General features: G+C 30.7%; 5 protein-coding genes across 5 annotated transcripts; 3 read left to right on the forward strand and 2 right to left on the reverse strand.

Annotated features, from left to right (window-relative positions):
• The first annotated feature begins 21,050 nt into the window (after window positions 1-21,050).
• Window positions 21,051-23,673, forward strand: LOC107950469 (probable trehalose-phosphate phosphatase J). Its single transcript, XM_041089642.1, has 10 exons — window positions 21,051-21,317; window positions 21,452-21,696; window positions 21,789-21,929; window positions 22,021-22,185; window positions 22,278-22,436; window positions 22,524-22,601; window positions 22,696-22,765; window positions 23,060-23,130; window positions 23,211-23,303; window positions 23,388-23,673. Exons 1-10 carry the CDS (start codon window positions 21,314-21,316, stop codon window positions 23,454-23,456), a joined length of 1,095 nt encoding a protein of 364 aa, XP_040945576.1. The 5' UTR covers window positions 21,051-21,313; the 3' UTR covers window positions 23,457-23,673.
• Window positions 23,674-30,709: 7,036 nt separating this feature from the next.
• On the reverse strand, window positions 30,710-32,130 carry LOC107950905 (NDR1/HIN1-like protein 13). Its single transcript, XM_016885817.2, has 2 exons — window positions 31,102-32,130; window positions 30,710-30,984 (listed from the first exon to the last, which is right to left on the reverse strand). The coding sequence occupies exon 1, from the start codon at window positions 31,942-31,944 to the stop codon at window positions 31,129-31,131; it is 816 nt and encodes a 271-aa protein (XP_016741306.1). The 5' UTR covers window positions 31,945-32,130; the 3' UTR covers window positions 30,710-30,984; window positions 31,102-31,128.
• A 1,443-nt stretch (window positions 32,131-33,573) lies between these two features.
• On the forward strand, window positions 33,574-34,491 carry LOC107950467 (PLAT domain-containing protein 3). The gene is made up of 2 exons (XM_016885314.2): window positions 33,574-33,740; window positions 33,832-34,491. Exons 1-2 carry the CDS (start codon window positions 33,672-33,674, stop codon window positions 34,294-34,296), a joined length of 534 nt encoding a protein of 177 aa, XP_016740803.1. The 5' UTR covers window positions 33,574-33,671; the 3' UTR covers window positions 34,297-34,491.
• A 107-nt stretch (window positions 34,492-34,598) lies between these two features.
• On the reverse strand, window positions 34,599-37,765 carry LOC107950466 (protein SCO1 homolog 2, mitochondrial). The gene is made up of 7 exons (XM_016885313.2): window positions 37,501-37,765; window positions 36,882-37,017; window positions 36,694-36,769; window positions 35,373-35,573; window positions 35,195-35,284; window positions 34,972-35,104; window positions 34,599-34,870 (listed from the first exon to the last, which is right to left on the reverse strand). Exons 1-7 carry the CDS (start codon window positions 37,569-37,571, stop codon window positions 34,756-34,758), a joined length of 822 nt encoding a protein of 273 aa, XP_016740802.1. The 5' UTR covers window positions 37,572-37,765; the 3' UTR covers window positions 34,599-34,755.
• A 30,381-nt stretch (window positions 37,766-68,146) lies between these two features.
• On the forward strand, window positions 68,147-70,078 carry LOC107950465 (uncharacterized). The gene has a single exon (XM_016885312.2). It carries the CDS (start codon window positions 68,453-68,455, stop codon window positions 69,791-69,793), a length of 1,341 nt encoding a protein of 446 aa, XP_016740801.1. The 5' UTR covers window positions 68,147-68,452; the 3' UTR covers window positions 69,794-70,078.
• Window positions 70,079-72,089: the final 2,011 nt, after the last annotated feature.

Raw genomic sequence — 72,089 nt, forward strand, 5'->3', positions numbered from 1 at the left:
ATCAACTATTATTTTTATGGGAAATCTTGTGTGTTATATCGTTATTAATTAAAAAGGGTGGTGAATCTTCTAAAGTTAAGGGTAAAGACAAAGTGGTGGAGAGCTAGGCAATAAACTTTGTTGGTGTTCTTCTATCAATGTGGTATCCTCTAACTCTCCTATACTTCTTAATAAGTCATAAATATGATACTTGTGTGATAATGCATGCATGCTATATGTCTTTGGGTTGAAATCTTGTTTGGATGATTTAAAATTAAGCCAAAAACTTAGTTGTGAAATCTGCTAGAAATAGATTATTACATGAACAGTAAGTTTGAAAACTCACCATAAATTCTGTAAAAATAATTAAGAAGTTATCTATGCATCGTTGTAACTGTGAGTCAGTCTAGTTTCATTTAGAACAAATTGAGATTGATTTTGATTTGTATTTTAAAATATATGAATTTTTAAGTGTTGACAGGTCATAAAAATTTGGCGGCAGAATTCTTATAAAACTGACTTAACAGTGAATTTGAAAAGTCACCAAAAATTTCACAAGATAAAATAGGAAGTGAGCCTTATATCTCTATAACAGTACAGAAGTATAGTTTCATTTAAAGCAAACGATGTTCGATTTAGAGTTATATATTAAGAGTTTTTAGTTTTTGAATGAGAAAAGGTCAGAATGTCAAGGTAGCAGACTGTCACATCTCATTAGTTTCAGCCTTCGGGCTCTAACCTAACTAGCGACCATGAGTGGCGCTCGGGATAACCCTACAGACACTTGAGATTATTTGACTAGTGGCCATAAGTGGCGCGTGACTATCTGGATACCCGATTATTTGAGCAGTATGTGCAATCTAACAAGTTTGACATGTTTGATATGCAAGCGATTTGGTTATGTAGATTTAATGACTCATGATTTAATTATTCGATACTCATGTCATGTTTCTATGTATACATTTGATTTGCATGCTTATATTTATGAATTGCTTGAAGTATGGTAGATTTGTTGTGTACCACTGAGCTTGTAAAGCTTAGCCTTCAAATTATCTTAATGTTTAGATTTGTAGACTTTTGTTCGTGTCTGAGGAACATTATCGATAAGAGACTCCTAGCATCACGTATTCAGACTACAATACCTTATCTATTAGTGGGCATTGTATTCCTAAGGCCTTACTTGTATTTTTTTTGTAGGACTGTAACTCATTTATCATTTTTGTTATTTTGACCATTTTGATATACGATGATATTAGAGATCCACATATTTTTATAACTACTTTTATTACTATTTTCAGTATATCTATGTATGGTATTTTCTCTTATATAAAATGTATTTTAATGTTTTAATATTATTTGAAAATTTTGTTAGGTTACTCCAATGACCTGATATAGCGCCTTAGTATTCGAGTACTCCGTATTCGGGATTAGGGTGTTATATAAATTACCAAATCTTAAGTTAAACACATACCAAACATTAGGCTATGCTATCATACTAGCATTTCCTTAACCATAACTATATAAATATACAATTAGCCATCATTTCATTAGAAGACCAAAATATCATCACATCATAAACAACATCAACAAAGGACCCCTAGGTCCATGCCATTACAAAATAAAACATCACCACACTTGAGCTCGTGATCATTGTTAGATGTTGAGTCAAAGTAAGCTGAAGGTACCTAACCGTTAACCTATATGCGGAAAACAAAACCGCACGCTAAGTATAACTCAGTGGTATTTCTATGATCCGAATAATTTAAACTTGATATGAATAGATAAGATATGAAGAAGCAATAAGTAAAGTTATAAAACATATGTATTAGATCAATAAATTCAACTTGCTCATTCTTTATTCACATTCAATAGAGTTTACAAATTTTAGTAGATGACAATAATATTTCGTATGGAATTTGAGAAACCAATTCATTCAATGGCATATTTCATCTCTACTTCCAATTCATGATTTTATTTCTCATAATTCAATCCATATTCACAACAATCTACCATTTCATATTGCATTTCACATCTCATTTCCATTTCTCAACCATGTCAGTTCAATATCGAACACATCGATTTTATCGTTTATTTTCCCTATAAACACAACTCAGACTCGGACAGACACGTGGATCCAACCAACACACCAGTTTGGCACCCAGTGCCTTATCGAATAAATTCGAAGTAATAATTGTGCCCAGCGCTATATAAATTGACAACTAATGTCTCATCAGTTAAACCGAAGCAAATTGGCACCCAATGCCTTATCAACTCAAGGTCGAAGAAATCTCTGAACTCTTCCTATCCTATGGCATGCCATCTATATTCGACTCAGCTCGAAATAATTAATAGGGTTTCATTTCACTTTTTAATATAAGAAATATCTCAATTTCATATATATATGCATTATCACATATAGTCAATTCAATATTCACATAATCAATACAGTGCATAATATACAAAATCAGTCCATTTCAAATCAACTATGAATTCAATTCAATCTCAAAGCATAAAAGTACTCACCTCAAATGCTTACTATACATAACAATATATTTCGAGCTACTCGACATCGACCTTGTCTTTCTCCTTCTTACTCGAGGATTCCGGGACGACGTTCACTACGAAATAAAATAAGTACAATAAATTAATAACATACCACTCAATCCACAAGAATTCTAATTTTTCTACTATATTTTGCTTAATCCTCAATTTAGTCCTTAAACTGAGACTAAATTTAATATCCATATTTAACCTTAAATTTTATACTAATTTTACTCTAAGCTAAATTTAGCTCCCTATTTTCAATTCTACCCCTTAATTTCAAATTTTTCACCATTTAGTCCCTATTGCTCAAAATCAATAATTAACTTCACTATTCAGTCCTTTTTCACTTCTAACTTTAAAACCTATCAAATTAACCCCTAATACTTAAACTACTCAACCATGACAATATTTAAAATACTAATCAATACTAAAAATTATGACATGGGTCGGGTAGCTTGAAGTATTGGGATTCTGAAAACATAAAAATTACAAGAAAAGAGACTAAATTGACTAACTAATTGAACTTGGAAAGTTAGAAACCCTTAATGATGTTGGTTGCTTCTTCCTTCTCCCTTTTTTGTTTCGAAACTACATGTAAAAGAGAATGTTCATTCTCTTTCATGCCTCTTTCTTATTATATTACTTATTTTGTTTTAATTTCATTCATTCTTATTATATTATAATATATACATTAGATTCATTTTATTTATAATAAACATAACATTAATTCTTTTAACCTATGACCGTCCACTTTAAATGAAAAGAAGGTATAATTGCTACTTTTGTCCCTTTAATTTATTTCAATCTATAATTCAACTTTTAGTCCTTACGCAATTAAGTCTTTGTACCATAATAGTTCCTAATTCATGCAATTTACCTATCCAAAATTTAATTCACTACTAAACTAACTTCGTAAATATTTAATAAAAATATTTACGAGTTTGATTTACGCGAATAGAGTCTCGAACTTCACTTTCTGTCAACCCTAACTATCGAGTCGTTACAACTTCTATGGGTGGATACTCTATTCGCCAAAACAATAGTTCACTAGAGGCTACAATTTGGCAAACTAACTACTAGTGTCACAGACTTAGATTTCTCCCACGTAATCCGTGCGGCCTTAGGCAATTTCTTCACTCCAAAAACGCCTAAGTTATCCTAACTCCCAACAATTAAGGATTCACCAGAATTCCTCTAAGGCACACACGAAGAACAAACGTAAGAACGAAGAGTGAAAGAACTCGAAAGATGAACAAAGCCACTGAAAAGCAAGAACACTAGAGAAAAAGTTTTGACTGAATGCTCTCAAATTTCTATTACTCATTGAATGAATTACAATGAGTTGGAGAGGTCTCTATTTATAGTTGGGCCTCTCCAAAATCAACGGTACAGATCCAAGTACATCAATGGTTAAGATTAAAAGCTATCTACAAATAAAATCTCTAAGATTACAAAATCGTATCTTCCAAAGATTACATATCATATCCTAGATCACATATATTTGAAGATCACATTCCATATTTGCCAAGCTTTGTAGATAGGCCTTCAATCACTCCAAGCAACGAGCTAGTCCGGTTAGGCCAAATAACCTCCTTTGAACATGTTGGTTCACACAAGTGCGCCATGGTTGTGGGCTCTTATGCGCAACCCATGACACTAGAGTGCGCCTATAACACCCCTATCCCGTATCCATCGCCGGATTAGGGCTACGGAGTATTACCGAAAGGTAATATCATACAACAAACTTTTATTCAACATATACAAAATATAACATAAAACATAACAATATTATTCAAACTCAAGCATATAGTCCTTTATAAGAGCCCTCGAGGCCCTAAGAACACATTAGAAACTAGTCAGGACTAAATCACAAACATATAGGATTTTACGAAAAAAAAAATTTTGAAACTATAGGTGTCACACGGCTGAGGCACACGCTCATGTCTCAAGCCATGTGAACATTCGAAGTAGGGACACATGGCCGTGTTCCAGCCCGTGTCTGTACTCGTGTAACTCTTTGACTTGGGTCACACGGCCAAGCCACGTGCTAGGCCGTGTAACAGCCTGACTTGCAACCCTTTGAAAGCTATAGAGGACACACGGTCGTGTCACTTGGCACACGGCTGAGGCACACGCTCGTGTCTCTGGCTTTGTGGACGAAAAAAGGCCATTTCTAAGCCATTTTCTCACCCAAACATCTACAAGCTGCTTTTCACATGTAAACAAGAATTCAAAATGCACCAAATTATGCATCAACAAGCTAAACCAATAAGGTAAATATTCGTACAACCAATATGCCTAAAAGGCACCTCAATCACAACAATTAAACATGTATAACCATATGCAACATTTGGCCAAAAGTTCAGCTCATTTATAACTAAGTTTATGCCAAATCATACCATTTTGTTTACCTATCATATTCACATCAAAAAGTACCAAATATGCTATTTAACATCTAGCGCCAATAGCCATACATGTCATCTTTAACAATTATATCAATTCACCAAATTCAAACATATCAAAAAACCATATATAACATACCTTTTGAACTACCATTCCAAAATATCATAAGCACAAGCCAAAAACAAATGGCTAAATTATCAAACAAAAAAACCTATACATTTTCTACTTATATATGTTCCAAAATATTTTTCTAATTAAGCACACAAGTTCAACCATCTTTTACTAGAAACAAGCATAACATATCAAATTTCAATATTTACATCCATACAAAACATCTAAGTACTAAAGATCGTTCCTAATACATGCCACTTAAACCAACTAGCAAGGACCAAAATGATTATCGAGATGTTGATGATAGTGTGCGAGCTTCTGAGTCGATCCAATCAAAGCAACGATTCCATGTTCCTAAAAGAATAAATTAAACTATTAAGCACCAAAATGCTTAGTAAGTTTGGCAATATCTTATTTTATTACTTAATCGAAAACAATCAATTTAAGGTAATTTTTCAATACACCAACACAAAGCCTACTAGGCATTTAGCCCGAATATCATTACTCTTCTATTTCGTTAAACATAACTAAATGAAATTTATGAATTAACCAATAGTAAAATAGAATGAATATTCAATAAAATTAATAGTAACCATATAATAAACTTACCTGGACTGAATTGTAGAAATTGTAGAAGTTCGGGGACTATTTCGCTATTTTTCCTTTTCTATGAATATCTACGAAAACTTGATCTAAAATATAAAATTATTCAACTATTAGCAAACATTTCATATTCCAATCCATTTTACAACTAACACCCTATTTTTTAAAAAAATTTACACAATTACCCCAAAAATTTTATAATTTTACAATTTAGTCCCTTAACTCGAAATTCATCAAATTAACCATTTTTCTCAATCCAATATTTTATCCAAATATAATAGGCCCTCAAAAAGTCCTTAATAACATAAAATTCACTTTTGAACCCTAAAATTTTGCATTTTCACAATTTAATCCTTAAATCAAAATTTAACAAAAATCTTTTTTACAAAATCATCATACAACAAAATCAAAGCTCCAGCTACATGATATTCATAAAAAAAATCCAGTATTCAACAATGGCAGCTTCCAAAATTTTTAACATAATCAGAAACGAAGGTACAAGCTAACTGGACCTAGTTGCAACAATTTCAAAAACATAAAAGTTACAAGAAACAGTTAAGAATTGAACTCACATGCAAGGCTTAAATGCTTATCCGATTCTCCAAGTCCTTTTCTATTGCGTTTCGGCAATGGAAGATTAAAAATGAAGAAGAAATCATTTTGTTTTACTTAATTTTGTTCTAATTTCATTTTAATTACAATTTTGTCATTCAATACACAATAATTTATTATTATCACATGTTTAACCGTCCAACACTAACTATTAGGGACTCATTATTATATTGGTGCCTCCTCATGTGGTTAATAGGCTATTAAATCCTTTAATTAACTTAATTACCAACTTTTGCACCTTTTTGAGTTTAGTCCTTTTTCTTTAATTAACTATCTAAACGTTAATATTTCTAACCCAGATTTGCATACAACTCTAAAGATTCTATAAATATTCTAAAAATAATATTTACAAGTCAACATGATAGAATTTTGTGGTCTTGAAACCACTATTTCGTCACTATTGAAAATTGGGTTGTTACAGAAGCAGAACAAAAATCATCTCACCTACGCACCTTAAATTCAAGTAATCCAAATTTGGGTTGTGACATCGATTACTCAACACCGATAAACCTTTCCCACTCATATGCCATAACCTAGTGGTGTCAGAATCTAGATCAATTGATGATCACACTACTACAACACCCGTAACCATGGAACCATCCAAGAAGTAAAGGGCTCACTCTAAATGTCCACACATCAAGGCCACGACACCAGAGAATACTCCTTATACTCCACATTCATTAAAATACTGAAAGCCTTTCTTGGACAAAGTACTTAGGAAATTAAGTTTTTCTTTATTTCAGGAATGTGTCAAACATCTGACAAGGTTCTAACAATATCGTCAAACATCTTTATACGAACTTTTCCAATCTCCACGACTAGATATACGTGGCCATCTCCCATTAGCACTAAACTAACATACCTCTTATACGTTGAAAATAAATCCTTGGAGGCGCTAATGTTAAATGTAGTGGTTGTTTCAAGAAACCACCTCTCACCACCATAAGAATCGACTACAACCAAAACAAACTTGACATCATTTAAAGTTTCTACATCAACCATATTTGCATGATCCTTTTGTTACTGTTGTGGTTCTATTTTATCCTTCTTCTTTAGACAATCTTTCTTTGTGTGCCTAAACTTCTTACAATAATAACACTATTTTCTTTTCTTGGACTACGATCTAGGATGAGTTTTGCTTGAATTTCCACCTTTTGATTAATGTTTGATCCCCGTCATCAATTTTAATATCAATATTATTGAGATCCATAATAATATAGTTGAAAGTGTTAAGGTGTTGTAAAATTGGTGTACCTTCCTCTATCTTTGGAATGTAGAGTTGCTTGAGGCAGAGTCGATTTGTCAATTACTTCGTTATTTACTAGCTCTCTAACTGGAGCCACAAACTAGACGCAACAGTCTCTTCAGCTACATCTCGTAATACTCATTGCCTAGAAATAGTAGAATAGCATTATGTGCTTTCTCTATCAACTAGTCTTTTTGCTATTCCAAAAGTATGTTTGGTAATTTGTCTCTACTAGACAACGCCTTAAGCAATCCTTGTTGAACTAGCATCACTCTCATTTTGATGCGCCATGGACTGAAACTATTTTTCCTAGTGAATTTCTCAACTTATTTAGTCCATGATACACTTGCAGCCATATCAACATTTGAAGTGACAATAGAAGGAATAAAAAATAGTGACCAGAATCACTTTGCAAATATTTCAAAAGTATAAAAAAAAACCTCTGATACTAATTTGTTGAGGATGGATTGGATTAAATACATTAATACGATCACAAATAAATTTATCAAGAATAGATAAGAGACACAACCATAAATAAAATATGAAAAAAGAAGGTAAAGATTACAAGTATTCTGACCAAAGCTTACAATTCATACCCTAAAATTACCTAAAAGCTATTATATAACTGCTCTCAAGTTAACCAGTAAATAACTAATTCGCTCACAAAATTGGTGTGTCTCATTATTTAGACTAGTTTCAAGCCAATAACCACATTTAATAAGGCTTGATAATTGGCGTGCAATTTTCGATGCCCACAATTGCAAAATAATGTTCTTAAATTCAGGCTTTTCTGACACCCCTTGAAACTTTGGTTTCTATGGCTGTTCTGACAGTTTCAGTGCACCAATTTGATGCAAGCAGCTGTTTACCAATTGGCTTTAGAAATTCAAGTCAATATCTAGCATAAAGGTTCTTACGAAACAACATAACCTTAGAGATACATCTCTATGAAATGATGTTTTATGAAAAGATATATTTATTCAATATCTATTATATTTAAAATGTTGACATATTAAAATCTTTAAAATATATATTTTACAAGCCTCAAAACTATCCTATTTTACTAACTTCATCTTTATTTTCCTTCTTTCAAAATTTCTTATTTATTTTTTCTAACCTATTATGTTTTGTATGATACTTTAAATTGAAACATTTTTGTATTATATTTTTTTTTCATAACCCAAAGGACCAAATCTACATAATTGACTTAACCCTCCTCCCCAACTTTTTTATACTCAATTATCAAATTTAGTCAAACTTCGCTCCTATTTCTACATAACTAGTTTGAGCTTATTTGGGCTTACCCATTAATTATTATTTTTAATAATTACTAATTATAAATATAGATTCCTTTTACTATTTTTCTATTAATTTCTTTAATATATTTACATTAAATTACATAGTACATAGACTGAAAAAAAATATTATAAATTTGAACATAGCTCGAGTTACTCGAGACCAAGTGTTACCTATATTTTAAATGTACATTATTATTTTTTCTGACAATAGCACTAATCCCCTTGTTGTGGGTGCTCTTTGAAGAGATAAGCAGTTGGCCATGAAATATGTTCCATTTTCATAAGCGGAGATTGAACCCTCGACCATACCATTAAGTGACAAAGTAAACAACCACCACACCTCATAATTACCTAATCTCAATATTTAAACTTAATATTTTTATCTAAATCCTATCCCCCAACAACCTATTCTTCAATAATTCTACCTACAAATCCCAACACAATAGCCAATCCAATTAAAAATTTATCAACACATGTCAGTTGAATACAAAATATCAATTTAGTGATTAAAATGTTAGTTAATTTAATTAATAATATATTCGAATTTTTACCTTTTTTTTTTTTGTAATCCTGCTTTTGAACACGAGACAAGGGAACAGTACTTGGCATTTTGGAAAGAAGGGAATCGAAATAAATGTTAAAAATTGCATAAATTCTTTTTCTGACAAGCCTCGAAAATCATCAAGAAAAATATACATGCATGCACCGAGGGATCTGTATTATTAGGTTCTTCATTTTCTTTTATAAGATTTATATAATGTAACCACAATACCAAATGGCCATGCATTGTCGGCCTATACCTGGAATCTAAGAAAATGAGTTTTTCATTTTTTTTTTAATATGGAGCTATTAATGATTTCATGTTTACGTGTACAAATTCTATTTCTCCACAAATTTATGAAAAATAAAATATTTAGTAAGTTTGAAAAAAAATTAATCTAAAATACTATATCATGAAAGATGATATTCACTTTCACCTTTTTTGAAAAATATATTCGATTAGAAATCAATGCTAATGCTATTTATTCCATTTTTTTTTTTGGTAATACAGGTCGATTGATGTAAATTAATGATTTTGTTGATATAAAAAATTTCGAATCAATTACAAAGTGACAGCTTGTATGTTATTATTTCTTCTAATTAATTTAACTTAAGTATGAGATAAATAATTAAATTTTGTATTATTATTAATTAAATTAAATTAATTAATTGCTAATATTAATTAATTATTTTTTATTAAATTAAATTAATATGAAATAAATAATAAAATTTTTAATATCTTTGTAAATCTCTCAAATGAATAGGATTTTTTCTATACCATTTATTTTCATTTTACCGTCCATTTTCGAGGTTAATGATTGCTCTGACATTCGGATTGAGTAAAAAACTGATTCGAACCAAAATATTTAGATGGTTTATGGAATATAAGTTCAAAAATTGCATTATCTAAAACCAAATTAAATTTGTTTTTTATTTATTTAATATATAGTTAATTTTATTTTTTTATGATATAAAAATAAATATTTTAAAAGTTCTAAAAAATTTATTTTTTTAGAAATATTTATGAAAAGAAACTTTAAATTTTGTCAAATAATATTTAAAAGTTATAAAACAAAACTCATTTAATCAAAATAATTCTAAAAAATTAAAATAAAGAATTACAATGAAAAATCAGAGAATCGAACCGAATTATGATAGACGATTCAAAAATCTAAAAATTCCAACCAAAATGAATTAATATTACCCGTGCTCGACAATATAATCAATAATAGAGAGGTTATATTTTGCATTAACACTCCTTTATTTAATAACAATAAAATAAATTTTGTTTCTAAAATTTTCGGCTCGAAATAAAATAAACTGTACCAAAAAAAAAAAACACTACTATATGACTTGACATAGTGTGATGTCCAAAATTATGAATCAAGAAACAGAAAATGTGGTTCATTCATGCATGCAATGTTGAATTCCGGAATGCAGTTAAAACGCCGCCGTTTTCACTTTTATAACCAACCTCCCCGAATCTGCCGACCATGGCTGTGGCATGTCCTTCATCTTACAAGTGGCAGACTTGGTCCCACTCAAAACAAACGTAAAATTGAACTTCAAACAAGAATTTGATGTGATACCACGTGGCCGAATGTGAGGAGATTCCCCGTCGAAAAACGTGTGGTGTCGGCCTTTCAACACAACAAAACCTACGGAGCTACCACGGTGTTGACGGAAAAAAATATATAACGGTGTGGGTTTGCACGGGACACGTGTTCGACACGTTAGGGTTCTTTTAGGGTTTTTACGGGGGATCCGTGGATGTTTCTTGTTGGGTGGGCGGCTAGCAAATTTTACTATCTTTTTTCAAGTATAATAATAATAATAAATTTACACTGTTTATTACGGTTGGGAAAAAGTACTAATAAACTATGGATTGAGATCTACAGACAATAAATTAAATAATTTGACTTTTTGTTTTATGAGTTTTAAACATTATTGTGATCAGGCCAATTATAATGTAATAACAATTACTACATAATTATTTAAATAGATCTATCAATGCTAATAAATGATCAAAGAGAGAGTTGGATCCTTAGTTATAATCGTCATTTGAGAGTCTGTTCAGTATTTAATATTGAACTTTGGGATATCTTGAATGGGGTAGTTCTTTTATAGAGATAAGGGTGTGATATGGTTCTGATTCAATTTGATAATCTAGAAGTGGTTACAGTAATTCAAGAATGGGTTTCAACTGCTTATAGCATATAAGACGTATCTCAAGGGAGAGAAATCCAATTTTAGACCGTTTAGTTAAGATGGTATCTGGCAAGGAGGTCGATGTGCGGGTGTTTGCTGAAGCTCCTTCGAAGCATTTAACAATTTTACAATCTGATAGAGATAGTGGTTTTTGTGATCTTAATAATTTGAATTATTTTTTTTATAAAGCAAAAACCAAAAAGATAGGCTGATTCAGAGATTTTTTTTATATTTTTATATTTAAAAAATTAACAATTTTCCTTTTAACCCTTCAAATTTTAAAATTTTAAGTAGAATTATAAGATCCGATTGATCCGAATATAAAATTATTACTATAATTCAAAATACTATATCACAGTATTATAATTTCTTTGAAAATATATATATTTTCCATTAACATATAATGTTGACACCATTTTTTGTTGAAAACGGGGTCGACTTGGATTTAAAAAAAAGAATGAAAACGGGAGTCGCCACCAATCCTTTTTTGACGAGGTGTGATCGGGTCACCTCAAAAAGTGGTTGTTTTTAATAAATGATTTAATTTTATTAAAACAACGATTTTGGTCTACGAAATTCAGAAAAATGAGTTCGGGAGTCGGTTACGCACGAGGAAGGATTAGCACCCTCGATACGCCCGAAATTGGTACCTAGTTGATTAATTAGTGTCTTAGTGTCGAAAATTGAAAATTTGAAGAGTTTTTAAAAATACGATCCTTAAAAGAAACTCTGATAACGTGAATTGAAATATAAGATTCTCTTGTTCCGAAGGAATATCACATTCAGCACGTTAGGACACGATACTCTAAACCATCGAAACCAAGATCACCTTATAGTTTAATGAAGCCATACTTTGAAGCTTTAAGAGGATATTTGGCTATTTAGTCGAGCGAGAAATCGAAACCCAGGACGTTAGGGCACGTTTTCTCGATTTTCCAAACGCGAAATATTGCCTTATTTAGAAAAAATTTCCTTTTGAGGCTTGGTATTAATGCTTGACAAAAACAATAACGAATATGACGAGGTGAGCAAGGCAAAGTGAGTAACAATAATACAATAGGCAAAATGAAATGACGAGGCGATTACATAAACAAAGCATACAAATAAATAAATAAAACTAACATTTTAGAAAAAGCGCAAGTGTACATGGATAAATAAACAAACACCAAATAACAATGATGACAATAAATACAATTATGTAAAAAAAAATATATATATGCATGTATAATTTAAAGCCATAAAATAAGAAATATATAAAAATTACAGAATATGAAAATATAGATAAGTATGTACATATATATATAAAATCGGTAAGTATTATAAAAAATGTAAATGTGTATTTATATTTACAAATCGTGATAATATAAAATATATGTATGTGAATTATAAAATATGTGAAATATACAAAAAGCATTTTTAAGAGTATAAAGAATATATAAGTATGTTCATGATATAAAATATGCATGAATATATGTAAGTATATAAGAATTATGAAATGTGAAAAATATATTTAAGTATGTATAAGTACGTATATATACATATTATAAATATAAATATATAACAAAGCATAAACTAATAATAATAATAATAATAATAATAATAATAACATTGGAATATAAAAGAAACGAACATAAAATTAATAAAATATTAAAATAAAGTGAAATGAAAAATATTAAATACGAAAAAATATATGTGTATACACATACGTAATGAAAATATACACTAGTACATAATTATAATAATAGTAATACTAATAATACTAATAATATAAAAATAATAAGGACATTTGATAAAGATACAAAAATAAATGAAAAAAGGATTAAAATCGAATTAAAAACAAAGTTGTAGGGCCAATTTAAAATGAAAACCAAGAAAAGGGACTTAATTGTAACGCGCGTGCAACTTGGAGGGTCAAAAGCGCAATAAACCCAAGTATTAAAACGCTACGCAGCATGGGGGACCAGAATGAATTCGGGGCGAAACCATGGAGCCAAATTAAAAATAAAGAAAAAGCTTGATTGTAAACTCCCGAAAAAGCGGAAGGGCTAAAAGTGCAATTAGCCCTTCCAAAGAAAAACACGCGGATCCTCCCTGGTGCGGGTCGGGTCGACCCGACCCGTGTTCAAAACGACGTCGTTTTATTTGTTTAAACTGGGGGTCCAAAACGGTGCGTTTTGACCCCCTATAAAAGTCAAAAAAAATTCAAAAACAAAACATTTGTAGAGCTGAAAGGAAAAAAGGAAAAGGGAGAGAGGAGAGGGGAGCTCGGAGCGATTTCCGGCCAAGGGGGGGTCACCGAACGGCCACCGGAGGCTCGCCGGCGCCGGCGCCGGCCACCGCACGCGGTGGCCGGAAAGGTAAATTTTTTATATTTTTTTTGTTATTTATTCTTGGTCTTAAAATGTATAGATCTTAGGTTTATATTAATAAAAAAGGTATAGATATGTTTATAGAAATCGAAAGAAAATGTATGAAAAAAAGATAACCTTTTCCGTTTGCCTTTCCTTTTTCCCGAATACTTGCTATCTCAGTACTGAGATCTATGTTTTTTAAAATTCTAGCTTCTGTTTTCTAAAATGCCCGAAAACAAACACACAAAAAAAAAACCTCTAGATACAATTTTGATTCGGGTTTTTATAACCCATTTTCATCCTGTTTTATGTTCTGTCTCTTTGCATGGGATGGGCACAATGGAGGTGACAGAGGCATGGTGGTACAGAGGAGCAGGTGGCCGACATGGTGGCATGGAGAGCTGGGCGTGGCAGACGAGGAGGCCACGCGAGGCATGCGGCGCTAGGGTTTGGGGGCATCTTTCTGCCGAAAATGTTAATGCTGTCTGGGCTGGGTTTTAATTTTTGTTTCGGGCCATGGGCTACATTGGGCTTGTTATTTTCCTTTATAATTGGACTGTTGTTTATATTGTTTTAATATTCGGGCCTGGGCATAAAATTGGGCCTTACATATAATAATCGGAATCAAACCATTAAAGGCACATTATTATACAAATTCAACTTTAACCAAGGAATAAAGCTGTTCTTGGACCACCCTAATTCAAAATCTCATCCTAAAAATTAAAGAGAACATGAATTTGAAGTCAAAACTCAAATCTTTTTACGTTAAAGCTATAGATTAAATGATACAATGAACGTTAATCTAACACATTAATGTGAATTATGATGCTAAAGATAAAATATGTTTGAAGTCAATGAATACTTTTGTCATGTGAATCTTATTATACATAATTATCATGTGCGATATTTTATTTTCAGAACTTATTTCGGAATAAATCTATCATAATATATTCTAAATTTTATTAAAATTATATTTTGTTCAGATTCATTGAGGATTTTTATTATATTTGTAAGAGAATAAATATTTGTTAATTTTCAGCTGGCATTTATGCGAGTTCTAGAACTGCATATTCTAAATTCAAACATTAGTTTAAATTTTAATCAATAGTGGTAATGTTGGTATCAAGACTTTTAAGACATGACTTTATGGGAGGATTCAGTTGTTGAATTTGTTTATAGTACTCTAACTTAATTTCGAGGAAACCCAACCATTCAAAAGGTAATAATAATAATTTGTTCCAATTTATTTAAATAAAAGATAAAAAGTAAATCTAATATCAAATTCAATTCAAACCAATATGAAATACTAATATTAGTATTTCCAAATATATTTTTTAAAAGAGACGATATAATTTAGGAGGATAACAAACACACCTATTGTAAGCAGTGAAAGATAAGTTCCAATCAACATAACAAAGGCTTCGACCTCAGTATCAATAAAACATTATGACACTTTGACAATTGGCTCTATCACAACTCAAGCAGAACATATTTGGAGTGATTGCAAGCACTTAATACAATAAGGAAATCAGCCCCGGATGATCCAAAGCGGCATACATAAATTGGAAAAAGAACCGAGCATCCACCAAATTAGAGACGATGAAAAAATTAGTTCTAAAATCACTCGTAAAAGCAAGACTAAAAACCAGTAGACAAAAACTTCTAAAATTGAGACTTTTAAACAATAGAAAAACAAACAAAAAAAAACATATAAACTTAAGACAATACGAGTCCAAATCGACTTATGAAATTATTTATTATTCTGAAATACTCTCAAAACAGAAACAGATTAAGAAGTCAACGAAGAGCCACCCACTTTCTAAAAGAAACTGTTGGTGGTCAATGGTGTTTCAGCAATGATAGGCATCGTTATTGTTCATCACAATTTGTGAAGACAATAATAATACTCACAAAATAGATCTGCAAACTGAAAAGAAAGAAGGTACAAAGAGTGAATGGGAAGAAGAAAGAAAGAGAGGATTGATTGGTAGGAGAAAAAGGCAGGTAATAACTAACTCGAAGGTTAGCACCGCCGCCGGACAAAACAAAAAAAAAAACAAACGATTTGGAAAAAAAATGATATATATATAGATATTTTTATATTAACACTTTTGGGATGACGAAACTTCCAATTACTTTCGTATTAACCAGGTTGATTAGCACAAGCTTACAATAAATACGTAATCAAATTAATTTAAAGCTAAATATTCTACGAAGACTCGTAAAAATGGAATTGGATTCTTTTTCCACTTATAATGACGCATTTATTTGGTCATATTAGCAAAGCGAAATTACAAGGAAAATGGAAAACAATATCGTGGCGGTTTAATAGTTAAGGGTGTTCGTCGTCTCAAGTATGGTCTAGGTTCGAGTTGCACTAATCACATTTGTTATTCGGATTTTATCCTATTATTATAATTCACCAAAAAAATAATACTACTTAATTAAGAAAAAAATTAATAATTAATGATAAAGAAAAGCGCAAGTTCAGGCAACGAACACGGGATTACACTTTTTTGAGAATATTAAGAAATTATTTCTTTAGGGCTTTTATTGCATTTTGCATCTTCTAAGGTATCTACAAAATTAATTAAAGTGTATTTTATTTGACCGAAAGTTGTCTAAAATATTTCCAATTATATAATACAAAAAACCCAGCCTTTTGCATGTGAAATTTCCTAAACCCGACGAATACCATGTAATATAAGAATCTTTTGTATTCAACATAATATAGATTCAAATAATCTCTAGAATATCAAATAATTATAATCAGAATTAACCGATATAAAGTATAATTGGATTAATACTTGAAAAATTATCCGAACTTAAACAATAATAAAATCTGGATCGAAAACCCCACACGTGGTATTTTTCCATGAGATCTTAAAATACCCAACTTAGTTCGAATCTTACTTACATTAAAGTTGTGATTGAATTAATGTCATGAGACAATTCAATGTCAATTCATTTAAAAAATTATCAAAATATCTTTTTATATGCAAATTAAGTAATATTAATTTAATAAAAAACTCAATAATAATAAGATTTTAACCTACGACACAATAAATTTCAATCATTTAACATTATGTTTCAACTAAAAATTTATTTAATTTTTATATAAAATTTTAATAAATATATTTACTGCAATTTTTTCATAATCCAATCTATATAAAAATATATAATTTAATTTGTTAAGAAATATTGTATCCTACCTTTAATTATAAAAGCCTAATACATGTGGATAGTATCAAGTTGGTACAGTATTGTTTATATTAATTATTATGACACGTAAACTTGGCATGCAAGTAATCTTTAGTTGACTAATGCTTGTGGGTTTTTTCTACTACAAAAGATACGAGGAAGTCAGAATAAACTATAAAACAAATTGATATGAACCCGACATGTCCAACCACTGTTTTCTAGGAATGGTCAATTGACCCTATGCAATTATTTTTCCTTTTTTTAAAAAAAAAAAACAGTATTATTTCTTTAACATTATTATATAAGTTTTTTACATTAACATCAATTCAAAATTTAAGGTTAAATTAATCTGGATGTAACGCTGTTAATGTTCTTTTCATATCCTTACTAATTTTGTCTTAAGATATGATAATTTATTTTTACTATTTTTTTCTTGAGAGATTGTGTACATTAGACAAGGTAAGTAGGGTTTATGTTTAAATATTATGGGGTGCTTGGTAAATAAAGTTTTGGATTTTTTTTAGTTGATTGAAGCGCAGATAGAAGATTGGGTAGTCAAATCCTCTTATTGTAGTGTTTGATGAATGAAGACTTGCAAGAACTTCTTGAGCTAAAACCTCCAAAGCAAAAAACATTGGGATAACCAACTTTTTTTTAACAGTTGATTGGGAATGAGATATGTAAAATGACATATTTGACCATGTTTACTCAAAAATTACTCTCTTTGTCATATGCTCTAAAACGAAATGGGGGTGCGAAGATATCAGTAGTTTTCATTCTCCCATTTCCACTTTCACCTCCAAAGTCTAAAGTAAATCTCAAAAAAAAAACTCCACTGTAAATATACAAAAATCAACATTGCCGTGAGAAATTTTCAATCGAGCTCATTCACCCTTGAATATTTATGTACTCATAATTTATTTTCAATTTACTTGCGTAAAATGATTACATTGATACACGATTAATATTTATCAATTTCCACAAGGTTAACATTTGCAAATAAGGAACTTAAGAAATTTATTTATTTAAAATTTCAAAAATATTCACTAATTAATCTCCCTAATGGATGTTTTAATTCCTTGATAATAGTGTTTTATTTCAATAATTTCACCCAATAAAGACTAAAGTATTATAAACAAATAAATACTTAACAATAAAACATGTCATGCCCTTATTTGTCATTTTACACATATTAGCTTTCAGCTATCAACTAAATTTTACTAAACACTTTTAAATAAATAGTTAATAGAATCAATTGGTCAAACCAATTACTGCAATCAACTATTATTAGCTATCAGTCAATTACCAAATAGGGCTTATGTTAATTACCAAATGTATTTAATGTATTAATATATATTAGATTATAATACATTTACGACTGAAATGATAGTGTTATTCATAATGTTTTAAATTCAAATTTTATTATAAAATATAAAATAATAAAATATCTTCAAATATTTTTAAAGTAAATATAAATAAGATAACTCATCCAGAAATTATTGCATTTAAAATAACAAATGATAATGTTAGCATAAGAAAAAAAAACTCTTAATATTGCCAGGTGGCTATTGTATGATGGATAGGGTCCAGTACATTTTAAGGCTACAATTACTGCAAATTATGGAAAACCGTGTTTAAGTTAATTATTTTTTCCCCTCTATTTTCGTTGTATCCGCATAGAAGCCTAATAAAACTCGAGATCAAGGGCTGGTTTATATGAGCGGTACGGTGTAGTGTGTAGTGTGATGCGTTTAGTTTATATTTTTTATCTCACATTATAGTGTCATTATAGTATTTAATCTCAACGTCATTGCTATTTTTACATTAATCACAAATAAACACGCCGTTCATCTAAACCCGTCAATCAAATTGAATCTTTAGATATCATATTCAATAAATGTCACTTGACATAGAAAATTGTCTTGGTTGATTCATACAAACTCCATAAAGAAAAAAACAATACGAATAACATTTAGCTAAAAATAAATAATATTTAATAAAAGTGTTCAAACATATTCAAAAATAAATGAAAATATGATAGATTGATACTTTCTTTACTTTTATTCGTGGATTAAAAATACTGATAATTCAATAGTAAAACAACAATTTGAACAAATCATTTTTTTGCTATACAATATTGTTGGGTGGGGATAAGTTCTCACGGAACTCGTTTAACAAAAACTTTAACTACTACTCTATATAAGTCAAGGCTAAATAAACCATGTTTTATCAAAAGATTAATTTATCGTAAACATAAATATTATCGATTAATAATAAACAAAATTGGAGTATCATGTACAATTATATGTGTGAGTTTCAAAATCTCTTCATATGTTGATGTCATACGTAAATTTTAGTCCAAATTAACCGGCTTTGTTTAAATTTGTTCTTAGTCCATTTGTACTGGACACTTGATATCCCACTATGCCATATGCGTATATAAGCAAAACAAGAAGTAATAGAATTTGATGATAATTTGGTCAACAAATAAGGTTCAGGGATGGGACCAAACATGCCAAGTATTGGCCTATAAATAAGGGTTAGGTTTATAGTAAATATATCAATTTTTACAAGTTACCCCACAATGAATTAACATATAATTGAATAAAAATTCATGTAAATTTCATGATCCTTTATAGAAAAAAAAATTGAGGAAATTGACTTTTATCAACTTTGAAAGGCCAGAAATATATTCATCATTCAGTGTACTGTTCGCAGCTGGTTTTGCTTAACAGGGTGGGTTTTGTCTTTAAGTTGTTAGTTTTGCATTTGCATACAAGGGGCATTGAAATAGCAAATGCCCCCCAATCATGTATACATTATAAATTTATTATATGTTTATAAAAAAAATTGATGTCCCTCAAACAAAATTTTAAAATTTTCTCGATTCTGAATTTAGTTATGACTTGATTATAGCATACTATAAGTTTAGGGATGGCAATAGGATGTATTTCCTGAAATATTCATATCTTGAATTAGATATTAATTTACTTAACCTAAAAAACCAAAGATATACCTGATTTTTAGCCCGACTTGATATATCACATCTTTTAAATTTTTAAATATTTTCATCACAATGGAAGAATATTTGTTAATTTTTTATTAATTCTTTTCTAGGTATATTAGAGTAAATATTAATATATTTTTTATATATACTCAATGTTTATTTTACTATTTATATTTAGAGTTTGTTTTCAACTCTCCTTCTCAATAATATCATATTCAACGCTAAAACTTTTATTTTCTCATAAAAAATGAAATCTACCTTACCACTTTACTCAATATTTATTTGTCATTATCGCATATTTTAAACAAATATTATATAAGAGTATTTGAGTAATTTACATAGGAGGAGATTAGATGGGTTTTTTTCGAAACTCGATTCAATCTCAATATGTCCAGTCCCACCTTGACACTTAATTTCAAAAAAAAATGTTTAATACTAGCAAATCGAGTTATGTGGAAGTGGATCGAATGTTTTTTCAATCCCTAACACACACTCTCTCTCCCTACTCCCGAGGAAAAAAATGAAGAAATTTCATGGTAAAGCTCCATAATTTCAATTTTAACATTTCAAGACAAGTTGGTCGCTGGTGGATCCAAAATCCACCCAAATAGGATCCAATTAAAACAAAAATAGTAAAATACATCTCCCATAATCCAGTGGGTCTAACATGTGACTTGGTTATCCACGTGTCAGAAACCCACATCATGTGTATCATCCCAACCAATGTCTTCCACGTGGCTTGACCACTAGCAGCCAATTAAAAAAAAGCAGATTAATTACCTTCCTCAGAAAAAAAAAACCAGCTCTCTCTCTCTCTGTAATATGGGCCCCAAAATCAACAACTAGGATGGGTCCCACATATTTCTAAGAGTTTCGTTGTCGTCCGTTTATGTCTGGTTTTTTTTTTTTGGCTTATAAAAACCAGCTTCAACTCCTCCATGTCTCACTCACATACATTCCCTTCACTCTTCCTCTCTTCCATATATTTTCCCTTCATTTTTTCCTTGTTTTTCACGAATCTTTGGGTTCTTCTTTTTTTGTTGTTTCAGTTCCTTAATCTTTGGGTTTCAAAAAAAAAAAAGAAAAAAAAGCAGAGTACTCTGTAAATTCCTCTGGTTGGAATTTTGAACTCTCTCCTCTTACATTAACATTAACAACCAAACACTTGTTGGGTTTTGAGATTTTCTTTTAATTACCTTAATTTCCAAAAATGGGTAAGTTCGGGTTTTTTTTTTTTGGTGGTGGGGAGTGGGAAAACAAAAAACAAAACATGTGTGCTTCGGTTTTTAAGGTATCTTACCTTTACTAAAAATGTTTTGAATGTTGGGTTTGTTCTTATTTATTGCAGTGAGTTTCATTGAAGAAAGACCAAAGAACATCGCCGCCGGTCAAAACATGGTCTCTGATCCAAAATCAGCACAGAAACCACCGGCACCACCTGGTTTTATATCCATTTCCAGAAAGAAATTGCTTCAAAACCTTGAAATCAATGCCGGAGCTAGAGTTAATTCATGGGTCGATTCCATGAGAGCTTCTTCTCCAACTCATATGAAATCAGCACCGTCCATTGCTGATGATCAAGGTTCCTGGAATGTAAGTTCAAATGGGTTTTCTTTTTCTTTTCTTTTTTTTTCCTTTCATAAAGATTCTGATTTTCTTTTTCCTTTTTGGATTAAATTGTTCAGCTAAACCATCCATCAGCACTAGATATGTTCGAACAGATAATCGATGCATCAAAAGGGAAACAAATCGTAATGTTTCTTGATTACGATGGCACTCTTTCACCAATCGTAGCCGATCCAGATCGGGCTTTCATGTCTAAGAAGGTTAGCTGTTTGTTAATATGACGAGTGACTACTTTCCCTGTGCTGTTTTTAGCATTGATTTCCCTTTTTTTTTTTTTTTGTATTACACCAGATGAGAAAGACAGTGAGAAAGCTAGCCAAATGTTTCCCTACAGCTATAGTGAGTGGCAGATGCAGGGACAAGGTGTATAATTTTGTCAAATTAGCTGAGCTATACTATGCTGGAAGCCATGGCATGGACATTAAAGGCCCTGAAAAAGGTTCCAAATCTAACAAAGTGAGTCAAGTCGTACACGTTATTGCATGAACCAATTGCGTTAAACTGGAAACCAACCACATTTTTTTGACCTTGCTTTGTTACTCTTACAGGATACTGAATCTGTTCTTTTCCAACCAGCTAGTGAATTTCTTCCCATGATTGATGAGGTTTATAAACAGTTGGTTGAAACTACAAAATCAACACCAGGTGCTAAAGTGGAGAACAACAAGTTTTGTCTCTCAGTACACTTCCGTTGTGTTGATGAAAAGGTAATAAAAGAAAAACAGCAAATCACAAATCACTGAACTTTATTACCAGTACCACCATCTGATTGTTTGCTGTGTTTTAAAATACAGAAATGGAGTGAATTGGCACAACAAGTGAAGTCTGTTTTAAAAGACTACCCCAAGCTTCGGCTAACTCAAGGCCGAAAGGTGAGCCATTTGGTGTTAACCGAGTACAAGTTCATACACGTCTATCAATGAATTACGAAACTGATATCTTATATTTGTTTTTCGTAACATGCAGGTTTTGGAAATCCGTCCTACAATCAAATGGGACAAAGGGAAAGCCCTTGAATTTTTGTTAGAATCTCTTGGTAAGTTCTCCATTCTTTCTCTACTTTAAAAAGTTGTCCAAATTATTATTTTTTATTACACGTTCTTTGATCCTGAAAATCGTGTGCACTTCGTGTCTGCGTGTTCATATTACTTAATCATATTTCTAAATCCATAAAGTTTTTAAAGTAAACAGCAGCCATGGCAAGAAGGCATTACTTTATTAAAAATTTGGTAATGCTAGAAAAATAGAACACAATAACATGATATTCTCTGATCACTAATAAATATTTTAATCACTACTTAATTGTTGTGAATGTGTTTTTGTGTTATAGGATTTGCTAACTGTACCGATGTCTTTCCCGTTTATATCGGAGATGATCGGACCGATGAAGATGCATTCAAGGTATACAATGAATAAGCACTTTTTTTTCCTATGAAACCCAGTGGATATTTTAGGTTAATACGTCTGATTTCCATTTTTAGATATTGAGGGACAGAGGCCAAGGTTTTGGTATTCTTGTATCCAAGTTCCCCAAGGACACTAATGCATCCTATTCATTACAAGAACCAGATGAGGTAAGTTCTGAATTATTGTAATAACACGAGTTTTAGTTCAGTTGGTTTTTGATCAACTCATTTTTCTTTTGGATATTTTTGTAGGTCATGGACTTTTTACGACGTCTGGTTGAATGGAAAGAATTATCTCTAAGAACTCAGTCGAGAATGTAGAAGAAAATAAGATAGTGGAAGTATATATTTGTGCACCCTAGCAAAGAAATTGTAAAGGGGGGTGTGAGATTAAAGTAGTAAAATTATTGTTTTAAGATGAGAGAAATGATTATAAAAGCTTTGTACATCTTTGTAACTAGTTGGGGTACAAAGGGTTAAGTCTTGTAGCTTCATAACTTGTCTATTAATGCATAGAAAAGCAATGGTTTCGGATTAATGTTACATATGTGTATTTGTTTAATACGAGTATATTTCTATTTTTAGATTTAAATAATATAATTGGATACTTTAGAATTTAATATCGAATGAAAATCAATAATTTAACTAACATGGACAAAAGAGATTTTATCACATAAACGCAAATTGGTATGTTTTTCAAAGTATTATAAATGTAAATAAATATATTTTAAATAGTCAACTGTTAATCGGTAAAAGACTCGAGTTGGTTTGAAGTTTTGGTTGACATCCATTTATCTACGAATTTAGTTGATGTTAATTAATGTTCTTTTAAGGGAAAAAAACTCAAAAGAGAGAGCTTATGTGTGGGATTCATTTTAATTTGTCGACGATATATTTACTTAGTTGGCCCCATTGCTGTTGTAATAATTTGGAGTTCCTGAGTTTAAGCAAGATTAAGTGTGTTATATCCTCCAATTTAGCGGTTTTGGGTTTAGGAGTAGTTTTCAAATAATATACAAAATTGGTTAAATTATGTTTTGGTCCCTCTACTTTACCCCAGTTTGGGATTTTGTCCCTATAATTTTATTTTCTATTTTTATAATATCATTAGTTAACCCAAGTCAATAGAATGAGTTAGGAGTAGTATTTTTTAAGAAAAAAAAACCACGTCAGAATCTTAACTGAAATAGTTAACTATTTGGATTAACTATTAACATTATAAAAGTAGATGCATCAAATTACATTAAATTAAAGTATAGGGTCCAAATTAAAATTTTGAGCATAATAGAAGGACAAAAACTAATATATCAAAAATTGAAATCTAAATTAATGTAATATTATCTCTAAAAAATGGAATTAATGTTAAAGTCACAAAATTATGATATATAATCAATGATGGTAAAGATAAATACCAAGTAAAGTAGGAATTGAGTGAGGAAAAATCAATGCCTTGAAATAGCAAAAATTCCATTTTGGCTTCTTTAGGGAATGGAGAAAAAGCTTATCATCTTTTGAGGGATCAAAGAACATAGTGTATGTATAATTTAGTTGCCTTTTTATATTCCTCCATTATTGATCTTATGCAAAATTGAAAAACCCTCATATAATTGCCCATTTCTTTGGGTCTTCATATCTGTTTCTAGTATTTTTTTATTCAACAAAATACAAAGCTTACGAATCTATAACTCTGCGTACACCTTAACTATTTTATGTCGGATAATTTATGGTTTTGGTTTTTCATAAGGTTAGCTCTTTATTTTTTTTGAAAAAAAAAAGATAATTAAGATTCTTTATTTCGTAATTTTTTTATTACTTTTATATTTTTTTATAATTTTTCATGATTTTAAATATACAATAATATATTTTGCCACGTGGCGTAATCTTGGTGTTCCATGTGGCAGAAACAACCCTAAAACAGCTTAGCTTATGGGCTCAATTGAGTGCAAAAATGGTATAGGGTTTAATTGATTTTTTGGAAAAGTTTAGGAGTTTTAAAGACCCTTTAGCCTTTTTTGTAATGTTATTAATTAGCCTAAATACTCAATGTTGTTAACTCTCCTGATTATAATGCTAATATGATGGGGTGAAGCTAGAGATTTAATATTGAGGGCAAAATTAAATTGTAAATTTTTTAAGGGGTTAAAACATAAATTTTACTATTTTATTAGCTATAACTTTACAATTTTCAATGTCCTAAAAGGTAACCATACCAAACTAGGGGGGCAAGGCATGTGTCATGCCAAACGCTCTAAAGAAGTAAGAGTGGTGCACTAATCCCACATTAGAAAGGAAAGGAAGAGTCCTCAAATATATAAACGGTGCGTTGTACATTTTATCATATATGCCTTGTGACACCTACTTGTCCTTAGTACTACCCTTACTAGTGCGGATTAGAAGAAAAAAATCTCTTTTTGGTTCATCCCAAGGTATGGGTTTTTTTAAGGATACAATGATATTTACTCCTTAAACTTGTCAACTTTTTTCAACTTAATCTCTATTTTTTTTTGTCCATATTAATCCTCGAAACTTGGCAGTTCTTCTCAATTTAGCCATTGAACTTGGATTTCCTTAAGGTATGATGACATGACACTTTAAGATTGTTATAATGACATGGAACTTTAAGATTGTGCCATGTCTAGTGGTGGAGCCAAAGGGCTGGCAAGGGCTTCGGCCCCTCTAAAATGGAAAAAAATTTCATTTAGGCCCCTTTATAGTTTACAAAATTTTAAATTAGTAATGGTAATATTGCACTTTGCCCCCCAAATGATAAAAGTTTAATTTAACTCTTTAAAAATTATAAAGACACAGCCATTAAAATAATAAAAGTGCACTTTTTACTATCGTAAAAGTATACCACTTAGTTTCGACTCCCCCAAAAAAAGTTTTGGCTTCGCCCTTGGCCATGTCATCTCTTTTCCAAGATTAATAAGGACCAAAAATAAGTTTAGGAACCTAAGTGAGAAAAGCTGCCAAGTTCAGGGGCTAAACGTTACTTTATCCTTTTTTATTATTATTAGAATAAGTACTTTTAAAAATAATTCACATCATCATTTTAATTGAGATAAACTTTTTGAGGTCAAAATATCACAGAGGCCTTTGTACTAAGAGTCGAACTGCATTTTGCCCCCTCTACTAAAAATGTGGACAAATTAATCCATGTACGTTAGATCAAAGAGCAAACTAATCATTTGTTAAAAATTCAACCAAATCTACCATTAAAAATTGGTTCATATATGTTAGCATGAGGTAAATGTGACACGCCACATGTAATTGTCTAGTTATTTCGTCAGACACACCAATTTTTAACAGTCGAAATGGATGAATTTTTTAATAGAAAGGAGTAGTTTGTTGTTTGATCTAACATATAGGGACTAGTTTGTCTATTTTTTTTACTGAAAGGGGTTAAATGAAATCTGAGTCTTAGTACTAGGGAGGAATAGGGACCTCCCCAATACATTTACCACTTTTTGATGAAAGACTAAAACTTAAGTTTGAGCATAATATAAGGATCAAAATCGAAAATTAACTTTTTTATGTTTTTTTTTTCTTTTTGAAGATTTTATGACCGAATTTTAGTAAATTTACTTATCCACAGACCGAATCCACTTTATAAAATCAAATACAAATGGATATGTAAATTTGTTTCCCATAAGTTTTTCAAGAATTTTGACATTCTCTTTTTTAACCCAAAATTATCACTAATTTTAACTGAATAAAATCTCGATACTCAAATTCCAACATGTAGGTAAAGATGCTTCAATGCCCTCCCATTATATGATGCTAGCAAAGAATTATAAAATTAAAAAATAATAAATTTAATCTTTAATATTTATAGATTTTATCAATTTGATCCTTTTCCTAGTTAAATTTGACCTTTAGTTTTTTTGTTTTTAAAAAAAAAGTAGATTTGATAATCAACCTTTTATAAAGAGTCAAATTAATTTTTTTAATGGAAATATTAACTACAATATTAAATTTTTAAACATGACCACCTGTATGGCAATTCATATGTATTTCATGTTTTTTTCTTTAATTTTTATCTACGTTTTTATTTTTTTTTGTTTTTGTTTTTATTTTTTAAATATTTTTATCATTTTTGAATTATTTGTTGATGTAAATAATATTTTAGTCAATATTTCCGTTAAAGAAAAACGATTTAACTCTTTTAAAAGTTTAATGATTAAATTTAACCAAAAAATGAATACAGATTAAGCTGACAAAATACAAGCATTAAGGCTAAATTTATGATATGTATTTTTAAAAATAAAGTAAAATTAATAAACGAAAATTGGTTTGTACCTTAGAAATGGAACAGTAATATTGGAGATAAGATGATGGATCAAGGCATTCATGATTGGATGAAGGAAGATTTGGCCCCATTTTTGGGTCAGATAACTGTTTTTATTTTATTTTTATTTTTATTTTTTATTTTTTATTTTTTATTTTTTACTTAAAATCGTATATCTGCTGAGTCAAAAGGATAACTGGATAAGTTATCAGATAAATATTGGAAAAAAATAGAAAAAAAAAATAAAAGCTTTCCTCCTTTAACAACATGTGCATGCTTCACACCTTACCAAAAGCACAATTTTCTTTGTTATTTTTAATTTACATTTTAAATCAAATAATAATAATTAGTTCGAGTGATACTATATTTGTAAGTACTTGACCTACTTCCCGATTCAAATCTCGTATGCATGATTTACATAATTAATATTAAGCATTTTATTAATATTTCTCTCGTAAGCTTTACAAGTTATATCTCTTTCAATTTAAACATTTCCCTTCACTATACCACCAAAAGGAATTAATTGAAAGGACAGTTGCCCCCAATGTTCTACAATGTGTTATAGAGCCTCTTGCCTTGGTTTTCAAAGATGAAGGGTAGAATAAATCCTTTATATGATGTTGGGTTTAGGATTTTGAAAGGGAAACAAACCCCACACACTAAAGTTGAAGGGGCGGGGGGAATCTTTGGTTGAAAGAGGAGTTGGAATCCACTTAAGAGGCCTTTGTTTTCATATGCAAATAATAATAATAGAACACACATACATGCATGCATGCATGCATGCACTTCACTGCACACATACTGATATTTTGGCACAGCTAGCTAGCTGTGGGACATTAACATGGGTTCCAAAAGGTTTCTTTGGCAACTCCGGCTCTTTCGTACGTGGAAAGGTGGAGTCCATTCACATTAGTGCCGCCTTAACTGAATTCAAACCAAGTCTTGGTAAACCCTCAATTATTGGCAGTTGTAGGAAAAGGAGGACACCTTTCCTACATCAAAATTTGGATTAATATATCATTTGCTACATGAATTTGGTTTTAATGTTTAATTTGGTATTTGAATTTAATTTTAATATTCAATTTGATATTCAGATCAAATGTCATCATGTGACCCAATGAAAGTATGATACATTGCTTTAGTAAAATTAAAAACATAGGTGCTTAATTGAGATAAAAAAACTCGAGTATCAAATTGAACATTAAAGTAAAACTTGGGTATTTAATTAGGACAAAATAAATCTAGTATCAAATTAAAAAAACTTATATACCAAAGTGAACATTGAAGCAAAAATTACATACCAATTTAAACATTAAAACTAAATTTAAGTATCAAATAATGGATTAACCCTAAAAATTATTTAACCCATATCTGATTTTTATTATGTGTAAATCATGCATGAATTCTAAGTAAATATTTTATTATGATTTAATGTTCAAAATATGTAGACCCTATTCACTGTGATTGAAATCTTGTTTGGTAAGCCCTCAATTATTGGCAGTTGCAAGAAAAGGAGGACCCCTTTTCTATGTTATGATAAATTGGGTTAATATATAATTTGGTACTTGATTTTTTTGTCCCAATTTGGTACTTGAGTTTAGCTTCAATTTTTAATTTGATAGAATATCATCATGTGGCCCAATGAAAGTACGAGATGTGTGCTTTAGTAAAAAAATATAAGTATGTAATTAGGACAAAAAAACTAAAGTATCAAATTGAATATTAAAGCTAAACTCAAGTACTTAAATTGGGACAAAAAAACTCAAGTATCAAATTGAAAAAAAAAATTCATGTACTAAAGTGAACATTGAAGCCAAACTCAGGTATCAATTTGGAAAAATATAAGCTTTTTTCTTTCCGATAATAAAAATATAAGGTTGAAACATTAATAGGTGAACTACATACAAGGTCACTAAATTATTAGTAAGTTTACGTTTTGGTCACTCAACTTCAACAAAGTTACAAAATGGTCACTGAACTATTCTAAAGTTTTCATTTAAGTTATTACACTATTTGAAAGTTTTTATTCAAGTAATTGGTTTGTTAAACTTTTTTTTAAAAGTCCAGCTAGCAAGCTCCAAGCACAATTTGAAGATTGTTATGGTGGATTAGTACCTATCGACAAGTAGAACATACCTTAGATCCAAATTGATCTAATGGACAGTGTTAAATATTAGAAAAGAAAGTTGCTTGGATGTTGCTTCGTAGATTTGTGATGTTCAAAATTATTTCATGGAAAAAAAAACTAAACTAATCTGTAGTAGAGAAAGGGAAAGAGAGTTTTCAATTGATGTAGGTGGTGCCAAAAAAGGCGGCCATACAACTATGATTTTAACAATAAATGAAAACTATTGAATAGTTCGGCAAGTTGAGTGACCAAAACATAAATTTACTAATATTTTAACGACATTAAATGTAGTTTTACCCAAAATTAATTTGGATAAAAACAAAAAGCTAGTCCAACCCATTTTAATTACATAATACGTATATATAAAAAAAAAGAGTATCTAATAATATTTGAAAGCACTAAAAATATATAATATAAATTTTAAAAATTAATAAATATAAAAAATAATGCTTTTTTATTTTTATTTTTTAAAATATATAAATTGACCTCAATATGCTTATGCTATCCATTTACAAACTAAAAAAAAAATTGGATAAAATTTAGAAGCCTAATTTTCATCTAAAACCAAACCCATGATGGTCAGGCCCAAATTGTGATGGGCTCTTAAATGAAATTAGTGCTACATTTTCTCCTACTTATTTAATTCTAATGTAAAATATTTTAATATATGCTAAATAACGAAAAATTTAGCTTTTCCTGAGGTCTTGAATGTGAACCACATTTGCCAAATTAATATCTTGTGTAATTTTCTTCAAAAAATTAAAAATAAATTATTGTTAATTTATTTTTCTTGAGACCATATTTTAGTTTTGTTCCATATTTTCGATCTGTGGATATTGAAAGTCAAACGGGTCTGAAAATAAATTTTTAAATTCGAGGTTGAATTGAGTTGGAATAAACTCTCTAGTACTATTTTTTCTTTTAAAAAACACAAACTCGATAACTTATTTAAAAGATATGGAGGAGTTCTTTTCTATTGATGTTCATATTGTATATCTCATCCTATTGCATGGTAAAAAGGCTAAGAAAGCCAAAGCATGGCATGGTATCAAACACCTCAAATATCCCAAATATAATCAATACCAATGTACTAATTACAAGGGAAAAAAAAGAAAAATAAAAACTATTACATGCTTAAAACTTAAAGAAGAAAAAGGAAGAATGAAGAAGGTATAATCATAATATCCGATCAATTTGAGATTCGAATACTCAAATCTATCCCGTTCTCATATCTCGGGTTGCGACCTCCTTTATAAACAAAATATAAAATAATGCATAGCCGGGTTTGTTGTCACAACTTTTTTTTTCTTGCCCCAAATAAAAAAAAAGTTTGAAAGTACAATCCTTTAATGACATTTAAAATATATAGTATATAAAGGGAAAAAAAAGAGGGTTTTTTTTTGTGCATGGAGCGATCTGGTCTTTGGCCGTACCTAAATGCAAAATATTGTAACAAAGTTAGTACATAAACAGAAATATGAAATGTGTTGAACCCACTTATGGTATGAAATTTATAAAACTTTTCATTACAGTAACATTAATTAGTTTACCTTTTTGGTATCGATGTTTTTTTGTTTTTAAGACAATTTGGTCTTACAATTTTGGGACAGAATTTTGGTTCCTTGCGCCATCGTGCTCACCCTAAACGCACAGTTGACCGTCATGTCTTTTTTCCAAAGCTTTAAGAACCAAACGTTAAACACCAATGGTGATTCGAATTTGAGTTTCAAAGAGATTTGACGTTTTGTTTTCTTGTCGCTAATGCTTTTCTGGACATTAGGGGGAACAGCTTTGGTTTTCAAGGCACGGATTTTGATGGCAAAAATGCTCAAATCGTCCCCGGGTTTTTGTTCGAGACTGGGAAAATCGCCGAAGCCTAGGTTTTTAGTCCAGAAAGTTAGGGTGGCACCGTCTTCATCGGATTTATAATGGATACCCATTTTTTCATTAGGGTTCTTAGCTTTCAACGTGACATCATACGTAGGTGGACTGCCTTGTTTTTGTTGTTTAACGTGGAGTTTAGAAACGGTGAAATTAGGAGCTTTAGGGGTGAAAATGAAGTAAACAGCCGCTATAGCACCGCTGACGAGAACACCAATGACAAGCAACACAATGGCGATGCAAATCAAGTACCTAGAGCATTTCCCTTTGGAGTTTTTGCCTTTATTCTTAGCAGCTTCACGGTGACGTTCGACGATACCAGCGTTTTCAGGTGGCGGTACTCGGTAAATTTGGTCCTTAGGGACTTGAACAACGTAGGTAGCTAAAGGATGGCCTGGAGGGGGAGGTAAATTCATGAGGCGATTGTTGTGGGGGGTGGTGGGGGCATGGGGTGTCGACGACAGCAACCGAGGGTCCCCGGCGGAAGACGCGACGACCCGCTCATCCTCCATGGGAGAGATGGGGTGCGAAAGAAATGGGAGGGTGACAAAGGTGGAAAAAGATAAAAGGGAAAAGAGGAGTAATTTTTAGGGCTTGCATGGGAGGTTTGCTTGTTTCTATGAAGTTGAGTGGTTGGTTTTGCGTTGAGATTGAACGGAGGTTTGTATTTGGTAAAGACAACTCATTATTTTTTTCTTTCTTTTTTTGGTATTTTTTTCAAATATCAAATATCAAATTCTATTCAATTTAGTTTTACATTTAGGTCCTAAAAAATAGGGTTCTGTTTTTGGTGTTGTGATCTTTGGGTTACACATTGCATTTTTTGTACTAAATATTCTCCCTTTTATCTATACCTCAACTTATATTATATATATTTAGGGATGAGAAGTTACATAAAATAATGTTCATCTTATCAATTGAATAATGCAACTAGGTTTTGAGTTAAAGTTAATTTTAGAGTGTTTTTGGGTTATTTTGGTTTGGATGATTTTGAATTTTAACTATTTTAATTAATAATTTTGGGGTTTAGTTAATTCAGAGGTTCGAATTTTTTGGATTAAGTTATCTTGAGTTCAAATCATTTTATACTTGGATGATTTGAGATTGAGGCTTAAAGTTTTCATGTTTGAACCATTTTAGGTTTGATCATTTCATGTTCAAGTTAGTTTGAGTTTGGGTCAATTCGAATTTGAGTGAAATAGATTCAGGTTGCTGACTTTTTATAGTTAAATATTGAATTTTATCATATTTGAGTTGGAATTGATCGGATTGGATCTTCAAATTAGGTTTATAATTTATAGGTCTATAATAATGGGTGTTTGATTTAAGAAGCGATTTTTTTTGAAGAAAAATACTTAAATTAACAGGAACCATAAACAACAATCACACATAATAACACAAACAATAAATAAAACCGTACAAATTAATTCACAAATGACATTATTTGCAAAAAGAGCCCAATAGAAGAGAAAGGCAAACTAACAATAATTAAAACACTGAAAAAAGATGCACCACATAGATAAAAAAAAAGGCTATAATTATATCATATCCCACCATTATCAAAGCAACTTAACGATAAACACCGATTAATCAACTATTGCTAGAAGTCTCTAAAAAACCTCAACCTATCCCTTATAATCTCGAAGCGCAATAATACGAATACTATTACTGATCCCAACAATATTCACTAAGAGAGAATTACATATACCCTTGTCATTAGTAACAATGCCTATAGCCCTTAGCATTCTCTAAGAAGGGGCACCAACCACTAGTAAATTAGTTACTTATAAATGCTTTCAAAATATTATTAAAAAAATTTTATTGATGGTTTATCATTTCATAAAATTAATTAAAATTAGGTGATATAAAAAATGATATTTAATTAATTATTTATTAATAAGAAATATATTTTAAAATATTTTAAAAAAGAAAGTTAATAAAATCTGTTATCTTTTTTGCTCCCTAAACCTCCAATTTTGCACAATCCTCCTTTTGATCTTTTCAAAGACCCCCTTCTCTCCCTAAGGACACTCTATATCACATATTCATGTTCTATAATCACATATAAAAATAACATTTGACAAATTTAAAGTTGAATCCTAATTATTAGGATCTATATCACTATTCTTAATTTGCAATCTAATTTATGCTATATATATTCATAAATTGCATATTTGTAAGAACTTTCAAAAGTTAAAAGCATATTTATACAAAAAAAAAAAAGCTTTCAAAAGTACCAATGGCGACCCCGAAGCAGCTGATATTGCCTTTCTTCTTCCTCCTCTCCTTATCCTCCATTGCTCTTTCCGTAAGTAACCCTCAACGCCTCCACCATTGCACTGTTACTCCGTTATCTCCGTCGCATCTACATCTCTAACTTCTCTTTTTTGTGCATGTAGGAAGGCGAAGATTGCGTTTACACGATCTATATAAGAACCGGAACCATCATCAAAGGTGGAACCAACTCCATCATCAGCTTGAAACTCTATGATGCCAAAGGTGAATACGTCGAGATTGAAAACCTAGAAGCGTGGGGAGGGTTAATGGGGGAGGGGCACGACTATTACGAACGTGGAAACTTGGATATTTTCGCAGGCAGAGGACGTTGTTTGGCCTCGCCTGTATGTGCCATGAACTTAACATCAGACGGTACGGGTCCTCAGCACGGATGGTACTGTAATTATGTGGAAGTCACCATGACTGGCATCCATACCCCTTGTAGCCAACAGATGTTCGCAGTGGAGCAATGGTTGGCATTCGATACTTTACCTTTCGACCTCACCGCCATTAGGAACTATTGTTCGGCTGAGCTTCGCACCAATCAACAACATTCTCAGGAGATGCCTAGTAGATCAAGCACCTGATGAGGGCTGTTGATTAGTAGGGATTATGGTCTCTTAATCATATCATCAGCTACAGTTTCGTCATTTTATGGGAATTTTTTTTTTAATTTAGATTAAATTAAGGTTCACATGACATGACATACATGTGTGTGTCTGTGAGTTAAAATTTGTTCTTGTTGGAAACTGGAAACAGAGACGTCATTCTTTTGTTCTTTACATCAGTTTTTCTCTTACCAAACAGACACTTAGCCTCACACAATAACAACACTCGGGAAAAGGAAATTAAACCAAGGATCACCAGCTTGTCAGCCAAATTCTCAACATCTTTAAATCTTCTTATGATTTCGAATTCAATTCCGCCAATCAAGTTCATGAACTACATCCTATTCATATTCAAAAATTGAATTGTCCTATGAGAAAATCGAGCTATTCCAGAGAAAATCGTAGGGTAAGGGTTGGTGCCAACAGTTTTTGTGCTACTCAAGCATTAACTTGGTGTTTCTTCAATTCCTTCAATATTTCCTTTGATAGTTGTTCAGCATTGTACTCTACTCCAAAGCATCTTACAACCTTCATTTTCGGGTCTATCAAATACCTGAAGTATTTAAAACCAAGTTGCATCGGGTTCTTGAGTTAAATATATATTTAAAATAAAATGAGAAAAGGGATTTCTAAGTGTTAATGTTTGGTACGTACATGCTGTGAGAAGACTCGACGAGGTAATCATCTCCTTCTTCTTCAACCTTCTTGAAATAAACACGATATTCTTGTGCCATTTGCCTTACAGCACTAACAGGTCCTCCCAATCCCACTATTCTTGGATCAAACTCTGCACTTTGAATGTAAAATTGCTCAATACATGTAATTTAAGCACAAGTAGGTTATTATCATCATGCATTCAGTTACAAGTTGTACGAACCTTTGAGGTAAGCCCGGAGTTGCGCTGGAGTATCACGCTGAGGATCAATTGTCACGAATACAGGTAAAACCTTCAAATTCTCTTTCGATTCTTGAACCAAATAAAACGCAGAATGTTAAAGACTAATATTATGAGTCTAACAGATATATATAACTAAATCTTTGTCGAAGGGTTATACCTAATGTATCTATAGCCTTTGCCATTATCCGAACTTGATCAGGTCCGATATCAGGAGACGATGTATAGCCAAAGTACAAGAGAACCCAGTTTCCAAGAAAGTCCTGTTCATTAACAATCTGATTTTCCGAATTAACCAAAGTGAATGGGCCGCCAATAATTGGAGCTGCTGCAGTATCACTACCGGTATAGCTGTCCTTGCCTGCCGAACATAAACAAAGAAGCATGTTAAAGATAGGACTAGTCATGCTTATAGAGAGTCCTTTCTACATCAGCAATACGACTAAACACCAAAAATTACTTACAAATTTTGGATGGATCTTTAAAACACAAATTGATGCAAGCAAAAGATTATTTTTGAATTATGTAAAGACAAATCACTTCAAGTAAATGAAGATATACATGCATGTATTTTGCAACACACCCTAATAAGAACCAAACAATAGACTATCTACGAACAAATTTAGTAACGCACACTGTGTCAGTTGTTGATTTATCGACTCCAAAGGTTTTTGCAACCTTTGACCTCAAGTTCATTCTTATAGACAGATTTAAGGTATCCCACAACTGGACACTTATTCCGTACTATTCATTATGTATGGCCACAAACAATATAATACATAGAGACAACTTCTAATGCCCAACTTCTCATAGTAGTGATATGTCACGAACTCGTCCATGAGACAGATAAAATGGAAGAGCTACACTAAAGAATTTCCTTACCACGAAATTCCAAAGTCATGGGACAAACATAGTAATCCAAAAGAAACTTCCGAAAGCATCAAATGGACCTACGATGACAGCATTTTGGTTCAATTAGCCTCTCTTTTAGTCAACCTCCCTCACCTACTAACCATTTAAGAAAGTATCGTAAAACAAACAAATGCCATAAAGCTGTTTGAAGACCTCCTATTGGGGCCTTTCTTAGAAAACTAGTAACACAATGCTACACAAACGGAAAAAAATCTTGTTACATTTTAGTACGAGCATAAACAAAGAAGCACAATAACAAAAATAAGTAAGTTGAATCAAAACTGGTTGGCAGAAGCTTCCCAACAATTTCGAGCACATGTATTTAAGCACAACTGCAGAAGAAGTCATCTGAACCATACATATGAAACTCATGATCAACCAACCATTAGCTCAAGCAAATCATTGCCTGTCTCATCAAATCTCATAGTTTTGCTTTGGAAAAATACCAACCATAAACAAATTATGAAACTTCATTACATGAAAGAACAGAAAATGTGGAGTTTGTACATATCCGAACAACCTAGTTCCCATCTCCTGGTCAATAACAACAATAGAAGATAAATATGTACCTATTTTAACTGCTCTTCGCTCGTCATTGTAATGCAGAAAAGCTAGCAATCCACCAAATCCTAGTAAAATAGGTGGCTGCAAAAAATAAGGATCCACATAACCGTTAGCTACATGTTCCTACTTTCTATTATCTAACAAAAAAGTTCATATACAAACAAGCAATCGCGAATAGGCTAATGCAGCATACAATAATATAAGCACCCGACGAGCGAGAAGCCTGTGTTTCAACATTCACAACAGGATGACCAGTTGGCTTTTTGTAATAATTGTTCTTTGCTGATTTGGTATAGCCACAAGATTGAATTCTCTTAGATGAACCAAACCTACATATCCATATAAACATTAGAACCTACAGCTTCAACAATTATACTAAGCATTGTTTCATACTGCCTAAAAGACTAAACCTATAAACAGAATGCTTCACATAACGAAAAAAGTTCAAATGATAATTACAGCAAAAACCCAAATCACCATTCATGGTCAAAATACATGAAATATATACAAAAATACTCAATGAAGAACAATTCTAGCATTAAAACCATTAAAAAGGAACTCACAAACTCGGGACTAATACCAATTTAAACTAACATTCGACTAAAAAACAATATCACATATCATGGATTGAACGAGATTCTAGAATGTCACTTAAAAAGAAAACTCAAGAGCATAAAGATCATAACTTTCTCCCTTTTTTTTTCTTTTTTTTTTTGTTTGCATATACAATGTCGAAAATGAAAACCCATTTTTATTCTAACATCAAAAAGGAAGAGAGAAAAAGGAAAAAGAAAAAGAGATTAGAGTGTGACCTTGGAAGAAGATTGGAAGCATGGGCGAAGCGGTGCTTGGCGGAAAAGAAAATGAAGCGGGAAATGGGCATATTAATGAATTTTAGGCAAGTATTTAAGAGAAATTACTATTCGGAGCAAAAGCCCATTTGTGATTCCTTCGTATTTATGCTTGTGCAGGCAAAATATGAAGAAGCACAATAGAAGGAAGGCAGGGCAACAGCTTCTTCTCTAGTTGAAACATGCCCAGAGACCAAGTTTATATTTTAATAAAATAAATGCATTTACTATTTAGTATTTACTCAGCTCTTTTAAATTAGAATTCTTTATCATTATACTTAAATTAAAATCCTAATAAAATAATTAATTAAATTTTTAATCGAAAATTACAATTAATTGAATCATTAAATAAAACCTAGCGATGAATAGAGAAAATTGGTTGATATAATTGATTTTTGAGCAAATTGATTCAATTCTTTATTCTGAATTGGTATCCAAATTGATTATATGTCTAATCAATCGATCTAATTCGATTTTAAAAACAATGTTTATTTTGGACTAATACCCCAACCCATTCTTGATATGATTGACAGATGTGATCCAGTTCTAAAAACAATGACATTAAGCAATAAAATATAGTAGTAATCAAGTTCAATTCAAAGTTTTAACTATTTCGCTAATTAATTTCAAGCCAGTGATACGGTATGTGTAACTAAAAAGCAATTAGTGGTTGAATTGGTTAGGCCATCAGTTAATTGATCCAATCGGTCCGTCCAGTTCAATTAAATAAATCATTAAAATTTCATAAAATTAAAAATCCGATTCAATGTATTCATACCAGTTTCCAAATCAATTAGTTCAACACCCTTTCTTCAAAGCAATACCAGTCCAATTCCCAATTCAACCGGTCAATTTGATCTTGGTTCAAACAACTTTGCTAAAAGGGCCTTCAAAAGTAACATATATATTTAAATTGTCATTGTTTTAATTAATATATTTTAAATTCATCCTAAATTTCAAAATATTTGAATTGCCAAAATCATGTCACTAGCTCAGTGACAAACTTGTGTAGGTTTCAAGTTAATTAGTATGAGGTCCAGGGTTTGATCCATATGTTTATAAACACTTTCCCCCTGCTCCTTTGTATTATAGTTGTTCACTTGTATAAAAAAAAATTCTAGAGTATCAAATATTTATTAATCAAGTTTTTTTTTATCATTTTAGATGTCATCTTAAGCGTTAAATACTATCACGAATATGACATTGTTGAGAAATGTGCTCATATTGTAGTAAATATGTAATTATTTTCTATTTATTTGAACGATAAATAAAGTTAATTTCATATTTCACTATTATGTCATTTGTATTTATGTCTTTTATATTTTACATGCATAGTGAAATTGTAACAAGCAAATATTAGCTCATTAATTATCTAAGTTGAAACTGAATATAAGTGGCATTGTAAGAACGTTTACATTGCGAGAAAGACAACTTACTTCAGTAGATAATCTAAATAAGTTCGTAATCCCGTAAAAGAATTGAAGTGAGCATTTGATTCAAATACCGAGAAAGATTATTATGTCTGTCGAAACCCCTTTTAAAAAACAAAAATTTTTAGTTTCGACTTAAAAATAAAAACTGGAGTCGCCACCAACCCTTTATTGAGGTGTGATTGGATCACCTGAAAGCAATTTTGGTCTACGAGTTTTAGAAAAAAAAACGGGTTCGGGAGTCAGTTACATACGAGGAAGGGTTAGCACCCTCGTAACGCCCAAAATTGGTACCAAATTAATTATTTAATGTCTTAAGGTCGAATGAATAATTTGCTTTCGTTTTAAAAACTTGTCTCGAGATAATAAAATGTCACATCTAGTGAGTTAGGACACAACCCTTTGAGTTCTCGAGAGTAAATTTAAATCTTGAAATGCTTACAAATTTATTAAAAAAGATGTTCGGCTGTTTAAATTCAACAAAAAAACTAAAGCCCAGTAAGTTAGGGCACAATCTCCTCAAGAATTTCAAACGCCGAATATTTTGAAAACTCATGTATAAAACAATTTTAGTAGTTTAAATAAATCAATAATATATTTAAAGAGTAAAAGTATTTTAATGTAAATTGCTCACGTATATATAAAACAATATTATATAAAAATTACTTTCATATAAATCTTTGAACATAAAAAAATATATATACATATATATAATGGATTTTTAAAGAAACATATTCTGCAAAAGAAAAAGCACCGAAATATATGCATTATACTAGATTTTTAAAAAAAGAAATAAAATAATACATTATAAGATAAAATAATAATATATGACAGAAATGCATGCAAAAAAAAAAAGGTTAGATAAATTGTTATAAAAATATAATAACAATGGTAATAATAAAGATAAGAATGATAATAATAACAGCGAATATTTCAAAGCTTTAGATATATATAAAAAGTAATATAAACAAGTACAATAGTGCAATAATAAATGTATTAATAATATTTAAATCAATAAATAAACAAGATGACATAAGGGGAAGAAAAAAAAAACCGCACCATGGGCATATATAAAAAAATGTTTTAAAGTTTATTTCTTAATGCAATGATTGAAGGAATAATAATAAATACAAATGTGTATAGGTAAACAGATAGAATAATAGATAAATAAAAACCTTGGATTAAAATGCAATTTAAATAATACATTGGGGGCCAATCTAGGAAGAAAATAAATGATAGGGTCGATTGGGGATTAAAACAAATCGCGCGCAAAAGTGCGGGGACTGAAAAGAAAATTATTCCCATCACCGTTTCGCACCGTTTCGCACAAGGATCTGATCGAATACCGAGCGAAATTCTGGGGCCAAATTTAAAAAATTTAAAAAAATGGGAGGGAGTAAATTAAAAAAACGAATAAACGCGGGAGGGCCAAGGTACCGCCGTCTGCGGTGGCCGAAAAACGAAAAAGTCATCATTTTTCTAATTTTTCCATCCCCGTGCCCACGGAATGCCGATTTTCATCGGAATCAGCACCTCTCTTACGGAAAAGGTATGATTTTTACCCTTTATTTTTTGTTTTCTTTCGAAAATAAAAAAAAAAGTAAAAACAAAAAGTAAATAAATAAACTGAAAAACTACCTTTGAAAAAGGTTTGTACTTGAATCGATTTTGCTCTATTTTCTTTTCATTCATTCGTAAGTATCCCAATATACAAAGATTCGGGTCTTTATATAGCCAAAAAAAACTATTATCCTATTTTTTTGTTATTATCTCCTACTATTTTCTCTCTATAGGACTCCTTTTTTGTTATTATCTCCTACTATTTTCTCTCTATGGGACTCCCTTTTTGTTATCCGGGCTATGTAAATGGTTTTTTAGCCAGACCAAAATTGGCCTATTACAATGTCGTCTACAATTCTAATTGGGGAGATGGTTAGTCCTGGTTATCGGAGCAGTTGACTCCATGAGTAGAAACATAGATGTATTCATTGGTAGAATGATACATTGGACTAGACTCAAGATGAATTAATTCTGAACATGTTTGTGAATTAATTCACTTGTGACGTTCATGGTGTGATTTACCAAAATCTTAAGTTAGTCACTGACCATGCGTATGTAACTCATATGCTTTGATATAAGTGGAGGCTTATATTCTAAAGATACATGACTTGTATATGGCATGACTTTGCTAGCAACAATAGAATTCATAGTTCAATCAAAGAGTTAATGATATCCTCTCATTGGCATTGTGTGAATTGATAAATATAGAACGTGGCCACAGGTTGCTTATTCTTGAACGAGCAATTTATCACAGTCATTTGTTGACAGTGGTCATATTAATCATTAAGAAGACACAATGGTGACAATGAGATAAAATAGGATTGTATTAAGTAACGGATTTAACTCAAAAGAATCAAGGATATCATATAAGGGTAACACACACATGACGAGGTCATTGGACAAAACATTTGGATGAATTATTTTCGTAAAGAGTATACAATAATGAGTTTTCAATCATAGTACTTCTTGTGGACTGACTCCACAATTAAGTAGTTGCAAATTATCAAAACGATGTTTCTGAACATAATTGCAATTACTAGAGCCTAATTGTATATGGTTGATTGGTACATCCGTTAGCTCAACAAAAACTCAATCGAACTACATTTGAATCAAAAGAAATTCTACGATTTTTGGAAATAATTTAATTGAGTTGATTTATTTAATGTGGAATTAAATTAGGTGGTCATAAAAATTGTTCAACTAGAAAATTTATTTAAATAATTTTCTTGAAAAATTAATTTGGAAAATCTAAGTAATTTTTGGGAAAATTAATTTTGATCAAATAAAATTAAATTAATTAAAATTAATAAGATAATTTTGGAAATTAATTTTCAAGTCAGACAATTGGCCTAATAGGTAATTGAACTTGAAATTTGGACCTAAGATCATAAATTGGGACCGGGAGCCTGTAATCGAGACTAAGAACCAAAAATTGGTCAAACTGGGCTCGGTATATGAAAATGGGCCAATAGTCTAATCAGTGGCTAGACCGAACCGGTCGAGTTGTCACTGACTCAAACAGAACTGACAGTAACCAAACCATCTCGGGGTGCCGTAAAGGTGTCGCACTTGCATTACCGAGACACGGCGGTGCCTGCAGCTGCATTGGCGACGTTCTAGTGGCCGACGGTGGTTAGTCTTCGATGGTTGAGTAATGGAAGAGTTACACTTCTACTAGGATTCTACAAAAGAATTTAATTTCAAATTAATTATTCTAAAATTAATATTATTTTAATAGTTTAATATTTAATTTAATTTAATACTTATCTTAATAGTATTTTATTAATTTAATATTAAAGTGATTATCTTAATATTAAATTTAATTTAATGTTTATCTAGTAAATAAACTTTCTATTATTTTAATAAGATTCAATATTTAATTTAATTTAATATTTATCTTGATAAATATTATATTAATTTAATATTAAAGTGATTAAGTTTACTCGTAGTTAAACTATCTAAACTCTCCCTATATAAAAAAAACATTGGATCATTATTTTACACATACTTGAATTCAAAAGAAAGTTGTAGAGATAAAATTCTCTAAAGAGATTGTTTCAGAAAATTTCTAGAGATATTCTTTTGATTTACAACTTGACCCAAAAGTTTAGAGAAATTATGAAATTACCCCACTGGTAATTTTTGTGAAAAATTTTTAATTCAAAGCGAGCCCATACTCAGAAAATGTGAGCTTGAGGATAATGGAAAAAACTACTTAGTCGAAGCACTTATCCTAAACAAATTGAAAATGTACAATTTTGATTAAGTGTTTATTACTTTAGATATCACAACCAAGATCTTGCTTTAGAAAAAAAATTATAACTCTGGTTTTTCCCTAAATTTATTTTCTGCAACGTTTTCCAAACTCGTTTTTTTCCAACGTACATTAGATACAAATTGATTGTGTAGTAAGTGTTAACATAATTAAAATTTGATCCAATTATTTTAAACGTGATTTATGTCATGTCCAAATTATAATTCAATGCTCAAACTAACGACAAGGCTAACAAAACAATTAGTTGGTATAATAGGATATTTTGAGGATTCAATTAAAATATATTAAAGTTTGAGACCCAACTTAAAATCTATATTACAATTTGACTAAGTACAATGAAATTAGCCATTTCTTTGTTGCTAATGAGACCGATTCCTAAAAGTATTACCGTCACATTTGTACTTAGGGCTAAAAAGAAAACAAGAAATCAAAAATCAACTCGAACTGTGGTATTTGAACAACTTTTGAAATATAAGTTTGTTGATACGAGTTGATAACAAGGCGGAAAGGATGGTAGAGGGGAGTATTGATTCACCTGTGTTAAATGGAGAATCGATATCAAGAATAAGAAATAGGAGAAGGAAAAGAGAATGATGCTCTAGGGTTGCTAAGGAAAAGAGTCGATCCTTGGTTCTTTGTGCACTTAAGGTTATATACGGGGTTACCCCTTGTCTTGTAATGTCACGTGACAGTACTTTGTCCTACATGGTTGTACAAGTCTGCTAGGTGCTAGGGTCGTTGCAAATCAGTTGTCACCATAAAGTGTACTGTGTGGTTTTGCTTTAACATTCTCGTCCTTGGGGTTGTACAAGGAAATTATGTCTTAGTGGTCCTAGCGAAGGATGTGTAGCGAGCTATATCTAAGCTAACTTAGACAGGATTCACAAATAGTTACCTGAGGGTGCGAAAGTTGCTTACGGACCTTTCCTAATTGAGGATTATATGCGGGCCACTCCTAATGGAGGGTCATTTACAGACTTTCCAATAACTTGCCACGTGTCATATTGTGGTGGCGGTATAACACCAGTAGGTCTGGCAAGATGGTTACGTCAACAAGTCTGGTTAGATGGTATACGCCAGTAGGTCTGACGAGTTAGTATTCGAAAGTTGATTTGGCGAGCTAATGTTCGCCAGTGGATTCAACAAACTGAGATCGCTAGTGGGTCAGGCAAACTGTGATAATTATTTTAGGTCGAAAGTCAAAAGTAAGAGTTGTAATAGCCCGATTTTTAGAAATGTTGAAAACAGTGGTACGAGACCACCAAATTTAGAAAATAAGCTCGTAAATTTTATTATTTAATAATTACGAGTCAAATATGATTTTTAAGAGATTTTTGAATTAGTAATTTGTGTTTTATAAAAATTTATTAAGTCAAGAAATTGAGGAAAAGAGGTATCAAGACCTCGATGTTATAAATCGAGCCGTAAATATTAAAAATATTTACGGAGTGTCAATATAGTAGTGTTAAAGTTTCGTCAGAAAATTTTAACGTTTCGGCAGTCAATTAATTTAAAAGGACTAAATTGAAAAGATGCAAAACTTGCTAAAGTGATTAAATAGCTTAACAATTAAATAAGAAAGGACTAAAAGAGTAAAAGGACCAACTTAAGTGGCAGAGACGGCATACCGTTAAAAAATCAAAGATTTTTATGTATTTAAGGACAAAATTGGAATTACAATAAAGTTTATGTGGCCAAAATTTATTTTAAGGATTTCAAGACCATTTCCTCTTGAAATTTCGGTGTAAAATAGCCATGGAATAGAGTTTAGAGCTGGTATTCCATATTTTAGCTTCAAGTAAGTGTAATTCTTACTTTTTCCTTGAAATTTTTATATTTTTAGACTTTTACAATTAGGTCCAACTTTAGTATTCTACTAGTTTCTCATTTTGTTGAAAGTTTAGGAAGATACCATTGATAATTTCATATGATTTTTGTTATTTGATGATGAAATTTATATGTTAATGGGTGTTTAAAGGTGTTTTATTCAAGAATTTTGGATGAAAACATGTTTTAGGGATTAAGTTGAAAAGTATTGAAATTGTGGAAAAGTTCTGAAATTTCATGGAATCCATGGGCTGTTATTGATATGTATGAGAATTATTAGGCTTGGATCAAGGATTGAATTGCAAGAATTCCATTTTTCGAGCCTAGGGATGAAATTGTCATATGTTAAAAGTTTAGGGTCAAAATGGTAATCAATGTATTGCACTAAAACAGTTTTGGGCAGCAGCAGTGTGCCAACTTTGAAAAATAACCAAAAATTGTGGGAATCGAATTAGAAGATAAGTAAAATATGAAATTAAAGCTTATTGAGTCTAGTTTCTCATAGAAGAAACGGTGTAAGCAATGAAATTGTAAATAATGAGATATAATAAATTTTGTGAGACAGAGTCAGAATAATTTCAGAATCCCCTGTTCTGAATTTAGAAAATCATTAATTTAATTATGGGTTAACATTTATATTTTTAGAATCCTGAACGAGTCTATTTTCATGAGAAATAAACAGGAATACCATCCAAATTGTGCACAGTGAAATAATTAAGTTTTAGTAAAGAGAGGTCAGAATTGTGGAGCAGTGCAACAGGGGAAACTTTAAAGAATAAACTGTACTTATTGGCTAAGTAAAAAATTCTGAAATTTTTATGGTAAAAAGATATATGAATCTAGTTTTAGGAAAAATTAACGGATTTTAATTTGGAGCTCCGTAGCTCCGGAATAAAATAATTTAGTGACTCTAAATTAGATGGGCAGCTTTAAATTTACATATAAGTGAGTAATGAAATTATGTATAATGTTATTAAGCGTGTTATATACATTAAGGATGTGGAATGGAGAAGAGGAGGAGGATAATAAAATATATGAATGAATTGTGTATAAATGGTTATATGCCCGATTATAATCGGTCAATGGTAAATTGAATGGTAAATATGTATTGGTATTGAAAGAATTATTGCGGTATTAAAAAGCAATTGATCAAATGTTTAAGAAATTTAGTCATGGTATATATAAGTGTGTGGTAATTTTGATATATGGATGTATTTTAGTTGTGGATTAATCTTGATGATAAAGGTTAGGTATATTTGGTCTATTAAGTGACATAATTGAGAAGTATGATAGGTGGGTCACTCTATGTGTGAGATGATGATATAATTTGACTTGGTTAAGTAAGTTAAAAGGATGATTATACTATTGAGGTTGCACTGATTAATTCGGTTTATGTGATGGAAATGTCAAGTATGTTTGTCTTTGATGCGTGATGATTATTTAATGCCATGAGAATTTGTTTATTGGTGAGGTTTAAAATGTATCGATATTTTGTTATATAACTTGTTTTGTAATTTATTTGACAAATGATAAAAATTAACTCGGTTACTATGTGAGGCGAATTATGATTTGGGTAGCACATCTATATTCTGCAATAATAGATAAAATATATTTATGCCATGGGTGAATGATTAAACACTTGGGCTAGTATAAGGTGTATATTTAGTAAGGTTAGTTGGTAATGAAGTAACATGTTTTGGTTTAACATCGAATAGAGAAAATTTGTACTATCTTTGTGGCTAATATTGATAGTTGTATGAGAGATGAATGGATAATGTATATGTGACACTTAGCTTATGAGATATTGAGTAATTGATATATTACAATAGTTAAATAGGAAAATGTGACGACATGAGAATATGTAATGATACGGATCAATTCAAGTACTCGTGACGAATTCAAAAAGTAAGTGGAAATTTATAAATTCATACGATGAGGAAGTGAAAGATTGTGAGTATATTAGCCCACATAAACCCTAATTAACAAATCAAGAATAACAATTTGAAAGTTTTAGTTTAGATGAAATTTTACAACTCGGTTTAATATGTTAAAAGTGTATGTGTTCTGGTAATACCTCGTACTTTATTCCGACATCGAATATGGGTTAGGGGTGTTACAAGAGTAGCTAAAGGGGAATTATACCAAAACTAGGAAGCAAACTTACTTTTCTTTGCACAACACCGTTCATACACGTAACTATTTCCTACTTTTACTGCAATTACGGTATCTTAAGAACACTAAAACACTAAGTGTCTATAAATTAAGCCCTTTCCGTTAGAAATTTCATATTTTGTTAAACAACAAAGCTCTCTCAAATTTTTCATCAATTATTATGTTATCAAGTTCTAAGAATCCAAAACTTAACTCTTAGAATCTAAGGTAAAACTTTGTTCCTCTATTGTGTTTAGAAGAGTTAGCAACAAAGGAAACTAGGTTCGCCAAAAGCCTAGCATGTGCGAACCTAGGTTCACTTGTGTTTATGTATGAGTTTTCATGTGCTTTGTCTGTTACTGACTTGTGAATGTGAAATTGCGAACCTGGCAGAACCGTCTTCAAGTAAAGACAAGGGAAAAGTGAAGCTTATTTAAAAGTTTTCAGCAAATTGGTGAGTGTTCAGGGATCACCACATGTATGTGTAAACCATAAAGTTAATCAGGAGCTTAGGGTTTTATCCTAAGTTTCAAGAGCAAATCTTTTCTAAACTCTGCTTGTGAAAGTGTTAAATATGTGTTTTATGAACAGTGACATATGAGCTTTTTATTGCAAGTTCAACATGAACAGTACTCTACGAGCTCCTCATAATTAGCGAGCTTTATGTTTTAAGTAATTGTTTTAACGAAAAACTTATGACTTGTTGGATATAATATGTCATAGGATTGTGAGTGCTCATCTTTATGTTTTGTGTTTTGGGCGAGAGGCCTAAGACAGGTTGGAGAGATAAGGGAGTGTCGAGCCAAGCTCTACTCAATAGGACATGTTGGTGTGTTGGAAAGTGCTTAGCTTTATGCTACACTTATGAGACATGTTAAGATTCACTAAGTCATTCTGTGGCGTTATAAAGAGATCTGCTTATCCAACAATAAAGAACATATGAACAAGTTTATATTTTCTGAAATATCATGTTTTACATTTTAAAGCTGTCAGATAGTAAGTATTGGCGAACTAGGTTTTGTGTGAATATGGCAAACCGAGTCGTAAGTTCTATGACCTTGCTAAGTTGTTGTTTAACTTATGTTTTGTGCGTGCTTTGTGGTTTTTCTTTCTTGTAAATTCACTAAGTTCACAAGAACTGGTGTCGAAAAAAGTAGTTTTGGGACTACAAATCTAATGAGTGAGTTTGTATAATTAGTAATTAAATTATACGAGTTAATAATAATTTTTATTGAATTCTGATTTGAGGAATTTTAACCAATTGAATTAAAAGTTAGCATGAGTGGTTTGATTCAAAAGTCAAGTGGTTATTGAAAACGAAGTATTAGGACCTTGTTTCCGTAATTTAAGGCTGTAAATATTTTTATTAAATATTTACAAAGTCATATTATATGTGAATCGAAGTTTGGTCCGATAATTTTGATGATTTATTGCTTAATTATGGTAAAATGATTAAATTGTAAAAGAGGTAAAAGTCAATTGTTATAGATTTAATATAATAAAAGGACCAAAATGGTAATTAAACCATGGTCAAAAGTCCAAGTGGTGGTGGCATGATTAAATCCACTACTTGGGGCTATTTTCTCATTTAGTCGTAATTAGTTTAGGATTAAATTAAAATTAAGCTTGTTTAATAAATAATTAGAAATAATTGAAAGACCAATTGTGCAATTGGACCCTCCTTAAATGTCAAACAGTATGAATGGTGTGGAATTCTAGTTTGTGGCTAATTGCTATTAGATCCTTATTAATTAGTAATTAAAGAAAAATGACTAAATTATAAAAGTCATAAAACTTAATTACTATTAGTTTATTTGAGTTAATTAATTATGAAACCATGAGCGGGGGATTAAAATGGTAGTTAACCCGTAATTAAACATGGTGAGTGGAGGCATTTGTCTTTAGTGTAAAAAAAATATGTTAATTTTATATTTTAAAGCATTAGTAAGTTGAGTTAAAATAAATGAAATAAAAGAGAGAAAGAAATACCATTTTTATTTCTTATGTTCTTCTTCCCCAAGCCGAAGCACCATAGCTAGGGACTAGAAAGCTTCAACCAAGCTTAGGCCCTTCAATAGGTAAGTGAAAACTTGTCTGTTTTTAATAATTTTTATGTTTTTGAGTTCGTATTAGCTTGATCTAGTTAACCCGATGACTAATTTGTAAAACTGTCAAATGTTATGAGTTATGCCATTGATGAGTTTTGTATTTTCTTGAAGTTTTATGAAAAATTATTGAGTTTGGTTGCTAGATAGGACTATTTTGTAAAGTAGTTTTGTTTATTTTAATGTTCAAGGACTAAAATGTGAGAATAGTAAAAGTACAAGGACTTGATGCAAAATAACAGCAAGTATGGATGGTAATGAAGGGGTTAATAGATCAGCTAAGCTTAGATTTTAATAGAAAATGGTTAAATTGCATGATTTGGACCTAGGGACTAAATTGCATAAAAATGAAATATTGGGGGTAATTTTGTAAAAATTTCAAAAAGGACTTAATTGCATAAAATGAGTTAGTTTTATTGTTGAAATTAGTTAATTGAATGAAAATATTCTTTTAGATCAAGAACGAGTGGAAAACTGAGGAAAAGAGAAAATTATCGAATAGTCCTTGTACCTTTGTCATTGCTGCAATTTAGTCAGGTAAGTTTGTTCGGTTAATTCTATATGTTTTAATTTATATATTAAATGAAATTTATCTGTTGATTGTTGATTAATGTGTTGATATTTGATAATCGAGAATTGAAACAATGGTTGATAAAACACTGGTTACTTTCAATAGCTCCTGAGCCAATGAACGTAGGATAGAGTACGATTGGCATGCCAATAGATTATTTTGTACGCAGCATGGGCTTGATATGAGATGTGATGAGGATTTCTGTATATTTCCTGTTCACTAAATATACCAAAGTTCTGCATTTGTTACGGACTTTTGTTATATTGCAGCGTTTTTTGGCATGTTACTGGGGGTGGATGTTAGCCTACGGGTTAGGCACTTAGTGTCGAGGCGTGTTATCGGTTGGATTAGCTCATATGAGCGTATGGCGTGTTCTCGGATGGTTAACCGTGTACTCGTATCCGTATATCATTCATCGGTAATGTTCTTGCGTCAAATGTCTTGTTATAGAATTGTTAAAAGATTATTCATGAATCTCCTGATAGCATTGTGGCTTGACAATGAATTATCTCATACTTGTTTATGTATAAAATCACTTGTTGTGATCTGTGGTTGACAAGAATTTTGTTAAGAACCTTGTAGGCAGGAACTCGGTTTATTAATCTTATTATTTGAATTATGATGTTTAATTCAATAAGCTTTATCATTTAATCAACGAACTTACTAAGCTTTATAAAAGCTTACTCGTGTTTTGTTATGTTTTCTTATAGATAACATTTTGTGAATAATCGGGCGATCGGATCAACTCGAAGATTCACACTCTCCCGAGAACTCTTTTGGTAGATTTTGTAAACAACTAGGCTTATATGGCATGTAGTAGGGTTAATGAAATTGTTATAAGTTTATAGCTATGTGTTGGTTGGTTGGCATGTTTTTGATGATATAAACTTTAGAAGTTCCTATAGCATGTCATGCTAACTCTTAAGTTGTGCTCAATGTTTAATCATGAATGGTAGTAATTGGTTTGGATCTAGGCATGGTGTTTGAGGTCAAGGTAAGCAAATTCAATGTGTGTGTATGGTGGCTTGTATGTTTGATTTAAGAGATGAAGATTATAAGTACTATGTGATGTGAATTTGAAAGACAACTTAGTTAAATTTAGGTGAGCATAATTGGCATGTTTTGGTTGCCCTAGATGTGTTTTAGGGTGTTACAATGTTGAACTTTGGCTATTGTCTTGACTTGTATCGGTAGCCTTTTCAAGATCTTTCCATTTTTGAGTTCTACCGATATTTGTCCACCTAAGTATCGGTAAAAATCATTCTTACTTAAAAAACTTGTTAAAACTTAAATTAATTCAAGGCTTTTTAAATGTTTATTTTGTCCAACACTTTGAAGAAAAAATTTTGAGTCCTCATAGGCTCGATTAAGGCCCATAAATGAATGTAATACTCCAATCTGAATTATTATGAAATTCTGTTAATTAAATATGCAACTTGATGCTATTTGTTATTAATTGTTCTAAATTGTACTATAATACGTCGTAACCCTAATTTGACGACGGGTACGGGTTATGTGTAACACCCTTAACCCATATCCGTCACTGGAACAGGTTACAGAGCATTAGCGAAGTTTACAGATCAAATACAGTTAATTTATATCCTTTACTATTCATATCCGAAAACAATCTTATTATCCCTTAAATAGGCCCTCGAGGCCCAAAATATGCATTTAAATAAAGTCGGGACTAAATCGGGAACTCAGAGAAATATTTCGCAAAATTTCAAAACTTTTCCTAGGTGCAGGGGACACATGCCCATGTCTCAGGCCATGTGGGCATTCGAAATACGGCACACGGCCGTGTCTCAGCCCATGTCCAATTTAGGTTACTTACTGACTTGGGTCATGCGGCCAAGCCATACGCCCGTGTACTAGGCCGTGTGAACAATTTAAATTGCATTAATTAGGTACAGGGATCACAAGGCCAAGACACACGCCCATGTGCTAGGTCATGTGTCACACACGGCTGAGACACACACACGCCCGTGTCTCTGCTCGTATGAACAATTCTGAGCATTCTGTTTCTCAATTTTTAAGATGCAAGAGACACACGACCAAACCATACGCCCGTGTGCATGATAGTGTGTCACACACGGCTGAGTCACACACCTGTGTCTCTGCCCGTGTGGACAAAAATAGGTAATTTCCAAGGCCATATTTCTCACCCAACTTGGCATCAACCTAACCAACCAATTTTGCACCATTACAAGTCATAATAAGACCTTTAATTCAGGAAAATTTCAAACTTAATACATGTCATAACATCCCATATTTCCAAGTATTCAATCTTACCTAATTGGCCATATAAATATATATAAGTATATTTTACCAATTCATGCAACCCTTAACATACTTATGTAACTTCTACCATTCAACGATTTCAAACACACACATCAAACATGTTTAGGCCATATATTTACATCTCAAAATATACCAAACACAAACCATACCAATGGCTAGTTTCAACCAAATATTATTATGCCATCATTTGGCCAATTTAACCTATACATGCCATTATACATAAAAACAAATTTGTTATTTATACCGAATCAAGCTGAAAGATAGTGTGATGTTACTCTGACCCACGTCCAAAATTTCTGAGCTTCCGAGTACTATAAAATAAAGAAAATAAGACAGAGTAAACATTTAATGCTTAGTAAGTTCGTATAATAGGAAATTAACTTACCATCCATTTACATTTAATGTAAGCATACAAAAAAATGCATCTAAGCAAATTTGGCTAATAGCCTAAACACAAAACTTCATCAAACATGTTAGTCAAGTATTTCATGTGAATATCAATAATTAGGGATGAGCTCATCAAATATCAAATTTTCATATATTTTTAGGTGTATACAAGTAACATTTCATTCAGAATTCATCTTAACTTATATCAGAACTTTGTCCGTTGAACCATTTGAAATATCGATGGATACACAAGCAGTACACACGAAGTGTACGAATTTATAATCTGTCAATTCCTATTTGCAAGTGCTCGTTAAAGCACATGATCGGGAAGCCCTCTCTCGAGCCATAGAACGAGAAGCTCTTGTGAGCCATATATCGGGAAGCTTATCCAGGCTATAATACGGGAAGCTCATAAGAGTCATAATCAAGAAGCTCATGCGAGCCAATAACGGGTAGCTCCAAAGAGCCATTAACGGGAAGCTTCGGATAGCTATATATCGGGAAGTTCAAGCGAGCCATATCAGGAAACTCTGGAGAGCCATCAATCAGGAAGCTCACAAAGAGCCTTTAATCGAGAAGCTCACAAAGAGCCTTTAATCGAGAAGCTCATGAAGAGCCATATATCGGGACTGTCATAAGAGTTGTGGTGTGTTTGCAACACATGTAGGATCACAACCAATCAGGATGCTCCAAAGAGCTATTAACGAGAAGCGATAGGAATCATACAACAGGAAGCTCGAGAGGGCCATATATCGAGATGCTCATGAAAACTAATAACGGGACGCTCTTTCGAGCTATGTTGTGCCCGCAATATATGCAGAACCACAGCCAATTCAAAAACCATGTATCCATCAAATCTCATTTATCCAAACGGGACTTATTATTTATCGAGTATTATCGAATATGTGATCAATTTCATACATATGACATTTATACAATTCACATATACAACATTCAATTCAAACATATAAATATACACAATTTAGTTACACGAACTTACCTTGACAAGTGTTCGTTGATTTGTTGTCTACTAATCCGACACTTCCCTTTTCTTCGATCTAACTTCGTATTTGAGTTATCCGAATCTGTACAAGTAAATTTAGCTCAATTTAATACATTTCGTATTCAATTCAATCCAATCCACATCCTACACAAAATTACCATTTTGCCCCTATTCTTTTAATTAATGACGATTTCATCCCTAAGCTCAGAAAATGAAATCCATGCAATTTAATCATTATTCCAAGCCTATCCAATTTTTACATATAAAATTTTCAGGCCATGGAATTCATAAAATTTGGAATTTTTTCTATGAATTTTACATCCTTACAATTTAGTCCCTAAATCAGAATTTCATGAAAATTTCCTTTACAAAAGTTGTTTATCTATCAACAACCTTTCCATTTCTACCATAAAACTTCATAATTCATGCATATTCATCCATGGAAAAATTTTAATACTTTGATAACTTTGCAAATTAATCCCCAAAATAGCTAGATTAGGTTATTACGATTTCGAAAATATAAAAATTACTAAAAACGAGACAAGATTGCTTACCTAATTAAGCCAAATGAGCTTGCTTGAATTTTTTTTCTTAGCTAGGGTTTTCATGTATTTTAATTTGGGGAAGATGATGAAATAAGATGATATTAGTTTATTATCATCTTTAATTGTTTTAATTTCCAATTTAGTCCTTTTCTTTTTCTAATTTTCCATGGATGAATCATCAAACTTATCTACTAAATCCTTTTAATGGTCTATTTGTCATATAAAGACCTCAAATTTTGAATTTCATAGTTATTTGATCCTTTTAGCTACTAGAATTCAACTTTTACATTTTATGCAATTTGGTCCTTGAATCAATTAAAAATAAAATCGGTAAATTTTTTCTTAACAAAATTTATATACGATATTCCTATTATAATGCATATCATGAAATAATATTAAAATAATTTTTCTTACGGACTCATATTTGTGGTCTCGAAACCACTATTCCGATTTCACTGAAAACGGGTTGTTACATTATGGGTGTTACAAACTCACACAATCTTTTCTATTCACTACAAATAGCTAGATCGCAAGGTGAGCAGCGACGAAGTGAGTGATCCAGGCGAAGTAAACATGCGGTAAATGTAGTACAAGCAAACTCTATATTAAAGGCAATGTGGGAATTTTGCTTGGGCTTAAAGATATAATTTTGTTGACTTCGCAAATTGTTTTAGGACTTAGTTATTTTTATAATTTCTTATATTTTTGTTTATGTCTATAATTGCGAGACGATAATGTTTTATAAACACATCTGGATTTTAAGTATATAAATATAAACCAATTTTTATTGATGTTATCTTAATTTTACAAGTTCACTCTTAAGTAATTAATTTATAACATAGTGTTCGCCATAAGAAAGGACGTGAAGTATTCAAAACTGACAAAACTTTGCAAAGTTCGCCAAAATTGTTGCAAAGTAATAAGGTTGTGAACTATACTAAGTGCGAACCTTAACGATTGGTGAATTGCTATTCGCGAACCTTTAATGGATTTTGATATGTGCTATAAGAGAAACCCGGCGAATTATGCTCGTAGTATCCAAACACATAGGGGTAGTTCGCGAGACTTACCATGGTTAAAGAAACTTACCCATGAAAGTTTTAGATTGTGCAAGCTATGTAGGGGTGTGAACCCTTATGTCAAATAGATGAATAGTTGTGTTCTGCGAGGTACATTGTTTTGCAAAACCTAGGGTTCGCATGTTCTTTATTTCTTTCTTTCTTCAAGTATTTATGACTTCAAGTAAAGAGTAAGTTAAGTTCTTGCAAGCGAAGTAGGTTCGCATGTTACTTTCGCTACATATTATGAAGCAAGCAAAGTGAGTTCGCAAGCTTGTTTTTCCTTAAATCTATACATGTTTTATGTTTTAACTTGTGGTGTGCTGGAGGGTAGGTTGGGTTTAAATGGAGAGTCACTTGGGTGGTTAATGTGGCATTCCATAGCTCGTGTTCGGCAACCAGACTAAGTATGGGGTGTTACAATTTAATTTGTACTTGGAAAATTATTGATATTTTTAAAAATTGATTTAAAATTTTTATGTAAAAGTTAACAATTATTGATTATATATTCATTAAAATATATTTTATATTTATTATAATTAGGATTAAAATGACAAATCTTGTTACCACTGTAAACTTTCTTTTTAATTTTTTAGATTTAAGATCAAATTGATAGAATTTGTAAACAAGAAAAGGCTAAACTTGTTATTAGACCAATAATACAAAGCTCACGTTAGACTTCCATTAGGCAACTAACAAAAGGGTGACTAATATATTTAATTTCAAAAAATTAAGTGATTAAAACAAAAAAAAAGTTAAATGACTAAAATAGAACCAACTGAATAATTTGATGACTATTCTTGAATTTACCCTAAATAATTTATGTTAAATGACATAATTTTTTCCCTGGGCTTTATGTTTATGGGTTTGCCTGGCCTTCGCTTATTGGTTCGCTGGGCCTAATTCTCCGCCGAACAACTTTTCTTTCTATACTCTGGTTAATTAAAACTTCTTTTTCCTGGACAATGCAAAAGTTGTTCCGGTTGAGGCAGGGACGAAATTAAGAAATTTTTTATTAAAAAATTTTGAGATAAAAATATAAATTATTAGGAATCAAAGTCTTTTTTTTCTTCATTAATGATATTTTGATGATAAAAAATATAAAAAATTTTATGTGAAATGGTCTAATTGAATTGAATTTTTAAAAAGTACACCCTTGACAACCAAGATCATTACTAATTAGGGGTGTTCAAACGGTTAACCGAATAGTTAATCGAACTGAACTAGTATTAACTGAATTAATCAAACTTTTTAACTCTTTAACTGTTAATCAAACCGAAATTTTTTCAAAAAAATTTAACCGAACCGAAATTTATGTGGTTTTTTTTTGTTAAACCAAGTATAAAACATATCAAAAAAATAAATTAATAATTTTCATTTGACCGAATTATTCGAATTAACCGAATTAAAACTACATATAATTTGTATTATTAATTATTAATTTTGATTAATTCAGTTAAATATCCAATTCCGAACCGAATTAACCGATAACCGATCTTCCAAAAAATTATTAATTGACTTCCGACCAAATTAGATCGATTAACTGACTAATTAACCGAATTAAATCTATTCGGTCGGTTAATTCAATTTTAACCGAAATTTGAACACCCCTACTACTAACTCCTAATTAAAGATTGGATTGTACTTGCATATAAAAAAAAACCAACATAGAAAAATCGGTATTACCTTTAAAGTTGACATTACCTCGTCAAGATCAATGCAATTCAATTCTTGCATAGATAATTTTTTAGCCAACAGGGTTTAGCATAAATACAAGTGCAGAGACAAGGGCTGCAAGGGTTTCAACCCCTTTTAAAATAGAAATTTTTTTATTTAAACTCTTTATAATTTATAAAATTTTAAATTAATAATAAAATTTCATTTTGACCCTAAAAAATAAAATTACACCCCTATTACTAATCCTCTACATAAATGATTAATGCGTTGTGTGCACACCACTTAAATTCGAATCTTGTTGACGACCGTCCTTCGTTGATAGAAGATAAATAGATAAACCCTTTAAATTCATCACTCGAAGGGTCTGAAAAGCCCCATAATAATCCTGTAGCATGCTCTGAGCTTAGAGATAAGATAACACCTCTGATCCTAAACCAATTTTATCAAGAAATAAAAGAATGTAGAGACCTGACATATTCAGATGCAGAGCAAATTGTGCAATGGCATTACCCCAACTCCAGACCATGCATGCAAAACTACCTAATATTTCTTACAACCCTTTAGATTCACTAAAATGTTGTTTAACTACTGATTTAGGGTCCAAGAATTTATATTAATTTGAAGTTAACAGGAGCAACTTTTTTTAATATTGTTTTATTCATAAAATTTAAATTCGAGTCATTGCTTAAGAGACATTAAATTCGGAGATTATGTAAAAATTTATTATTAAAGGATTGAGATAAAATAATTCATTGTTGAGAGGTCAAAGTAAAAAAAATATTATATTAAAAGGGTGTAAATCGAATTAATAACATTTTAGAAAGACAAAACCGTTTTTATTGAGGGGGATTTACTTCTAATTAATTTTTTTTACCACCCAATCTAATAAATTATGAATCACTTATTTACATTTAGAGATGTTCATGAGTCGACTTAGGTTTAAACATGATATGAATACACTTATTTTTTGCTAAAGTTTAGTTCTGCCTAAAATATGAGCTTAAAATTTTTCTCAAGCGCCTATATTTACAAATGGCTAATTCAAGTATATTTTAATTTCACCCATATTATTTTTAATTTAATATTTGAAAATTATATATTTCTCATTTATTAAAATTTTATGGGTATATAACTTAACCTTTTTTAAATGTTTACAATATAGTATTATATGTTAATATAATATATTACAAACTTAAAAAACATACCGGGCCAAGCCAAGCTTATGCTTTGAATGCTTGTGCTGAGTCTAACCCATATTTTAAACAGACCTTATTTTTTATTTGAACTCTCTTATTGAACTTAATATTTTTTTTGTCCAAATACTTTCAAATTTCAAACAAATACTCGAGTTTGGTCGAATAACCCAAGGCATAAAACATGAACATGTCTATTTACATTGAAACCTCTTTCACCCAACATTTAACATTTTCAAACTTTGAACACTTAAAAAAGATAAACTACACCTAATATTACTAAACTATTAATAAGCTTACGTTTTGGTCACTCAATTTCAAAAAGTTATAAAATGACAATTAAACTATTCAGAATTTTTTATTAAAGTCACTGAGTTGTTAAAATCGTTATTGTATGGCCTTCTCTGTTCGCACCTCATGTACTACTCAAAAGCCCTCCTTCTCCCTCTCTAATACAGTCAAGAATATGCAAACCAAAATCCAAACAGCTCTATTTTTTTATCTAGAACACTGACTGTCAGATCAACTTAGATTTAAGTTATATTTTTTAACTTGTTGACGGGTACAAATCCACTATACCAATCGTCAAATCATAACTTAGAGCTCACTAACTAAATTTTAAAATATAAGCTTAAAAACTTAATGATTAATGCTATTTTATAACTTTTTAAAATTAAATGATTAAAATGTAAATTATTTAACAGTTTAGTATAACGTTTGCCTGACCTTCCACGTTTTTCTGTTTTTTCTTTAATTAATTGTAAATTCCAAAGCTTATAGTTTTAAGTCATATCATCATTTGGCCCTCCACATTTACTACTTTTATCAATTCAACCCCCACTTCTTTTGCTTCATTGAATGCATCTAATTCTAGTTTCTCTATCTTAATTAAGAAAACACTAATTAATGTCCATGATTACTTTTATCGATGTTTTAACCACTGATTTAATTTATTATTTTCTTTCAATGTATTAATTATCATTTAATCAAAATGTTGAGTAAACTTAAAAAACAAGTATTCATATCAAATTTTGTGAATAAGTGCTTACTCATTCTTTCTTAAAAAATAATATCTTTTACTTAAATTTATCATCAAGTGTTAATTATGGTAAATGATGTATTAATTAACTTTAAAAAAAAAAGAGTTTTTTCAAATTCATGGTGACTCGTTTCCTTTAAAACGATGAACTTAAGTTAGACGTTTTTCTTGATATGACCTAATATTTATTTACATATTCATACTTGATATGTAATTTTTTAATTTTTATTCTTTGATATTTAAAAATCCCACCATCAATACATCATATAATATTTAAAAGCAAAGGAGTGTAAACCCATGGTGATTGATGGGACCAAAAGACATTGGATCCAACAGCATGTGGAGATATGAAGAAGCGAATGCATGACTTTAATAAAGACAAGCAGAAAAGTAGTAGTTTTCATTTTGCCCTTTCATGGACTTTGCATACAATTCTCAATCTCCATTCACATCTGCTTCTTTCATGTGATCCATTATTATTTGTAAATCAAAACTACATCAATTCCATTAATTCATATAATTATTATTTTTTAAAATAATAATTATTGTTATCACCGAACCAAGACTCGAATGGGTTCGAGTCAAATGGGTCAATTTCCATCGATCTCACAGATTGAGCCCGTAGGATGGGTACCAATGTTACCTATGTTCTCCTACGAAATCACACATGAAATCGCGCATGATGTTAAGTCTAGGGTAAGATACATGTTGATATGCATAGAACCTACTACTCATATAATATAAATAGACAAACACCACCATTCAAGAAAGAGAAAGATAAATACTCAACAAGCATAAATATTTTAAGTATTTATAATATTATTAGGAACGATGGACAATATAATTTTTGCATGTTGTTTGATCTATCTATCTCCATTAATCTTGTTTTTCTACCTTTCATATCTAAGTTATAACCTCTCCATTGGACTGAAATTTTTATAGTGACTAACAGCTAGCTTAATGTCCATGTCATATCCTCAAATGATTATATAAAGTCTGAAAGTTCCACCTTTGTTCATATGATAAAGACATGTCACCTCTAGATTTTGAGGAAAAAGGAATTTACCCTTTCCTTTATAAGATATATAGAAAAACAAACATAGTTTTAAAAATTTTAATTAGATTCCCTAAAATTTTCAAATTCTTATTCATTTCTAATTTTTTTTTAAAAATTAATTAAACTCTTAAAGCTTAATCACATGTTTCACCTTTAATAATCAAAACGGTTTTTCCTTCGACTTAATATATCATTTGGTATCTAAGTTTGATATTTCTTTTTACTGTGATACTTGTGTAATTTTTTTTGTCTAATTTGATACATGTATTTGATAAAAGTTATATATTTTGATAGTTAAAGGTAGAGGCCGTGTCCATGGGTTGGGCTGGGCCCAACTAAAATTTTAGGCCCGGCCCAAAAAATGAGCCTAAAATTTTGTCCAAGCCTAGCCTGAATAAAATATGCTAAAACTTGGGCCCAATTCATATTAATTTTTTTAAAATATAATACATCAAAAATAATAAAAACATTAAAATAAATATTTCTCAACAAATTGAAAATAAATTTTTAAAAAATATATGTATACTTAAATAACACTAAGATATGTGCAACTTAACAAGCAAATACCTCTAAAATAGTAACAAAATTAACAATAAAATAAGAGTTATACAATTTCCAAATAATAACAACAAATTAGTAGCAACATAATTGTGAAATAGTAGCAAAATAGTGAAAAAAAACAACAAAATAAAAAAAAAGTAGTTCCATATTTGGGCCGGGCTGGGCTCGGGCCACAAAAGCATTACCTGAGGCCCGACCTGTTTTCTAAACGGGCCTTTTTTTTTGCCCAACCATTTTTCAGGCCTATATTTTTACCCAAACCCTCCCACTTTTCGGGTAGGCTCTCGACCTGACCCATGAACAAGTCTAGTTAAAGGTAACAATGTTAACTTTTTAGTGTTTAATTGAAGTTTTAGAGTTGATTTGATGAAAATTTATAGTTAATATTATCATGTTAGAATTTTTCATGATCTTGTTAATAGAATAAATTTAGTGTTAATTGTGAAATTATTTATTTTCGTGTTTAATTTGTTAAATGCAGCTTGATTAATTTGATTTAATTCAACCTGATTAATTTGATTTAATTCAAGTTTTAGGGTTGATTCAATGAGAGTTAATTGCTAATGTTATTAACCAATTATGAATTTTCATCAAATTAACTCTAAAATTCGAATTAAAAACTAAAAAGTTAATAGTATTACCTTTAACTATTAAAATGTATAACTTTTATCAAATATATGTACCATATTAAAGAAAATGGTAAACTACCAAAATAGTCACTTATGTTTGAAATATTATGTTTTAGTCACTTACATTAGCATGTTGTAACATTTTAGTCATTGAGTTGTTAACAATGGAACGGTAAGCTGACATGGCACGTTAAATCATTATTTCAAACAAAAATTATAGGTTAAATTATACAATTTGTCCCCATATTTTTTCGTTTTGAGCAATTTAATTTTTTTTTCTTTTATGTTCTTTTAACTTTGTTTTTTCATTCTCTTCTGCTTTTTCCTCTGTATTCCTCATTTCTCCATCTCTTTTAATTTAGTTTTTCTATGTTTTCCATTTGTTAAAACTAAAGGAGAAGAAGAAAAGGAAAATAAATAAATAAAAAGAAAAACTTAAATTGTTCAAAAAAATAAAAGTATAGGGACTAATTTTAACAAATGAAAAATATAGAAAAATTGCGTTAAAAGAGATGGAGAAGGGAGGAAAACAAAGGGAGAAGCAGAACATAATGGAAAATAAAGAAAAAAAATTAAAATAACATAAAAGAAAAAAATTTAAATTGCTCAAAACAAAAAAAAATATGGGGACCAATTGTATAAATTAACCTAAAATTTTTGTTTGAAATGATGATTTAACGTACCACATCAGCTTACCTTACACTGTTAATGGCAATCAACGGCTCAGTGACTAAAATGTTACAACATGTTAACATAAGTGACTAAAACGTAATATTTCAAACATAAGTGACTAAAATGTAATATAAAGTAAATAAAAGTGACTATTTTAATATTTTACCCTAAAAAATATCAAACTTACGTATTAGTCCTTCCCTTCACCTATTTTTTGGGTGACCCAAGAACCATATTGGTATTTTATGATAGGCAAATGGCAGTAGACACAATTTTCTTATATGGGACCCTATTCATGTCCCAGTATCCTCACCAAATTCTCAATATTTGGTCCTTTTTTTCTTTTCTTAGAGATTGGCCTTTGTCTCGAGCCTACAACTTGTTTATTTTTTCAATTAATTTTCCAATATGAGAATAATTTATGTATGCAGATCAAGGTAGTTAAAGTCAACCATTTCAACTATTGGTCTCTCCTCTTTAATAATTTTAGATAGATCTTCATCATATTCTGTAACACATTTACCCAATTAAAAATTATCTCCTATATCCTTGGTCAATAATACAAACTGAAACTCTGGAGGAACATGCATGCCCAAAAATTGAATGTCTGGTCCTGTTTTCTTTATCATGTTTTACTCTCTTTTTTCTTTTTAATTGTTTTTTTAATGTTCTAATTGATAGTGGAAGTGATAACAATGTCGCCCATTTCTTGCTCTTGAGAGGAATCTTAGTTGGCAGTGTAATGTGTATGCCATTATTCTAGTGATAGGAGCTTCGTTGACCGTACAAAACAAATGTATATAGAGATTTTGAAGGGATGTAAATTAATTTAAACAATCTTGTAGTTGAAGAACTCTGAGGCTTTTCCTGGTTTGACTTTACAGCTTGGTTGCTAATTGCAAGCTCAAATAGTATATTCAAAACATATGGATGAAATTGTAAATGCTTGTGTACCTATTGACTAGACAGTTTGAATTTAACGCATTAAAAAAATTAGCCCTCCACATTGTCTTTTTTTTTAAATGTCAAATTTAAATTATATATGCAGTATGTACACATATTTACGATTTGATCTATATGTTTTAAATATGCGACTTGTCATATCCAAACTACCATTTAATTCACAAAATTGATAACTAAGTTGATGGATGTTGGACAAAACACGTTAGCGAATACATATTTAATATAAATAAACAAATATTTATATATAAATTAAATTAAATTAAATAATTTATATTTAAATGATCAAATACGAAAAATCAATAAATAACATAACGAAAATCAAAAATTGAAAAGAAGAATCGAGTTTTACTAGATGTTGAGACATGTTTTACACAGTTTCCTTAAGACAGATTCGGCCGCTCCTACGATACTTAGAGAAACGTTGGTCAACTGTCTCCCAGGATATAACAATACAATGATCGAAGCAGTAGCACCTCTGCAGTGATCAACGAACAAACATTGCATTTTTCTATCACCGAATTTTAGAAATATTCATGAATAAGGATAAAAAATCTACATCTTTTTAAATCAAATTTTGTATAGGCTTGACATTTTGTATCGCCCGCATCGTGTAGGTGTGCACTTCAACCCTAATAGGTTTGGACCTGCATGCACAAGACAATGTTTCAAACTTAATCATTTAACTATATTTAAAGTGGGTTCTCATATATATACACATCTCACACTTGATATTTAACCAATGTGGGATCTAAGCTTTTCTTTTCCTCAACAAATATTCACAAGTTGCTTACTTTGAGCATCAATTTCTCATTCATCACTCAACCATTTTGAGCATATGATATATCGTTGTAAAGGTCTCATAGAGTAGAATATAAAACCATAATTTTATAATTGAACTCTCCACCTTTACCAATCAAGATTATGCCTCAAAATTTCTAAAAAATTACAATTTTTCCGACAATGGAATGACCTAATTGATTATACCAAAATGTATAGGGAGAAAATTTTATACCACCAAGATTCATCATCTGTCATTATTATTTTTCTTTAATTAAGTTGAAATTTGTTAATAAAGAGATAAATCAATAAAATTAAATTCTTTTATAGAAATGTAACGTCCCGATAATTAGGGGTGTCAAAAAGTGTATTTTCGGGACTCTGTTTTTGTAAATTGGACTCGTAAATATTTTTAATAAATATTTACGAAGCTAGTTGTGTAGTTAATTAGGTTTTGGTTAAGTGAATTTGCATGAATTAAGAGTAATTAAGTATAGGGACTAAGTTGCATATAAGGTGAAAGTTGAATTATAGATTAAAGAAAAATTAAAGGGACTAAAGAATCAATTATGTCATTGTTCTTTAATGAGGCGTCATAAAGTGTAAAATTATTATTATATATATTATTAACAAATTAAAGTTAAAATATATATTATAATATGTTTTACTTAATATTTAAATAAATATATATTATAGTAATAAAAGAAATAAAGAAAGACAAAAGCAAAACGAAACAAAAAGAAAGAAAAAGAGAAAGAAAGAAGAACATACAGCTTAGGGGTTTTAAAATTTCAAGTTCAATTGGTTAGTCAATTTAGTCCAATTTTCTTGTAATCTTTATGTTTTTGGAATCTCGGTGTTAAGTATTACCCGATACATGTCGAAATTTTAACAATTATTGAGTTTTTAAGTGTTGTTAATATTGAATAATTTTAGTATTAGGGATTAAATTGATAGATTTTTAAGTTAGAAATGAAAAAGGATTAAATTGTAGAATGAACTGTAAATTTTGAGTAATAGGGACTAAATTGTGAAAAAAATAAAAATTTAGGGATTTAAGTGAAAAATAGGGAGTTAAATTTAGTTTAAAGTGGAAATTGTATGAAAATATAGAATTAATTGTGAAGAATAAAAATTAGTCTCGGTTTAGGCACTAAATTGGAATTTAGGCAAATATTGAATAAAAATTGAAATATTCAATATGAAATTGAATTGTGTTGTATTGATGAATTTTAATTGTTTTAATTCCGTAGCTAACGCCGTACCAGAATCCTCAACTAAAAAAGGGAAAGATAAAGTTAACGTGGAATGGCTTGAAATTATTGGTTTGTATTTTTATAATTCGAAACTAGTTATTAATTGTTGTATTTTTTATTTAATGCATATGGTAAATGTTGAGGCGAGTATTTGACACTTTGATATTGAATTGAATTAAAAGTTGATTGAATGGATTGAATTGATATATATATTATGAATATATTGATTATTTGAATTGAAATGAATATATATGTGCAAATATGATAATTGAATATTGGTTGTATTTCGAAAGTGAAATTAAACCCTATTAATTGTATGGGGCTGAGTCGAATATAGATGACATGTCATAGGATTGGAAGAGTTTAGAGATTTCTTCAACTTCGAGTCGATGAGGCACTGGGTGCCAATTTACTTCTGTTTAACCGATGAGGCACTGGGTGCCAAATTTATATAGCGTTGGGCGCAGTTATTACTTCGGATTTATCCGATGAGGCACTGGTGCCAAACTGGTGTGTTGGTTGGATCCGTGTATCAGTTCGAGTCCGAGTCGTGTTAATAGGGGTAATTAAATAAAATAGTACTATGATTGATATTAGATGATATTGTATGTGAATGAAAATGGGATAGTGAATTGAAACATGAAAATGAGACACATGAATTACGTATTCATGAATTGGATATGGATTGAATAATATTATTGTTTAAATGATATATATATTAAATTGTGAAAAGCTATTAAATAGCAAGTGATGAGATTTGAGAATGGTATGAAATGATGTATTTATGAATTGAATATTGAATGGCTAATGCCATTGTATGAATAAATGTGGTCTTAAATATTCAAATGTGCTTATAATTAAAATATACATATTATATTATATTGTCTTTAAATATTCGGATTATAGAAATACCACTGAGTTTTACTCAGCGTACGGTTTTGTTTTCCGTGCGCAGGTTAGGTACTTTAATTTTGATCGCCGATTCAGCATCCAACAACGCTCCGGAACTCAAATGTGGTGATGATTACTCTTTTGCGTCGGCATGTACCTAGGGTGTCTAAATAATTCCTATTTCGGCGACCGATATGGGCTAGGGGTGTTACAAGAAAACTCATATTTTTTAAGAATGATTTTATCTCTAATTAATTATATTAATATGAGAAAAATAATAAATAAAAAAGAGCTTAATTTTTGTAGAATACTCAAATGAAGAAGTTAAATTCTTCAAGAACTCTCTTTTACTCGACCGACTCGCACTATAAAAAGGGGTCACCTCTAAACCATTCAACACACATCACCAGTTCAAGAAGTCCAGAAATTTTCTGCAAAAGTATCTGAAGAAACTCAAGAACTTGAAGAAAATTTGAAGAATGATGCATCAGTTCGATTCAACTAAAGGAAGGAGGTTAGAACCTATTTCAAGAGCAAGCCATCACAGCACTTGAAGCAGGTTCAACCATCCAAGATCAAGTCTTGACGACTTTTGGATCCAAACTCTCCCTAAAGCCATTATTAAGATCAAGTCTTGACAACCCTTGAAGCGAATATTATTAATTTAAGATTAAGTCTCGATGACCCTTGAAGCAAACCACATCTTTCAAAGATCAAGTCTAAACAACCATTAAATTGAAACTCCATCAAAGAGAATAATCAAAGGATTTTTATCTGTATTAAAGAAATTTAAGATATTGTAATCTTTTCAAAGTTAGGAGTATAATTTGACTCTAGATTTTTAAAATCAATTTACGACTCCTAATTTATGCATTAAATTTTTTGACACATCGAGTAGAACAATCTCTAAAAGTTAAAGTTGAAAGTTTAGTTATATATCGCGCCTATATTTGTGACTTTTTGATTATTTTCAATATTTTCTTTTATCTTTCATGCTTTTTTAGCCCAATAATTTAATTTTTAGCTCTAAATTTATTTATTTAAAAATTAATATTAAATATATATTGATACAGTCTTAATTCAATTGATACAAAAGTATAGTATAACATGTAATTATTGTATTTTAAAAATTTGAATTCCATTTTGTGAACTGAAATAATAAACTAGCCTAGGTGAGTTGACAAATGACATATATTTGAGAATTCAATGAGAAGTGAGAACCCAGCCTAAAGTCCCACATCGGACATTGTAACTTCTAGCATAAAAAGAGTGAATCCATTGAATTTTCAGCTTTAATTTGGAAACCATTTGTTTACATCGGGTTTTGTTATTTCTGCATAAGCGATTGTATAATGTAATAATGGAACACAAAGGTCAAACCCCAAAAAAAGGAGTCAAAAACAGCCGCTGAATACCATTCTCATTCAAGTTTTTCATTTACCCATTGAAATCGTAGTAACCAAAAGTACCTTTTAGTTTTTAGGTCAAACTAACCCAACTAGTAGTGGGATTAGGCAAAATGTTTAGGTTTATTATTAGTATTCTTTTCATTTATCTGACCATTCCAAAAATGTTTAAGAGTTCATTAATGTTAGAGAAAATATTTAGTGTATTATAATTTATAAAATTTTAAATTAGTAATGGTAAAATTATATTTTATCATTTTAAAAATAATAAAATTTTATTTTTACTATCATAAAAATATACAATTTAATTCCGATTACTTCAAAAATATTTTCTAACACCAATATTATCAATGTCCAAACAATTTAGATGAAGGTTTGGTTTTCCTAAGTAAAAATGTAGGACTGTCTTCTTCTGTCCCTTTCAAAAGGGTATTAATTATCAACCCTAATAAGAAAGGTGGTTGGTTCTTTGGCTTATTCTGAGCAATTTTCTTTTTCAACCCAAAAATCAGTCAAAATTTTCCACTATGTAAGGAATGGAAGATGATCTGTGAAGTAAAAGTCGTCGCCTAAACTCCAAAGCATTTTTTTTACTTAAATACGAGGTGGATCTTTTCCTAATAATTTGACCCACGTTAGATTTACAAATTCACATTTAATGTTTAAGTTGACAATCAGACTCATGGAGAGATATAATTGATAGGGTTGAAGCTACAAATTTTATAGTCGGAGGGGAAAATTAAATTGTAAAATTTTGGGGGCTTAAACAAAATTTTCACCATTTTATTAACTATAAAATTACAAATGTTAAGGACCTAAAAGATAATTTCACCAAATTAAAGGGATTGAACCCGTTACCTACCCCTTGTTGATTCATACAATGGTGACACTTCAAGGTCATAACCGGATCGTTTTAAAATTTTACAAACCAATTTAGAATATGCAGAATAGTGGGAGAATGCCTAGTGAATTAACCTTTATTTTAACAATTATTTTTTACCCCTAAAACACTACTTCAATTCCTAGATTGATCCCTAAATTTTTTTTTGGTCAAATTTAGACGCTAAACCATCAATTTATCAAAAAACGATATCATGACGATTAATACTTTATTATGAGATGCTGTATGATACATTTGAAAACACTTTAAGGACCAATATAGGAATTGAAGAATGGTTTAGGGGCTAATTTACAATAAAACCATATTTTTACTGACAGAGTGAGATAGTGAAGCAATATAAGAAGCGAGGGGGACAGTGCGAAAGCCGCGTTTAATAGTGTAATTAAAGCATACATTTTTGGTTTTTCATCACCTTTTTTAACAATTTTCACTTTAGTACCATGTGAGTGTGACCTCATCATTTTCCCACTTTTCAATTAAAGTCCCTCATTACCCTTTCACGTAAATCTACACCCATATATAAACACTCTTATTTTATTTTTTCCCTTTTATCTCTTCTTTATTTTTTCTTAGTTCAATACTTTTAGATCCAATCCAAAGCCTTTAAAGAAAAAAATCATTGGATCTTTTTTTTTTATCTTTCAAAGGCATAGAGAGAGCTCTCTGTTTTCACCAACAATGGCTCCACTATTGTACTTCAATTTCCGTAAGGTATTTTTGCTTTACCTTGCTTTCTTTATGTTGATTTCGTTGCTGGTTTGTACCTCCATTGTTGATAGCCACGAGCTTCGAACCACTCGGTTTGGTGGCGGTGGAAGAAGATTGTTGGAGCTCGAAGAAGAAGATGAACAGTTGGTGTTGAAGAAGAAAAGCTCCAATTTTTCCAACAAGAAGAATCAAACCAAGCTTGTTAAACCATCAAATGTATCCACCAAGAACCAAACCAAGCTGGTTAAATCAGTGAATGTATCGACCAAGAACCAAACCAAGCTCGTTAAATCATTGGATGTATCAACCAAAACGTCGAATTTGTCCGCCAAGAACCAAACCAAGGTTTTGAAACCGACCAACTCGACCAAAACTGCAAAGCCAACGGTGTCGAGTCCCATTCCCAAGAAGCTTAATTCAACTTCCAAGGTGAAGAAACTGAATTCCACAACACCAAAAGCTTCGGATCTGCTCAAATTAAGCTCTCCCAAGAACAAACCAACCACGAAAACACCGGGTCAATCTTCAAAACCTGAAAAGAAACCGACAACAACCCAGATTCAGAAACAACAAAAGAAGCAACCCAGTTGGGTAGACGACGATGATGAATCGGATTTGGTGTCGGAGTTCCGGGATCTACCGGCTAAGTTCCAGCAAACACTTATACCGGACTTGGAGAAAATCTCGACAACCTCGAAAGTTTACATCAACAAATACAACAAAGAGTTCACCAAACAGTTCAAACCATATGTCGGCAACAAACATGCTCCCACCATTGCTACTGTAATCTCTTGTGCTTTCCTTTTAATCCCGTTACTATTAGTTTCCCTCATTTTTAACCGCATCAAAGCTTATTTTTCACTCCAAAAGATTCTCATCTTCATCCAAGTTTACCTCTCGATTTACTTTTCAATCCTTTGTCTTACCTCCCTCGTCACTGGACTTGAGCCGCTTAAGTTCTTTTACGCCACTTCGCCGTCGACCTACGTGGGTTTACAAGTGCTTCAAACGCTTGGGTACGTGCTTTACTTGTTGCTGCTGTTGATGTATTTGATACTGGTTTTCTCGACGGAGTCGGGTCTCGGATCCAAGATGTTGGGTTTGGGTCAGATATTCGTGGGGTTTGCCGTCGGGTTGCATTACTACGTGGCGGTGTTTCATAGAGTGGTTTTGCATCAACCGCCTAAGACTAATTGGAAGGTCCATGGGATGTACGCCACGTTTTTCCTTGTGATTTGTTTGTTTGCTGGTGTTGATAGGAGAAAGAAGGCTTACTTGGAAGAAGGCGGTGAAGAGGGGAAGAAAAATTAATTAATTAATTAATTAAAGATTTTTTGGGGGAGTACATTATTATTATTATTAAATTAGTCGGTCCAAAAACTTGTCATAATCTCAGCCACTTACAATTTGTAGCAATAATGAACAAATTTTGCTGTCATAAAGTTGTGCTGAGAAATTTCCGAAGGTATCTTCACCTTTGTTGTCATTTTTTCCCCTTTATTTTTATTTATGGTTTTATATTTAAATTCACAATTGTAATTTGCCCACTGTAATGTTTTCTTAATTACCTTTGAAAATAGACAAGGCTTTTTGCAATTTATTTTCCTATTTCAAGTTTTTTTTTTGGAATAGTAATTGTATAAATGTTAGCACAATAATGTTAAAATGATCTTATGGGAAAATAATAATCTCAAAAAATAATTTTGAGATTTTAATTTCGAGTTATATTGTAATTAAATATTATGTGACTAGCTTCTTTGACAAATTCTTTTATTATTTTTATTTCGTTTTGCGAATAGTATTTCTTTATGTTAAGTTTCTTACACTGATTTCAAAATTCAATCGAATCAGCAGATTAAATCGAGAATTAACTGAAATATCAATTAAATCGAAAATAGATATTGATTTAAAATAAAGAGTCAGAGCAATTGCATCTAACCATCAAAATAATTAAATCGATTTTTTGAAAATATTTTTTTAATAATTTATTCAATTACATTAATCTAATTAAAAATCGATAATCTGAAAAATTCTGGGTCTTGAAAATTTTAGATTTTGATTATAAGTTGTAGAGAATAAATGGCACAAATCTCAAGTTTTAGATTACAGTCACTTAAATGACACTGAAACTAAGGAATCTATTTTCCTGGGATAGACTTGCCTTTGAACAGAAAGGAAATACTGTACCAGATTCTCACGCGCGCAACATGGAGTGTGCTTTATTATTTTTTGGTGAATGTATTTGAGAGGTACTTCTATTATAGGGGTATGATCAAATTCATTCCTCTATTATTAAATGAATCAATTTAGTCCCTGTACTATTGAAAAGAATTAAATAAGACCAAATTGGAATAGAGTTAATATTTACTATATAAAAATATCATTTACTAGTTAACGGGGTTAATATAGTTAAAGTTTTTCTGATTTTGTAAATGAAATCTTTTGTTTGAGATTTGAACTATAATTGAAAAAAATATTTTTCAAAATGTTTTTTATATTATAAATATTAAGTCCATTACAATTTGGATTTATTTGATTTTCTTTTAACAATATAAATGCTTAATTGAACTATTTAATAATAGAGGGACTAATTTGATATAGTCCTTATAATACAAGGACTTCCATGAAATTTAACCATTATGGTTTTCTTCTTTGAATAAAGGCGTTTGTGACATTGAGAATGTTGAGATCTCATGTTGGAATTGAATCCTATACTAATATATAGGTTTCGTCATAGTTAATTAATTATCATTATTTAATTTAGTATTTTAATTAAACCTATTTATTTAAAAAAAATATGTTTTAATTTTAATATTTAATTTTGGTTAAATGTTTAAATTAGGCTTAGGTTTTTAGGGATTGCTCACATAAACACCAAACCTTTCAAATGATCATATAATGGCTTAACCTTTACAAAATGCTGAAATTTCACACACTTCAACTTAGTTTGTAGTAAATATTAGATGAATATTGACGTGTTTAGAATAAAATGCATAATAATTTAATCAAATATTACTTGAAAAAAGAAGAAGAAAATAATAAAAATGTAATTTGAAACCTGATATGTGATATTTGAAATGCCCTTATTTGGGCACTTTTAAAAAGGTTCGGCCCTTATTTGACCATTTTGAAAAGTTTGATCTCCATGTAAGCACTTTTGCAAAGGTTAGGTCATTGTATGATTATTTTAAAAGGTTTGGCCATTATATAAGCAACCCTTAAAAAAATTAGCCCCAATTTGAGAATCAAGCCTTAATTTTTTGTAAGAAATACATCTATCATTGCAACCAATCAAACCTTCAAAACATGTAACTTTATATCAAGACTATAGCTTTAAAAAGAAAACAATGACCTTACCATCTTTGCTCAAAATGTGCACCAAGGATGATGGAGGTGCTAACACCAAATTTTGAATTCACATTCTCCTTTTTGATCGATTTGCAATCCAATCAGTCGCCCTATTAGTTTTTCTGCTAATCCAAATAAGCACAATGTCATCAAACTTATAGGTTTGGGGTCTAATATCCTTAACTATTGGTCATATCTTCCAATTGCCTTCTCAATTATTCATATTAAAGTCAAATACCAATAACCTTAAATCAATTTT

Source organism: Gossypium hirsutum, chromosome D03 (genome assembly GCF_007990345.1).
Source record: "Gossypium hirsutum isolate 1008001.06 chromosome D03, Gossypium_hirsutum_v2.1, whole genome shotgun sequence".
NCBI lineage: Eukaryota > Viridiplantae > Streptophyta > Magnoliopsida > Malvales > Malvaceae > Gossypium > Gossypium hirsutum.

Coding starts and splice junctions, on each gene's coding strand:
- LOC107950465 (XM_016885312.2), top strand. CDS start 68,453: ATGGCTCCACTATTGTACTTCAATTTCCGTAAGGTATTTTTGCTTTAC.
- LOC107950469 (XM_041089642.1), top strand. Junction 22,437..22,523: donor TCCGTTGTGTTGATGAAAAG/GTAATAAAAGAA, acceptor TTTAAAATACAG/AAATGGAGTGAATTGGCACA. Junction 22,602..22,695: donor GGCTAACTCAAGGCCGAAAG/GTGAGCCATTTG, acceptor CGTAACATGCAG/GTTTTGGAAATCCGTCCTAC.
- LOC107950467 (XM_016885314.2), top strand. CDS start 33,672: ATGGCGACCCCGAAGCAGCTGATATTGCCTTTCTTCTTCCTCCTCTCC. Junction 33,741..33,831: donor TATCCTCCATTGCTCTTTCC/GTAAGTAACCCT, acceptor TTGTGCATGTAG/GAAGGCGAAGATTGCGTTTA.
- LOC107950905 (XM_016885817.2), bottom strand. CDS start 31,944: ATGGAGGATGAGCGGGTCGTCGCGTCTTCCGCCGGGGACCCTCGGTTG.
- LOC107950466 (XM_016885313.2), bottom strand. CDS start 37,571: ATGCCCATTTCCCGCTTCATTTTCTTTTCCGCCAAGCACCGCTTCGCC. Junction 36,770..36,881: donor CGTCGGGTGCTTATATTATT/GTATGCTGCATT, acceptor TATTTTTTGCAG/CCACCTATTTTACTAGGATT. Junction 34,871..34,971: donor GTCGAGTCTTCTCACAGCAT/GTACGTACCAAA, acceptor TAAATACTTCAG/GTATTTGATAGACCCGAAAA.